This window comes from Camelina sativa, chromosome 8 (genome assembly GCF_030686135.1).
Source record: "Camelina sativa cultivar CO46 ecotype springtype chromosome 8, ASM3068613v1".
Lineage (NCBI taxonomy): Eukaryota > Viridiplantae > Streptophyta > Magnoliopsida > Brassicales > Brassicaceae > Camelina > Camelina sativa.
The window spans coordinates 12862154-12934242 of record NC_141887.1 but is presented as its reverse complement, the minus strand read 5'-3'; the positions used below and the strand labels follow the sequence as shown (position 1 = coordinate 12934242).

Genomic DNA, 72089 nt, shown 5'->3' with positions numbered 1-72089 from the left:
GATCAGCATTAAGAACATCTAGCCTAGAAGAGATCTACAACAATCAATCTTGACCAAGTCAAACAAACCTCAAACACAACTCAGCCTAACCCATCCTCAAGATCCTAAGCAACTACTCACAAGCATACATGATGAACATCAAAATCATAAACCCAGAAAATACTGAAACTTGCATCATTAGAAAGATAAATCAAAGATCTACAATATTGAAGAAGGAATAAAACACGAATTCTTAATATCTTGAAAGTTATGGAACCAGCAAAATCCAAGAATTTTTTGTTTTTCTCCTTCAAGGAGGTACAAGATCTAAAAATAAAAGTGCAAAAGGAATAATTCCCAAAAAGGTAAAAACTAGGTTTTTGACTCTCTAAAAAGCTGGACTCTTAGGTGGCTGCAGGTACAAGCCCTTATATAGAAAAAGTAGTGGAAGCCCTAAAAACGCTAAAAGACAAAATAGCCAGGCGGCTCGACCAACTCGACCTGGTGCTCGGTCGAGTGACCGGTCGAGTTGGCTCCTCTTGTGCTCCTCCCACTCGGTCGAGTCTCTCTCAGCACACGGTCGAGTGTCTGGTCGAGTGGGCAGTCGAGTTGGACTCCGGACCTTGGTTCTTCAGCCTTAGCTCCTTTGCTTTCTCCTTATGATTGCTTCACTTCTCCTCAGCATTGCTTCCATGCTCCTTAAGCTCCAAAATCACCTATTTATGCATGAAAAGATGCAAATGCAATGCAACTAAACTCTAATGCAAGAACAGTCCTAAAGCTATGCAATAATGGTCAAAATGGATAGCAAAAGATGCAAAAGATGTGAATATATTAAGGGAAAACAGGGTAAAATATATGAACATCAACACCCCCAAACTTAGTCTTTGCTTGCCCTCAAGCAAATGAACAAGACATAAGAAGGTAGGTGAGGTTTGAAAGTGGGATCTCAGCTCCTAAAGCTTGCAAATAGACCATCTAGAATCAATGTCCAAGTTACTAGTACTATGATGCAAGTTGAATGAGCTGTACTTAAAGATTTTAGACAAGCATATCACAACCTTTACTGATTTGAGCCTTAGATGTCCACATGCATTCAAATCAACCATTTCCTTTAACATTCATTAATCAAGAACATGAATCAATTATATGCAATGCTTAAACTCATTTGGCTTGGCAGTAAAAGGTTTAGAGACAATGATGGTCTCTCTTTAGAGTGGGGTTTATCAATATCAAGGTTCTCTCATAAAAAATAGATTGAGCTTTAGAAGAATGCTAAAGGTAAGAACACTTAGACACATACAAGAACAAAACCTTGTCTACCCAAAGGCACCCAAAGTGTTTATCCTATCAATCTAAACCCAATTGATCCTAGTGCTACCCTTTAACTTCTTCTCTTCTCTTTCACCCTTTTCTCTTTTGATTTTAAAGTCTTAGGAGAGGTTTCTTATTTGATCTTTCTAGTGGAATGAGAGATTCTTACTTATTTGCTATGGTTTTCTTTTCTTCTTATCCTTAAGGCATAAAAGCATTTTGCTAAACTCTTCTTTTTCTTTCTTTATTTTCTTTGACTGAAACCATCTTTAAACAATATCATACTTCCCATTCTTTAACTAGACTTTGATTTTACTTAAAAACATTCTCCTCCTAAAGACTCTAACCTTTTCTTTCTCTTCTCCTCTTTTCTTTCCTTTCTTTTTCAAACAACCAAATCCCAAACCCAACAATGAAATCAACTAGTCCTATCTAGTTTGGAAAATGCAAACTAGAACTACACAAGGCATTATTCTTGTCAGTTCAAACCTAACACTTTCTACCAAGCTCAATCCCAAAAAGGCCTCACACACTCAAGAATAAGCATGGCTTGAAAGAAGGGTTGGTTAAGGGTATTGGAAACTGATTTTAATGATTCAATCAGCTACTTGGATCAACAAGAGTGGTAAAAAGGAGAAAGATGATCCAAATATGTATATGGTATCCATGAGTTTAAAGCAATGCACACATTAATATTTAACAGTCAATATTAAGTTCTTATAAGTAGGAAATGGCATCAAATCACAACATGCTTCAATTTAGACCAAATGCAATGCAGGAATTCAAGGCTTGGTTCAATCTTATGCTTCTAACCACTCAACTAGCATCAAAGTACTATTAACTTGGACATTGATCCTAGTCTAGTAAATTAAACAAGCTAACAAGGCAAAACTCATCATAGATCCCTAATGCAAATATTATACAATCCTACATGAAACATGCTAAACAAGATGCTATTATGCAATGCAAACTACATGAACACTCTTTTTTTTATAAAGAATTTTGCAAAAAATTTCAAATTTTTAGGGTTTTTCTATGCCTTAGATGCTATGCAAGTATTAACATGATGATGCTAAAAATTTGAAATAAGAAAACAAAACACAACATCAAATGCTATCTCAAACCCTCCCCCAAACTTAAATCACACAGTCCTCTGTGTGAAAGAAATTTGTAAGAGGTTTCAAGATCAAAAACAAAACATAACATCAAATGCAATGGTATTTACAAGTGAAGGTGATAGTGGTACCTCAAGGATTGGAGAAGAAACTGTCCACATCCTCCTACATGCTTTCAAAAGTGTAATTGGGGTCTTGTTGATGACTTGGAGGTGGAGATTGGGGCAGCTCGACGATGGGAATCGACCGGGACTCGGTCGAGTACGTGCTCGAGTGGGGGGGTCGAGCTGGACCGCGAGTGTCAAAATTCTGACCTTGCTGCTGGTAGAACTGCTGGTAGAGTGCTGGATCCATGAAGTACTGGGGTGGGATGGGAGGGTAACCTGGATATCCTGGATAAGCAGCTGGAGGTGGGAAGCCATATAGTGATCTGGGCTGGACCTCGGCCGAGTGCATCTGGGGTGCTCGGTCGAGTGGGTGCTCGAGTGACCCAGTCGAGTGCCTCGAAAATTGTTGTTCTCGGCTACTTGAAATCCTCTTCCTCTGATTTGGCTCGTACATTGAAGCTCTAGCTGGTTCCACAGTGTTTGCAACTCTTGAGAGTGCTCTAGTTGAGCTACTCCTCCTCAAAGGGCTTGAATGGCTTGGAGATGAGTTTGCACTCTTCAGCTCAGCAATCTCCTTTTTTAGGCCCTTGATGGACTTAGCCATATTGGTCACCTTCTTCTTAAGCTTATCAAACCTCTTCCCATGCCACTTGCTCCACTTTTGTAGGAGAGTTAACCTCTTGCTAGTCTCTCTCACTCCTCTACTATCCCTTGGGTTGGGCTCATAGTCTTCAAAGTAAAATTGCTCTTCCCCATCAGCCATTTGCACATCTCCAGCTTCATCAACTCTAGGTTGAACTATCCCATCAAACAAGAACTCATCAGCTGGCCAAAAATCAATGTTTGCTCCTTCTTGAATGGTGGTGAGCTCTTGGTTAGGTAAGATCAACTTTTTTTTCCCAACTGTTGGAAGCTCAAAGTTGAAGATGTGATTTCCTTGATGCATTTCCTTGGCCAATATGAGAGTGGAAGTGAGGTAGCTTGAGTCAATCCATCTTGGCAAAACCTTCTCTCCTCTAAGTGGGACCTTGGCAGCTTGTAGTATTGGAGTGATGATGCCTCCAATGGCTAAGGCTCCTCTTGACCCTTTGTTTTGTAGCTTGCCTACCCAACTTCTCAAATATATCATGTGGTCAATGAGCACCATTGCAAGGTCAGTCTCCACAGTGGTCCCAAGAATGATGGTTCCATTTCTTGCCTCAAGGATGATTCCATTGAGAGCCATGTCAATTACCTTGAGCTCACCCTCATTGAGATTTCCAGTCTCCTTCCTAGCAAAGAATGTATTTGCTAAGGCCTTGTGGAAGTACCTTAGGACTGGGCTTATTATCTTTGAACTCTTGGTCTTGGAGGATGAATAGGTGATGTTGTCTCCAATGGTTTCCCAAATGGCATAGAGCTCCTCTCTTGGTATCATCAAGCTCCTATTACTACCAACTTCAAAACCAAACACATTTGCTATCTTCTTCAAAGAAAGCTCATAGTTCTTCCCCTTGATTGTGAAAGCAATATGACCAGCTCCAAACTCATCATCCTTCCTTGCATATGTGTGCAGCTTGACTGTGGCTAGAAACTCACAACTTTCTTCTTTATACCCCTCCATGCAAAGCCCCATGAACTTGGTTAGGCTGCTCTTCTCAAAAAGGTACTCCACATCTTTATCAATGGCTAGCTTCTCCATGGTCTCCTTGTGTGGATACCTAGTTCCCAGGAACTCCATTCTCATGAAGGCTTCATAAATTTGCCTCTTTGTCAATCCACAAGATTCTGCTTCTCCATCATCCTCTCCCTCTTCTTCTTCACCTTCTTCTTCACTCTCACTCTCAACCGCCTCTTGTTCAATCTCAACTGCTGGCCTCTTCCCTTTGGCCTTGTTTCTCCTCATGAAATCACTAAGAGTTGGCTCCCTTTCTTCTTCACTTTCAGTTCTCTCAAGATCTTCCTCAACTGACTGATTTCTTGAACGCGGCAGCTGGCTCGATCGACCACTCGGACCACCACTCGATCGAGTGCATGCTCGAGTGGGGCATCGAGTGGTCCTTCCAGCTTCTCCTCTTGATTGTAGGCGATCATCAAAACGTTCCATGGAGCTTGCAGCCGCTTGTTGAGACTTCCTTGTAATCCTTGAAGACATTTTCGAATAGAATTGAAGGGAATAGACTCAAAGCTTAAGTTTAATAGGTTAGTGACCCAAAAACTCAAAAGAGCTAAGCTTGAGCAAAAGATGAACTTTGAGAGAGATTTTAAAACTTGATTTTAGTTGTTTTGAGCAAGTGAGAGAGTGTGAGAGACATAGATCGTGTAAGGCTTTATTTAAAGAAGCTAAGGGGGCAAGGAGACAAGGGTGGAGCGTCCATACCATTCAAATTTGAAATGAGAATCTTTGACCTGCTTTTTGCTGCCACTCGACCCCACACTCGACCAGCACGTGGTCGAGCTCCTTGACCAAAGTTTGAAATTTCACTTCTTGTTCTTCCCTCCACTCGATCATTCTAGAGAAATGAGAATCGAGTGGGCCTTAGTTCTTTGCCAACTCGGTCGAGTACCTCTCGTGGGCTGGTCGAGTGGGCTTGCGAATCTCCTTCCCCAAGTCCAAATCTCTCCATACCCATCTACACTTTCATTGAAAGGCCTGCCCAACACAAACATAAAACAAAACACATCAAAACTACTAAGAAAATAAAGCATATTTACAAAGGATACCTTAGGGACTTCCTCCCTAGTGAGCTTGTTTAGATTCACTAAGCTTGACTTTGGCTGCCTTCTTAGGCTTTGTTTAGATACCAAGGAGGTGATGAAATCCTCCCTGGCACTTCTTGATCATTGTGAGTATGATCATTGATCACCTCACCCTTAACACACAAACCATATTTCTTCTTGATTTTGAGCCTTGGTCTTGCTTTCCTCAAAGACCTCTTGTTTAGCTTGACTTGGAGATCTTTAACCATACCAGTCAACTCTTGAACTGACCTCTTAAGCTTTTCCACCGAATCTTCTTGAAGAGGGAGATTGTCCTTTGGAGCTGCCACTTCACTTAAACCTTCATGACCACTTTTGTCCTTGATAGTAAAAGGTTGATCATCAATGGTAGGAAGATTGGTTGAGTTATAGATGTTAAACTTCATAGCTATATCCTCAGAAATGTTCAAGGTCACAAGACCTTCCTTAACATCAATAACAGCTCCAACTGTGGCTAAGAATGGCCTCCCAAGGATGATAGGATCTTCAGGTTCCTTGTCCATCTCCAATACCACAAAATCTGTATGAATCCTTGCTCTTCCTATCTTGACTGGAATATTCTCCAATTTGCCAACCACATCTCTGTTTGAACCATCAGCTAGGCATATATGAAGGTTGGTGGACTTGAAGTCAGTGTGCCCAAGCTTTTGTGCAATAGAATAGGGCATCACACTGATAGATGCTCCCAAGTCACATAAGCACTGGTTGTAGTGAAGATAGCTAAGTGCGCAAGGAAGCTAGAATGGACCTGGATCCTTAAGCTTAATTGGGATGATTACTCCTCCAAGGTCTTCAAGATCTTTCTCATCTTGAGCTTGAGCCTTCTTCTTTGATAAATCAAGCAAAAAATCCTTATAGAGAGGATATGGATCATACTGTTCCAAGGCATGTCCTCTCTCTTCTTCTTGGTAAGCAATGGTGATCTCTTGTATGGCCATCACTTCTTCTTGTTTCTCAATCACAACCACTTCCTTCAAAGCCTTCTCTTCCTTTTGTTGCAAAGCCAACATTTGTTTTTTCTTAATGATTTCCCTTAATTCCTTAAGCTTCTGTGCCTTGAAACGTCCTGGGAAAGGTAGAGGCGGTTTGTAAGCAGGAGGGATGTACTTAGCAGGCTTGACAGCTTCTGACTCTTCAACTCGATCAGCCACTCGAACACTCACTCGGTCGAGTGCATGCTCGAGCACCTGGTCGAGTGCAATACCGGAGTCAGTCTGCTTTGCACAAACTTCACTCTGAGCTTCAAGAAATGACCAATCCTCCCCAACTTGAACTTCACTGTCCCTAGTGACTTCCTCTTCAAAGAGATGAATGGCTTTGGCAGTAAACTCCCTTGGGTTTTGAACTGCTTTTCCAGGGAGTTGGGTGGGTTTTGGAGCTGAAGTAGATGCTATATTGCTCTCCATATACTTCAATCTTGAGTTAAGTCCCTCAAACTTCATATTGAGATCATTATATTGTGATGTTAACCTTTGATTCAGCTCAGCAAACTGTTTGGCTTCCTCAATTTTCCCATTGGTTTGCCCAATCAACAGATGTTGTATCATTGCTCTTAGGTCTTGTTCCTGGCCTTGGTTAGTCTGAAACCCTGGTGGGGGACACAATTGGGGCTGGAACACTTATTGCTGCTGCTTTGGTGCATAGTTGTGCTGTTGTTGAGGCTGAGGAGGTGGATAGACTTGGTCTTGAGGGTTGGATACATTGGTGCTCCTATAAGAGAGGTTGTTCTGCTTGAAACCTCCACCTTGGTTGTAGCCTTTGTATCCTCCTCCTTGGTTCTGCATATAACACAACTCAGCAAACTCCCTATCTCCTTCCTGGACTGGAGCTTCTTCTTCACCAATGAAGTGAATGGGTTTTGACTGGCTTAGGAGAATCTTGTCAAGCTTCTCATTGACCATCTTTAAATCCTGCTTGTATTTGTCCTCCTGATCAGTGGAATGGATCCTCATGGTTCTATCATAATCTTCATTATAATTACCATCTGACTGAGCAAGGTTCTCAACCAATTCCCATCCTTCTTCCACATTCTTGTTGAGGAAGTTGCCATTTGAAGCTGTATCAAGAAGCATTCTTATCTTGGGAAGCACTCCTCTATACAAAGTGCTTAGAAGGGACTCATTGCTGAAGCCATGGTGAGGACACTGAGTTTGGGATCCTTTAAACCTCTCCCAAGCTTCACAAAAGCTCTCATTATTCCTTTGAGCAAACCCAGAAATTTCATTCCTCAATCTAGCAGTCCTTGCATTGGAGAAGAACATGGCCAGAAAAGCTTTCTTGCATGCATCCCATGTGGTTATAGCTCCAAGAGGAAGAGTCTTCTCCCATAGATGAGCTTTGTCTCCAAGGGAAAATGGGAATAGCCTTAACTTGAAGCCATCTTCACTGACTCCATTGATTTTTGTGAGTCCACATATTCTGTCAAACTCATCAAGGTGATCTAGAGGATCCTCCATTGGCAACCCATGAAATTTGTTGGCTTGTATCATGGAGATTAATCCACTCTTTATTTCATAATTATTATTGGCCACAGCAGGAGGCATAATACCAGCTCTTTGGTTGTGTGTGTTAGGTGCATGATGTTCATATATTTTACCTTGTTTTCCCTTAGTTTATTCACAACTTTTGCATCTTTTGCTATCCATTTAGGCCATTATTGTGTAGCTTTAGGACTAATCATGCATTAGAGTATAGTTGCATTGCATTTGCATCTTTTCATGTATAAACAGGTGATTTTGGAGCTTAAGGAGCATGGAAGCAATGCTAAAGAGAAGTGAAGCAATCCTGAGGAGAAAACAAGAGAGTTAAGGCTGTAGAATCAAGGTCCGGAGTCCAACTCGACCGCACCACTCGACCACCACTCGACCATGTGCTGAGGAGGACTCGACCGAGTGGAGAATGCACGAGAGAAGCCAGCTCGACCAGCCACTCGACCGAGCACTGGTCGAGTTGACCGAGCCGTTGACTACTTTGACTTTTTGTATTTTTAGGGCTTCCACCTCACCTCCTATATAAAGCCCTTGTACCTGCAGCCACCAAAGAGTCCAGCTTTTTAGAGAGTCTAAAACCTAGTTTTTACCTTTTTTAGATTTTATTCCTTTTGCACTTTCTTTTATTTTAGATTTTGTACTTGTTTAAGAAAGAAAGACTAGATCCTTGTATTTTGTTTGTTTCATAACTTTCAAAATATTAAGATTTCGAGTTTTATTTCTTCATCAATATTGTAGATCTCTGTTTCATCTTTCTAATGATGCAAGTTTCATTATTTTCTGGGTTTTTGACTTATTTCACCATGTGTTCTTGTGAGTAGTTTGCTTAGGACCTTGAGGATGGGTTAGGCTGGGTTGATCTTGTGGTTTGTTTGATTTGGTCAAGTTTGATTGTTGTAGATCTCTTCTAGGCTAGATGATCTTAATGCTGATCCTATATCTGAGAAGGTAGGGTTTGATTTCAAGCATCTTAGCATCACACCAATGTCTAAGGAGCATAGATAAGGCTAGATCTAGAGCTTACCATTAGGCTTGCTAAGAGATTAGAAGTCTTGTTTGGTTTGAGATGTATTGCTTAATGCCTGCTTGTGTAGATTCTTTACTTTGTGAGAACAAGTCTAGAAATGCATAGGTTTGATTGTTTCTTGCCATGAGAGTGGATTAAACATGTCTTAGAATAGTATGTCTAGAGATCAGCTCAAAGTTTGCTTGAGATTTGTTGACCAAGTTAGATAACCACAATGATTAGCTCAGCCCATGAATCCCTCCTCAAGGCCTTCTTTGTTTATTGAAATCTTAGTCTAAATATCATTGCTTGCTTGTTGTTTGATTAGTTTTAGCATTGCTCTGTTTTTCTTGTGTTCCTCTGTTTTCACGTTTAAGTCTAGCTCGACCACGTACTCGACCTACACTCGGTCGAGTGCTGCTCGAGTTCATCCCCAGAACTTGTGTTTTTTTTTATTTGTGATTGTCTTGTCTCATTCCTGTTTCATTTCCATTGCATTCACGTAGTTTCCTGTTCATTACTTGTCTTGCATTAGTTCATTAGCATAGTGTCTATCTCTATTCTAGTTTCATTATAGCTTTAATTTTTCGGTTCTGTTTGCATTTAGTATCTTGTTCTAGTTGTTTTTACTTTCTGCATTTCATATCTCATTTGAGGATTGTTAGTGACAAACAATCTTTACAATTGGCTTGACTTAGACTCATATGCACATCTTAATTGTTCACAATCGCTCAGATAGGATTGACACCTCTTATACTGCAACTGCATAAGGGGAATTGAAACACCCTGACTTCTATTCATTCCATACATCATTCATTCACACACCACAAAGAAAGTCAGTTTCAATTTGGCGCCGTTGCCCATTTGAGTGTGTTTTGTGACATTTAGGATCATTATTAGTCTAAGATTAAGTTCGTTTAAACACTTGTGAAGTTACTGAACTCGAATCTTCCTTTGCTTGGCTGTTTTGTGTTTCAGGCACCACTCGACCACCGCTCGACCGAGCTGTGATCGAGCACTTGATCGAGCCAGAAGCCGGATCCAAATAGCCATTACTTCCCAGTCGACTCGACCACCCACTCGAGCCTGCGCTCGACCGTGTACCTGTTCGAGTCTGTAGTAGAGTTTGTTGATGCACACAAGGTCAAAAGGCAAAGACAGTCTTCAACAGCCTATTGACAACATCCACAGGCTACAAAAGGGTTTGAGACATAAGAAAGGAAGAGTAGTTCAACAACAACAAGGTCAAGACATCATGGAGCAACAAGCTATCCATGAACAAAGACCAAGGCACATTGGTGCAGGAGATGCACCCAATACCCACAACCAAAGGGCTGGAATTGTGCCACCTTCAGTAGCAAACAATAACTTTGAGATCAAGAGTGGATTGATCTCAATGATACAAGCCAACAAGTTTCATGGGTTGCCAATGGAGGATCCACTAGATCACCTTGATGAGTTTGACAGAATATGTGGACTCACAAAGATCAATGGAGTGAGTGAAGATGGATTCAAATTAAGGCTCTTCCCATTTTCTCTTGGAGACAAAGCTCACCTTTGGGAGAAGACTCTTCCTACTGGAGCTATCACCACATGGGATGCATGCAAGAAAGCTTTTCTGGCCAAGTTCTTCTCCAATGCAAAGACTGCTAGGTTGAGGAATGAAATTTCTGGGTTTGCTCAAAGGAATAATGAGAGCTTTTGTGAAGCTTGGGAGAGGTTTAAAGGATTCCAGACTCAGTGTCCTCACCATGGCTTCAGCAATGAGTCACTTCTAATCACCTTGTATAGAGGAGTGCTTCCCAAGATAAGAATGCTTCTTGATACAGCCTCTAATGGCAACTTCCTCAACAAGAATGTGGAAGAATGATGGGAATTGGTTGAGAATCTTGCTCAGTCTGATGGCAATTATAATGAGGATTATGATAGGACCATAAGGAGCTCCTCAACTGATCAAGAGGACAAGTATAAGAAGGATTTAAAGATGGTCAATGAGAAGCTTGACAAGATACTCCTCAGCCAGTCCAAATCCATTCACTTCATTTGTGAAGAAGAAACTCCAACTCAAGAGGGGGAGCCTGAATTTGCTGAGTTGTGCTACATGCAAAACCAGGGAGGATTCAAAAGCTACAACCAAGGAGGTTTCAAAAACAACAATCTCTCTTATAGGAGCACCAATGTGGCCAATCCTCAAGACCAAGTCTATCCACCTCCTCAGCCTCAACAACAGCAACAAAACTACATCCCCAAGCAACAACACCAAGTGTTCCAGCCCCAATTGTGTCCCCCACCAGGGTTTCAGACTAACCAAGGCCAGGAACAAGACTTAAGAGCAATGATGCAACAGTTGTTGATTGGGCAAACACAAGGCAAGATTGAGGAAGCCAAGCAGTTTGCTGAGTTGAATCAAAGGCTCACATCACAGTACAATGATCTGAACATGAAGTTTGAAGGTCTCAACTCCAGAATGAAGTATATGGAGAGCAACATTGCCTCTACTTCAGCTCCTAAACCCAACCAACTCCCTGGAAAAGCTGTTCAAAATCCAAGGGAGTTCACTGCAAAAGCCATTCATATCTCTGATGAGGAAGTCACTGAGGACAGTGAAGTCCAAGTTTGGGGGAATTCATTAGTTACTGAAGCCCCAAGTGACGTTTGTGCAAAGCAACTGGAGTCCGTTATTGCACTCGACCAGGTACTCGAACAGCCACTCGACCGAGTGCATGCTCGAGTGGTCGATCGAGTTGCAGACTCAGAAGCTGTCAAGCCTGCTAAGTACATTCCTCCTGCTTACAAGCCACCTCTTCCATTCCCAGGACCTTTCAAGGCACAAAAGATTAAGGAGCTTAGGGAAATCATTGAGAGAAAGAAGATGATGGCTGAGCAACAAGAAGAAGAGAGGGTTTTAAATGAAGAAGTTGTGGTTGAGGAAGTGTTGGCCATACAAGAGATCACCATTGCTTACCAAGAAGAAGAGAGAGGACCTGCCTTGGAACAGTATGATCCATATCCTCTCTACAAAGACTTTTAGCTTGATTTATCAAAGAAGAAGGCTGAAGCTCAAGATGAGAAGGATCTTGAGGATCTTGGAGGAGTTATCATTCCAATCAAGCTTAAGGATCCCGGTCCATTCTATCTGCCTTGCACACTTAGCTATCTTCACTACAACCAATGCCTTTGTGATTAGGGAGCTTCAACAAGTGTGATGCCATACTCCATAGCACAAAAGCTTGGGAGAACTGATTTCAAATCCACCAACCTTCATATATGTCTAGCTGATGGGTCAAACAAGGAGATAGTTGGAAGGTTGGAGAATGTTCCAGTCAAGATAGGGAAGGCAAGGGTTCACACTGATTTTGTGGTGTTGGAGATGGACAAGGAACCTGAAGATCCAATCATTCTTGGAAGGCCATTCCTAGCCACTGTTGGAGCAGTTATTGATGTCAAAGAGGGTCTTGTGACCTTGAACATTGCTGAAGATATAGCCATGAAGTTTAACATCTATAACCCAACAACCCTTCCTACCATTGATGATCAAACTTTTACTATCAAGGACAAAGGAGGTCAAGAAGGTTCAAGTGGTGAAGCAACTCCAAAGGCTAAGCTCTCCTTTCAAGATGATTCTGTGGAAAAGCTTAAGAGGTCAGTTCAAGAGTTGACTAGTATGGTTGAGGATCTTCAAGTTAAGCTGAACAAGAGGTCCTTAAGGAAGGCAAGACCAAGGCTCAAAATCAAGAAGAAACATGGTTTGTATGTTAAGGGTGAGGTGATCAAGGATCAACTTCACAGTGATCAAGAGGTTCCAGGGAGGATTTCATCACCTCCTTGGTATCTAAACCAAGTCTAAAAAGGACACCAAAGTCAAGCTTAGTGACTTTAAACAAGCTCACTAGGGAGGAAGTCCTTAAGGTATCCATGTACATATTGTTTAAGGTTTTTGGTATTTTGATTTTTGTTTTGGTGTTTTCATGATCAGGGAAGCAAGGGAGACCAGATAGAAGAGGAAAAGAAGATTTGTGGTCTAGCTCGACCCCCCCACTCGAGCACGTACTCGACCGAGTCCCGGTCGATTCCCATCGTCGAGCTGCCCCAATCTCCACCTCCAAGCCATCAACAAGACCCCAACTACTCCTATGACAGCATGCAGATGGATGTGGACAACTACTTCCACAACCCCTAAGGTACCACTATCACCTTCACTTGTAGATATCATTGCATTTGACATTGTGTTTTGTTTTTTTTGTTTTTCATCTTGAATCCTCAATCAAATTTCTTTCACACAGGGACTGTGTGATTTAAGTTTGGGGGAGGGTTTGAGATAGCATTTGACATTGTGTTTTGTGATTCTTATTTCAAATTTTTAGCATCATCATGTTAATACTTGCAGAGCATCGAAGGCATAGAAAAACCCTAAAAATTTGAAACTTTTTGCAAAAATCTTTATAAAAAAAAGAGTGTTCATGTAGTTTGCACTGCACATTAGGATCTTGTTTAGCATGTTTCATGTAGGATTGTATAGTATTTGCATTAGGGATCTATGATGAGTATTCCCTTATTAGCTTGTTTATTCACTAGACTAGGATCAATGCCCAAGTTAATAGTACTTTGATGCTAGTTGAGTGGTTAGAAGCATAAGATTAAACCAAGCCTTGAATTCCTACATTGCATTTGGTCTAAATTGAAGCATGTTGAGATTTGAAACCATTTCCTATTTATAAGAACCTAATATTGACTTTCAATTATCAATGTGTGCATTGCTTTAAACTCATGGATACCATATACATATTTGGATCATCTTCTTCCTTTTTACCACTCTTGTTGATCCAAGTAGCTGATTGAATCATTAGAATCAGTTTCCCTACCCCTCAACCAAACCTTCTTTCAAGCCATGTTTATTCTTATGTGTGTGAGGCCTATTTTTGGGATTGAGCTTGGTAGAAAGTGTTAGGTTTGAACTGACAAGAGTAAAGCCTTGTGTAGTTCTAGTTTGCATTTTTCAAACTAGATAGGACTAGGTGGTTCACTTGTTGGGTTTGGGACTTGGCTATTATGAAAAGAAAAGAGGAAAAAGAGAAAGAAAAGGTTAGAGTCTTTAGGAGGGGAATGTGTTTAAGAAAATTTAAAGTCTAGTGAAAGAATGGGAAGAATAAGGTTGTTTAAAGATGGTTCTAGTTAAAGAAAAGAAAGAAAGAAAAGAAAGAAAGAAAAGAGAAGTCTAGCAAAATGCTTATATGTCTTAAGAATAAGAAGAAAAGAGAACCATAGCAAATAAGTAAAAATCCCCCATTCCACTAGAAAGATCAAATAAGAAACCTCTCCTAAGACTTTAAAACCAAAAGAGAAAAGGGTGAAAAAGAAGAAAAGAAGTTAAAGGGTAGCACTAGGATCAATTGGGTTTAGACACTTTGGGTGCCTTTGGATAGACAAGGTTTTGTTCTTGTATGTGTCTAAGTGTTCTTACCTTTAGCATTCTTCTAAAGCTCAATCCATTTTTTATGAGAGAACCTTGATATTGATAAGCCCTACTCTAAAAAGAGACCATCAGTGTCTCTAAACCTTTTACTGCCAAGCCAAATGAGTTTAAGTATTGCACATAATTGATTCATGTTCTTGATTAATGAATGTTAAAGGAAATGGTTGATTTGAATGCATGTGGACATCTAAGGCTCAAATCAGTGAAGGTTGTGATATGCTTGTCTAAAGTCTTTAAGTATATCTCATTCAACTTGCATCATAGTACTAGTAACTTGGACATTGATTCTAGATAGTCTATTTGCAAGCTTTAGGAGCTGAGATCCCACTTTCAAACCTCACCTACCTTCTTATGTCTTGTTCATTTGCTTGAGGGCAAGCAAAGACTAAGTTTGGGGGTGTTGATATTCATATATTTTACCTTGTTTACCCTTAGTTTATTCACAACTTTTGCATCTTTTGCTATCCATTTAGGCCATTATTGTGTAGCTTTAGGACTAATCATGCATTAGAGTATAGTTGCATTGCATTTGCATCTTTTCATGCATAAACAGGTGATTTTGGAGCTTAAGGAGCATGGAAGCAATGCTGAGGAGAAGTGAAGCAATCCTGAGGAGAAAACAAGCACTCGGCTGTAGAATCAAGGTCCGGAGTCCAACTCGACCGCACCACTCGACCACCACTCGACCGTATGCTGAGGAGGACTCGACCGAGTGGAGAATGCACGAGAGAAGCCAGCTCGACCAGCCACTCGACCGAGCACTGGTCGAGTTGACCGAGCCGTTGACTACTTTGGCTTTTTGTATTTTTAGGGCTTCCACCTCACCTCCTATATAAGGCCCTTGTACCTGCAGCCACCAAAGAGTCCAGCTTTTTAGAGAGTCTAAAACCTAGTTTTTACCTTTTTTAGATTTTATTCCTTCTGCACTTTCTTTTATTTTAGATTTTGTACTTGTTTAAGAAAGAAAGACTAGATTCTTGTATTTTGTTTGTTTCATAACTTTCAAAATATTAAGATTTCGAGTTTTATTTCTTCATCAACATTGTAGATCTCTGTTTCATCTTTCTAATGATGCAAGTTTCATTATTTTCTGGGTTTTTGACATATTTCACCATGTGTTCTTGTGAGTAGTTTGCTTAGGACCTTGAGGATGGGTTAGGCTGGGTTGATCTTGTGGTTTGTTTGATTTGGTCAAGCTTGATTGTTGTAGATCTCTTCTAGGCTAGATGATCTTAATGCTGATCCTATATCTGAGAAGGTAGGGTTTGATTTCAAGCATCTTAGCATCACACCAATGTCTAAGGAGCATAGATAAGGCTAGATCTAGAGCTTACCATTAGGCTTGCTAAGAGATTAGAAGTCTTGTTTGGTTTGAGATGTATTGCTTAATGCCTGCTTGTGTAGATTCTTTACTTTGTGAGAACAAGTCTAGAAATGCATAGGTTTGATTGTTTCTTGCCATGAGAGTGGATTAAACATGTCTTAGAATAGTATGTCTAGAGATCAGCTCAAAGTTTGCTTGAGATTTGTTGACCAAGTTAGATAACCACAATGATTAGCTCAGCCCATGAATCCCTCCTCAAGGCCTTCTTTGTTTATTGAAATCTTAGTCTAAATATCATTGCTTGCTTGTTTTTTGATTAGTTTTAGCATTGCTCTGTTTTCACGTTTAAGTCTAGCTCGACCACGTACTCGACCTACACTCGATCGAGTGCTGCTCGAGTTCATCCCCAGAACTTGTGTTTTTTTTTATTTGTGATTGTCTTGTTTCATTCCTGTTTCATTTCCATTGCATTCACGTAGTTTCCTGTTCATTACTTGTCTTGCATTAGTTCATTAGCATAGTGTCTATCTCTGTTCTAGTTTCATTATAGCTTTAATTTGTCTGTTCTGTTTGCATTTAGTATCTTGTTCTAGTTGTTTTTACTTTCTGCATTTCATATCTCATTTTAGGATTGTTAGTGACAAACAATCTTTACAATTGGCTTGACTTAGACTCATATGCACATCTTAATTGTTCACAATCGCTCAGATAGGATTGACACCTCTTATACTGCAACTGCATAAGGGGAATTGAAACACCCTGACTTCTATTCATTCCATACATCATCATTCCATACATCATTCATTCACACACCACAAAGTGTCTAGACCTATGATCATGGTGATCTTGCTGCTCCATGACTACTTGTTCTTCTTGTTGTTGAAATACCCTTCTTTGCTTATGTCTCAAACCCTTTTGTAGCCTGTGGATGTTGTCAATAGGCCTTTGAAGACTGTCTTTGCATGTTGACCTTGTGTGCATCAACAAACCCGACTACAGACTCGAACAGGTACATGGTCGAGCGCAGGCTCGAGTGGGTGGTCGAGTCGACTGGGAAGTAATGGCTATTTGGATCTGGCTTCTAACTCGATCAAGTGCTCGATCACGGCTCGGTCGAGTGGGTGGTCGAGTGGGTACCTGAAACTCAAGACAACCAAGCAAAGGAAGATTCGAGTTCAGTAACTTCACAAGTGTTTAAACGAACTTAATCTTAGACTAATAATGATCCTAAATGTCACAAAACAAACTCAAATGGGCAACGGTGCCAAATTGAAACTGACTATTTTTATGAATGGTGGTGAATGATGTATGGAATGATGACTTATGAATGAATGGATGTCAGGGTGTTTCAATTCCCCTTATGCAATTGTAGTATAAGAGGTGTCAATCCAATCTGAGTGTTTGTGAACAATCAAGATGTGCATATGAGTCTAAGTCAAGCCAGATGTAAAGGTTGTTTGTCACTAACAATCCTATGATGAAATGGAAAGTGCAGAAAGTAAAACTACAAGAACTAGGAGCTAAATGCAAATGGAACAGAGTGATTATGACAAACAGAAATAGAAACTATGGAAATGCAAGTATTGAACTAATGCAAGGTAAGTAATGAACAGGATACTAAATGAATGCAACAGAAATGCAACTAGGGTGAGACAGGACAAACACAAATCATAACCACAAGTTCTGGGTTGGAACTCGAGCAAGCACTCGATCGAGTGCTGATCGATTGCAGGTTCGAGCTGGACAAATACGCAAAATAGAGCAACACAAGAAAATCAGAGCAATACCAAAACGAATCAAAAAAAGATCAAACAACAGGATTTAAGCTAAGAAATCAATAAACAAGGAAGGTCTTGAGGAGGTATTCATGGGCTGGACTATGATTGAGGTCATCTAACTTGGTCAACAAATCTCAAACAACTTGAGCTAATCTCTAGACATATATTTCTAAGACATGTTTAATCCACTCTCATGGCAAGAAACAATCAAACTCATGCATCTCTAGACTTGTTCTCACAAAGTAAAGAATCTACACAAGCAGGCATTAAGCAATATGTCAAAAATCAAACAAGACTTCAAAAATCAAACAAGACTTCTAATCTCTTAGCAAGCCTAATGATAGTCTCTAGATCTAGCCTTCTCTATGCTCCTTAGACATTGGTGTGATGCTAAGAGGCTTGAAATCAAACCCTACCCTCTCAGATATAGGATCAGCATTAAGAACATCTAGCCTAGAAGAGATCTACAACAATCAATCTTGACCAAATCAAACAAACCTCAAACACAACCCAGCCTAACCCATCCTCAAGATCCTAAGCAACTACTCACAAGCATACATGATGAACATCAAAATCATAAACCCAGAAAATACTGAAACTTGCATCATTAGAAAGATAAATCAAAGATCTACAATATTGAAGAAGGAATCAAACACGAATTCTTAATATCTTGAAAGTTATGGAACCAACAAAATCCAAGAATTCTTTGTTTTTCTCCTTCAAGGAGGTACAAGATCTAAAAATAAAAGTGCAAAAGGAATAATTCCCAAAAAGGTAAAAACTAGGTTTTTGACTCTCTAGAAATCTGGACTCCTAGATGGCTGCAGGTACAAGCCCTTATATAGAAAAAGTAGTGGAAGCCCTAAAAACGCTAAAAGACAAAATAGCCAGGCGGCTCGACCAACTCGACCTGGTGCTCGGTCGAGTGACCGGTCGAGTTGGCTCCTCTTGTGCTCCTCCCACTTGGTCGAGTCCCTCTCAGCACACGGTCGAGTGTCTGGTCGAGTTGGACTCCGGACCTTGGTTCTTCAGCCTTAGCTCCTTTGCTTTCTCCTTATGATTGCTTCACTTCTCCTCAGTATTGCTTCCATGCTCCTTAAGCTCCAAAATCACCTGTTTATGCATGAAAAGATGCAAATGCAATGCAACTAAACTCTAATGCAAGAACAGTCCTAAAGCTATGCAATAATGGTCAAAATGGATAGCAAAAGATGCAAAAGATGTGAATATATTAAGGGAAAACAAGGTAAAATATATGAACATCAGAGGTTGTCGATGGAAAATCTCAAGCGTGGATGTGAATATCTGCTTGATCGATCCTTTCCATGCGAGTTGATCCATGGTGAATCTCAAGCGTGGATGGGGAGATCCGCTTGATTGATCCATTGCATGTGAATTTTGGTGTTGTTGCATGTTGCTTGTTGCTTGTTGTTTTGTTGAGGTTTATGGTTCTTTAAGATCATAAACCTATAACTTAAATTGTTGGATTGGTCTTAGTGCGTGGCAGCCATAAGCGCACTAAGAATGGAGATATGTCCGTCCTTACCCGCAAAGCCGTTTCAACATGCAAACTAAAATAGTCTTGCATGTAGTTGCGAGGAGCTCGATCTTGGCTCGCTACCTTGATCGATGCTATACACGAAGGTGTATTGGGGTTTTTATTCTGGTTGCATGCCTTTGTGGTTGTATTCAGAGATAAAAAGGGAAAGGAATGGGAGACGGAATATCTGGGCCCTAGTAAAACTAGTTAAAAAACTTTCATTTTATTCAAGTTTTGCATATTGCATTGATTGCTTATGTGTGAATATTTGCTTAGCTTACTTCCGCATGCTTTCTCTGATTGAGTGATTGATTGTTGTGTGTGGTGATTGATTGATTCCTTGTGATTTTGGTGTGGGGTTTTGGTAATCTAATCTTATGCAAGGACCCTTGAGACTCACTAAGTAATCTAAGATTACTTATGATAAAATTTTGTCTTGTAGGTAACCACTAGACGGACTAGAGGTCGTGCTGTTCGATAGGAGCCCGAAGTAGATTTATTTTGTGCCTTTTTGTAAAAAGAAGAAGTATGTTTCTTTTGTTAAAATTATTGTAAGATCTTTTTGACAATAGGCCTGGCCACAAACATTATAAGTTTTTTCTTGTGACATATTAATAATAAAAATATTCGGTTTTATATTCGAAAGCGAGTTATGTCTGAAGTGGCCTAGTCCGGGTTGGCTCAACACTTGGATGTCTCGAGGGTTGAAAAGCCTAAGTGATGTCTAAAGTGGAGGATATATCAGTGATGGACTGGCTAAGGTTTGGAATGTGTTTTAGAACCTCGGCTGGATCGTTGGTGAATATTTCTTAATGTGGCGTCCGGGACTGTTCTGGCTGGGGCTACCTCTAGAACGGTTTGGGGGCGTTACAATGGGTGGTATCAGAGCATGGTTCTATGCTTCGTATAACTCGTATATTTTCATATATTTTATTTATTGAGTCAAATGGTCACATGAAGGCACACTTAGGAATCCGGTTCGTTCAGCACATTAGGTAGATGGGATTAAGTACCTTGCTATCGTGGATGCAGATGTCTGGTCAAGGTTCGGGAGGAACTAGATCAAGGGACTCTTCACCAGAGCGAGGGGAGAGCTGGGAGCAACCGTTTGGGCAAGATGACAATGAAAGTCAGCCGTTTGAGCCAGAGGAATGGGGTCTGCAAGTCGTAATGGGCCAGAGCATGAGTACGCGTATAATCACTACACGCCAAGCATTAGTGACATGTACAATTGGGGATGGGGATATCCCAGGAATACGCCGAGGTATTCACCGAGTGGATTCCATACGATATGAGACGCCGGAGTATAGGTACCCGCGACCTCAGCAAAATGTTCTGGCGGAGCAGTTTGCTACACAGCCAAACCAGGCTATGCCAGGTGGAGAGCAAGGGGGTCAGGAAGGTGGAAATGGAGGACCAAGGATGTCAGAGAATCAGCAGACTCTCTGGATGATTCAAACTCTTTTGACTCACATGATCGAACAACAACAGCGACAAAATCAAGGAGACCCGCTAGCAGAGACACCAATGGATCAGTTTGTGAGACTGGTAAAAATGATTAAGGATTTGGGAGTAAAGAAGTTCAAGGGAGAAACCAACACTATACGAGCAAATCGATGGTTACGCGACTTGGAAATGCATTTTGAAACATCAGAGTGTCCAGTGGAGTTCAGAAGGCGGATTGCGGTCAATCTCTTAGAGAAAGATGCTGTATCATGGTGGGATAGAGTGACGCCTCCCTATCATCTTGAGCCAATAACTTGGGAGACATTCAAAAAGGAGTTCGAGCTCAAGTATTTCTCTCCAGAATCTCACGATCGATTGGAGGAACAATTCTTAAGAATAGAACAAGGGGAGAGGAGTGTCCTTGAGTTTGGACAAGAATTTACGAGACTTCGTAAGTACTTGCACAATGGGAATGATGATGAAGCTTCAATGGCTCGAAGGTACCTTAAGGCACTTCAACCTGAGATATCGAGTAAGTTATGGGCAGTGACTTACGCAAGTGTCACTGAATTGGAGGATAGAGCCATAAGTGTGGAGCAAGGAAATGAGTTGGAGAAACGCAAACAGAGTCAAGGGAAAAAGGAAGAGACAGTGCAACCGGGGAGGGTAGCAAATTCTCGAAGAAATAAAATGGAGTTTAATCGGAACCGAAATAGTAACCGGGGAAAAGGCAGTGTGGTGGTCAATCGAGGAGGACGTACCGCGGTGAGTATGGATCCAAAGGGATGTTATCTGTGTGGTCAGATCGGACATTTCGTTCGATCTTGTCCAACAGTGGTGGAAAACAAGTCTCCAAAACAAGCATCGGTCACATGCTTCTTTTGTGGTGAGACATGCCATTACGAGACCTCATATCCGATGAAGCCAAACAAGCCAAACGCCCAACCTCCAAACCGAGCTTCGCTTGCGGTAACCGTGAAGGAACCCCCAACGAAGAAACAAACAACCCCGACAAATGTGTATGCCTTAAAATTAGAACCAGCCCAACCCTCAGGGCCTCAGAAAGGTCCCATAACAGGTTTGTCTGGGTTCTAACCTTCTTGTTGTCTGTTTTGTGTGTTTTGTGTGATTGGGTGTTGTATGCATATTTTCTTTTATCATGCATTAGGAACATTACTGGTGGGTGGTAACCCCACGCATGTATTGTTCGACTCTGGGGCGACCCACAGTTTTGTGGCAACTGAAGTGGTTGACCAGTTTGAGAAAGGTTTTGGGGAAGAGGAAGTGAACGTGGTTGTTCACACTGCCGGAAATCAACCACCTTTGATAGCCCGAAGAATGTTGAAAGGGGTTTCAGTATTTCTGTGTGATGTGAATTTGCCGGCGAATCTTCTGGTTATGCCGATGGAAAGGTTTGAAGTTATCTTGGGTATGGATTGGCTATCAGGGTATGAAGCATTTCTGGACTGCAGCAAGAGCAGAGTAGTAATGGAAAGAAGAGGGTAGACACCTCTGATTTTCCATGGGATCAGCCCGAGTAAAGGGGCACATTTTGCATCAGCCTTGCGAGTTGGGAATTCGACTGAAGAGGGGAGTATCTACCTAGTCACTCTAACTGCTGTTGGTGGAGTTGACATGGAAGATCTGAAGGTCAAGGTTATTGACACGGTTAGGGAATATGAGGACGTATTCCAACCATTGCAAGGATTGCCTCCACAACGGAGTCATCCTTTCACTATTAATCTGGAGTCGGGTGCTACCCCAATTGCGAAAGCCCCATATCGAATGGACCCAGCTGAGTTAGTGGAACTCAAGACGTAACTGGAAGACTTGTTGGAGAAAGGTTTTATCAGATCAAGTTTGTCACCATGGGGAGCTCCAATATTATTTGTCAAGAAGAAGGATGGGAGTATGCGGTTGTGCATCGATTACCGTGGGATTAACAATGTCACTATCAAGGACAAGTACCCACTACCGCGCATTGACGAATTGTTGGACCAGCTCAGGGGAGCAAGTTGATTTTTGAAGATTGATTTAGCCTCCGGCTACCATCAAATTCGAATTTTTGAACATGACGTAATATAGACGAAAGGCTTAAACAATCAAATACGAAAGCTCCTAAGGATGGGGTAATCGACTCATAAATGTTCCTGATCAATTTGGGATGTTTCACATGCCTCAAGCAAAATATTCCCTAGACAATGAACCTCTAAACCTTGCAAATCCACTCTCGTGGTAAAAACAATCAACTTTAATCACTCTCCTACCCAACTCTCATTGGAGAAACATGACTAAGTAGGCATTAAGATCCGATTCATTATTGTCAATAAACTCCTTACACATCTAATCTCGTAGGCTAAGTGAGTAAATCTCTAGCATTGGTTGGTTCAAGCATTTCAACAAACATCTCTCGATGGCAAAACACCCTAAATCTAGTCTCAACCTCTCCGTCTGAAACTAGCATTAAGCACACCAATCTAGAAAGGAATTTTCATAAAAACAATCAAGCTAAGACATCCTAATCGATCAAGAACACATACTCGCCTATCCCATCCTTAAAAACCTTGATTCACTACTCAGATCTCATGGCAAACAATATGAAAACAGAAACGAATAGGAATTGCATTGAATTAAAAGGAAAACTGAAGTGATGATAAGTACATAATCAAAAATTAAAAAGTAGTTAACAGTAGTAAAAAAAAAATCCTAACAAAGCTTCAAAAGTGTAAAATCGCTCTCTCTCTCTCTCAGAAGCTCTCGCTCTCTGGGTTCGTGAGTGTCTGCGGTGCTCTCTGGCGAGAAGAAGGAAGGGGGTTTATATATGGAAACCCCTTTGACCTAGTTGCCCAGCTCTGCCCGAAGGTTTGCACGAGGTTCAGCAAGAGGTTCGAGTTGTGTGGATGCTAGGGTAGGATTTCGGGTTGTTTTTCCTGCGCTCGGATCCTCTTTGGTCGGATTAACGATCAAACTGTTCTTCTCGCACGATTACTCCATCGGGTAAATGTTCGGGTTTTACCTCATCCTTGTCCTTTTTGGGCTCCAAAGCACATGTTTTCAACCAAAATGCACAAATGTAACAATGCAAGACCCTAAATAGCCTAAATGCAAATTCCTAAGGTTAAGGACCTAAAAATGCTAAGGTTAGGGTATTTATCATGCAAAACATGGATGAAAAAGAGTGTCTAAAACATGTAAATTAGAGAGTTATCATATGCATGTATATTACTTAGTAAAGTAAGTTTATTGTTTATATAGATTTATACTGAAAAAGTTGAATAATTATATTTGAGCTGATAAATTTATATTGATAGAAAATATTTTAAATTAAAATCTTGCGTGTGCGCGGGTACAAATTCTAGTATAAATAATAAAAATTCAAATCATAGCATATGTGAAAAATATACTTTTTTATTATTATATGGATGATATGATGATTTAATTATTTCACAAAATTAGAATCATATGAATATAAGAGGTGAAATATAATGATTAATGATAATTAATATGGTAACTTAAATATCAAAAAATCTTATACTATGTTTATTTTGATTGGATATGTTTTAAAAAAAATATATATAGTCTTGCTTTTTTAAAATAATCAAATTGAATAAATTAACATTTAAATTTTTTACCCTTAATAACTATTATTAATTTGTTCTTTAAAACCAATATTTATAATGACATAATGATGTAACTATGTACACTTTGTTAAGGTTATGTTAACAATGTACATTCCAATTAATAAAGAGGGGATATGAATATCCAACATCTGATGGAGGACTTCCCAAACATTAACCGTGATCATTTCTTGTAAATGAGAAGATATGACAATTTTATTGAAAATATGTCAATCTACCAAGCAAGAGAAGCAAGTTTAGAAATTGAAGAGAGATTTACCGATCCCATGGGGATCAATCGGCCTTGATATCCAAAACTGCTTGAGAAAAAGGGAACCATTTCAGATTTATGTCATATCATTCTGATCCTTCCTTAGTTGACCTTCACACCTCTGTAGATACCCTATTGTGACGCCCTATACATACACACGCATGCCCTCTCATCAAAGAGCCGACGCACCACCACACCGCCACAAATGTTAATATAAACAACTTGTTCATAAATTTCAAAGGTTTTTGGTTCTTAAAAGTTTTGAGGGAGAAGATTTGCTTTATACTTCAGAAATTTCGGATTTATTATGACTTTTACAAATTGACAATAAGTTTTAAGTAGATCTATTGTTAAGTTTTATAGAATCAATAAGTTTGATAATTTGATATTGATATGATGATTTGAAAAAAATCATATAAATCATCATCTTTTTTTTTTTGTCGAACACTTGCATTGATTCATTGGTCATAAGATAAAAAATTCATACAAGCAAAGTTTAAATTACAAGAAAAGAGGGTGTTCTCCAATGCCAAAATAACATAGAAACAAAGATAGAAAAAAATGATCAGGAATAGCTTCTTGAGAGCTTTGAGCCAAAATCTTGAGAGAGTTTTGGTACATGTAAGATCAAGAATTGTCGATCCTTCTTCCATGAACAAGTCAATGGATGAGGAGATAACCATTGTCATGAGACGAGTTGGCTTTAAAGAAGGGGTCAAATCTATGCTTTGATTGAGTTTATATTTTATAGGATTTTGACCATAGTATTTACATTTGTTTTGAGTCTTTTATTTAGTCAAAGTGTGCTTTTTGAGTCTTTTGTGAGTCTGTAAAGGCTTTAGGTTACTTTGGAAGGAAACTGAATGTTTTGGGATGAAAACATGCATCTGGAGCTAATATGGTGAAAACTGATCAGTCTAGCAAGCAGATGGAGCAGGCGCAGAAGAAGCACCCATGATCAACCGACCTCACTTGGGATCGACCGGTCCCGTACCCCTCAAGTTTTCCTTTTTTGTTTTAAACCAAATTTTAAAGTTTTATTTTTAGTATTTAAGCTTGATTGATGTGTTGCATGTGAGGTTTCATCGTAGATCTCAAGCGTTGAGGTGGTTGTCCGCTTGACTGATCTATTGCATGTGAGGATTTTCCCCTGTTAGATCTCAAACGTCGATGTGAAAATCTGCTTGATTGATTTGTTGCATGTGAGGTTGTCGATGGAAAATCTCAAGCGTGGATGTGAATATCCGCTTGATCGATCCTTTCCATGCAAGTTGATCCATGGTGAATCTCAAGCGTGGATGGGGAGATCCGCTTGATTGATCCATTGCATATGAATTTTGGTGTTGTTGCATGTTGCTTGTTGCTTGTTGTTTTGTTGAGGTTTATGGTTCTTTAAGATCATAAACCTATAACTTAAATTGTTGGATTGGTCTTAGTGCGTGGCGTTCGTGACAGGGAGGTCCGGGCAGCCATAAGCGCACTAAGAATGGAGATATGTCCGTCCTTACCCGCAAAGCCGTTTCAACATGCAAACTAAAATAGTCTTGCATGTAGTTGCGAGGAGCTCGATCTTGGCTCGCTACCTTGATCGATACTATACACGACGGTGTATTGGGGTTTTTATTCTGGTTGCATGCCTTTGTGGTTGTATTCAGAGATAAAAAGGGAAAAGAATGGGAGACGGAATATTTGGGCCCTAGTAAAACTAGTTTAAAAACTTTCATTTTATTCAAGTTTTGCATATTGCATTGATTGCTTGTGTGTGAATATTTGCTTAGCTTACTTCCGCATGCTTTCTCTGATTGAGTGAATGATTGTTGTGTGTGGTGATTGATTGATTCCTTGTGATTTTGGGGTGGGGTTTGGGAATCTAATCTTCTGCAGGGACCCCTAAGACTCACTAAGTAATCTAAGATTACTTATGATAAAATTTTGTCTTGCAGGTAACCACTAGACGGACTAGAGGTCGTGCTGTTCGATAGGAGCCCGAAGTAGATTTATTTTGTGCCTTTGTGTAAAAAGAAGAAGTATGTTTCTTTTGTTAAAATTATTGTAAGATCTTTTTCACAATAGGCCTGGCCACAAACATTATAAGTTTTTTCTTGTGACATATTAATAATAAAAATATTCGGTTTTATATTCGAAAGCGAGTTATGTCTGAAGTGGCCTAGTCCGGGTTGGCTCAACACTTGGATGTCTCGAGGGGTTAAAAGCCTAAGTGATGTCTAAAGTGGAGGATATATCACTGATGGACTGGCTAGGGTTCGGAATAAGTTTTAGAACCTCGGCTGGATCGTTGGTGAATATTTCTTAATGTGGCGTCCGGGACTGTTCTGGCCGGGGCTACCTCTAGAACGGTTTGGGGGCGTTACAATGGGTGGTATCAGAGCATGGTTCTATGCTTCGCCTAACTCATATATTTTCATATATTTTATTTATTGAGTCAAATGGTCACATGAAGGCACACTTAGGAATCCGGTTCGTTCAGCACATTAGGTAGATGGGATTAAGTACCTTGCTATCGTGGATGCAGATGTCTGGTCAAGGTTCGGGAGGAACTAGATCAAGGGACTCTTCACCAGAGCGAGGGGAGAGTTGGGAGCAACAGTTTGGGTAAGATGACAATGAAAGTCAGCCGTTTGAGCTAGAGGAATGGGGTCCGCAAGACAGTAATGGGCCAGAGCATGAGTACGCGTACAATCACTACACGCCAAGCGTTAGTGACATGTACAATTGGGGATGGGGATATCCCAGGAATACGCCAAGGTATTCACCGAGTGGATTCCATACGATATGAGACGCCAGAGTATAGGTACCCGCGACCTCAGCAAAATGTTCTGGCGGAGCAATTTGCTACACAGCCAAACCAGGCTATGCCAGGTGGAGACCAAGGGGGTCAGGAAGGTGGAAATGGAGGACCAAGGATGTCAGAGAATCAGCAGACTCTCTCGATGATTCAAACTCTTTTGACTCACATGATCGAACAACAACAGCGACAAAATCAAGGAGACCCGCTAGCAGAGACACCAATGGATCAGTTTGTGAGACTGGTAAAAATGATGAAGGATTTGAGAGTAAAGAAGTTCAAGGGAGAAACCAACACTATACGAGCAAAGCGATGGTTACGCGACTTGGAAATGCATTTTGAAACATCGGAGTGTCCAATGGAGTTCATAAGGCGGATTGCGGTCAATCTCTTAGAGGAAGATGCTGTATCATGGTGGGATAGAGTGACGCCTCCCTATCGTCTTGAGCCAATAACGTGGGAGACATTCAAAAAGTAGTTCGAGCTCAAGTATTTCTCTCCAGAATCTCACGATCGGTTGGAGGAACAATTCTTAAGAAGAGAACAAGGGGAGAGGAGTGTCCTCGAGTTTGGACAAGAATTTACGAGACTTCGTAAGTACTTGTACAATGGGAATGATGATGAAGCTTCAATGGCTCGAAGGGACCTTAAGGTACTTCAACCTGAGATATCGAGTAAGTTATGGGTGGTGACTTACGCAAGTGTCACTGAATTGGAGGATAGAGCCATAAGTGTGGAGCAAGTGATATGATCATGAGACCATCCAAGACGACCCTTGAGTCTTGCTCAACACGAACGAAGTCAAAGATCAAATCTTCCTACCAAACTGCTATTTGGGATGTATTCTTACCGCATCTAGAGCATATCTCCAAGTTGAATCAGTCCAATCAGAGTTTAGGTGAAGGAGTTATTCATTTTACAAATCAGGTGAACTCATGGCTACACGACTTAGACCTACGAGCATTCAAAGGAGGATTCCGACCAAGCCAGAAGTACTCAAGCTATGAACAAAACTGTTCTGAAATATTGATCCATCCTAGAACCACTGAGAATTGGAAGACATATATATATGGACTGATTCAACAACTTGAGCTAATCTCTAGACATATATTTCTAAGACATGTTTAATCCACTCTCATGGCAAGAAACAATCAAACTCATGCATCTCTAAACTTGTTCTCACAATGTAAAGAATCTACACAAGCACGCATTAAGCAATATGTCAAAAATCAAACAAGACTTCTAATCTCCTAGCAAGCCTAATGATAGTCTCTAGATCTAGCCTTATCTATGCTTCTTAGACATTGGTGTGATGCTAAGATGCTTGAAATCAGATCCTACCCTCTCAGATATAGGATCAGCATTAAGAACATCTAGCCTAGAAGAGATCTACAACAATCAAGCTTGACCAAATCAAACAAAACCTCAAACACAACCCAGCCTAACCCATCCTCAAGATCCTAAGCAACTACTCACAAACATACATGATGAACATCAAAATCATAAACCCAGAAAATGATGAAACTTGCATGATTAGATAGATAAAGCAAAGATCTACAATATTGAAGGAAGAATCAAACTCAAATTCTCAATATTCTGAAAGTTATGAAACCAACAATATTGAAGAATTTAGTTTTTTTTCTCCTTTTAAAAGAAGTACAAGATCTTAAGAAAATAAAAGTGCAAAAGGAATAATTCCCAAAAAAGTAAAAACTAGGTTTTTGACTCTCTAAAAAGCTGGCTTCCTCTGTGGCTGTTGGTACTAGCCCTTATATAGAAAAAGTAGTGGAAGCCCTAAAAACGCTAAAAGACAAAATAGCCAGGAGGCTCGACCAACTCGACCTGGTGCTCGGTCGAGTGAACGGTCGAGTTGGCTCCTCTTGTGCTCCTCCCACTCGGTCGAGTCCCTCTCAGCACACGGTCAAGTGTCTGGTCGAGTGGGCAGTCGAGTTGGACTCCGGACCTTGGTTCTTCAGCCTTAGCTCTCTTGCTTTCCTGACCATGATTGCTTCACTTCTCCTCAGCATTGCTTCCATGCTCCTTAAGCTCCAAAATCACTTGTTTATGCATGAACAGATGCAAATGCAATGCAACTAAACTCTAATGCAAGAACAGTCCTAAAGCTATGCAATAATGGTCAAAATGGATGCAAAAGATGTGAATATATTAAGGGAAAACAGGGTAAAATATATGAACATCACATGTCAAACCCCTCTTTGTTGGACGGAAGTAAGAGAGAGGTCGAGTTTAGGTCATGAGTTAATTGATGAGACCACGGAGAAAATCAAGTACATTCGGGAGAATATGAAGAAAGCCCAAGATCGTCAAAAGAAGTATGCCGATCGAAGGAGGCGTGAGATAGAGTTTGATGTTGGAGACTGGGTGCATCTAAAGGTCAGAGCCCAGAAAGGAAAAGATAGATTCAGAAAAGTTGGAAAGCTTGCGGTAAGGTTCATAGGTCCTTACCCGATTGAGCAAAGAGTTGGAGAAGTGGCATATCGCTTAACCATGTCAGAGACGATGCGATTGCATAAAGTCTTTCAAGTGTCTCAACTCCAAACGCATGTACCAGATCCTAATGCAATCGTGGAAGAACTAATCCAGGAGTTGAAGACGAATCTAACCTATCCGGAAGGGCCGATGAGTATTGGCGAGAGACAGATACGGAAATTGAAGAAAACGGAAATCCCTCAGATTCAAGTATTTTGGGGTAAAAACAACCGAAGGGTTGCAACTTGGGAAGACGAAGAGAAGTTTCGAGCCAAGTACCCTCAATTCTTCATCGATGAGGAAGAGGAGGTCGGACCTTCAGAAACCTTATAGAATTCGGGACGAATTCTATGAAGGGGGGGGAGAATGTAGTGGCCCTCACTACAGAATAAATTTTTTTAAGGAATTTACCCAGAGAGGACTCGAAAGGGAAGAGAAGAGGAAGCAGAAGAAAACTGCTAAGTTTTGTCCGAAGAAAACTGCTAAGTTTTGTCCGAAGAAAACCGGATTGTGCACCATGCCGATCAGTTGGCCAGCGGACGAGCGTATGGACATACTCGGTACGCGTAGAACAGCGTACGGGAACGGACAAGGGGACGTCCATACAGATGGTACCATGAACCAGGAAGGTTGCGGGAAACGGGAAGAAACCCGCTAAAACAATATTTTAATCCCGAAAGGATTAGTGGGATTTAAATATTAGTGGGATTTCCACTTAGTGGTTAATTAATCAGAAGTTGGAGAAAGTGGAGAGGAATATTCCTCATTCCACTCGATTTCAAGAGATGGAGATAGTGGGTTAATTGTTTAATCACTTGAAGAAGCTTTGTGGGAAGAATATTTCTCACTCACGCATGGGAGGGAGAATGTGGTGTTGACAACTCACATTTTCGATTTTGCCAAGTGTTGGAGGGTGAATGTGTCAAGTGAACTCGCCCAAACTCTCTATATAAGCTCCTCATTTATCACTTATTAAAGAGAAAAGAGAGAGAGACGCCAAGAGGCTGCGTGAGTGAGAGTTGAGTTCTTTATCTGCGGGAAGAGTTGTTGAAGCAAAGGGAAGATCGGGTTGCAGGAGCTGAAGATCGGGTTGCAGGAGCTGAAGATCTGCAAAAATCTGTGAGTTTCAGGGAGCATATATTCGATCTAGCTTGGTGTTGGTATACCCAAGTTAGAGTCGATTTGCATGTGAATATAGTTGCATTATTCTTGATTTCTTGTTAGTTTTCTTGAAGTTTTGCATTTTGGTTTAGGGGATTCCATGTAAATCTCGAGCGTAGATGGGGATATCCGCTTGATTGATGTGCTGCATGTGAGGTTTCATGGTAGATCTCAAGCGTTGAGGTGGTTGTCCGCTTGATTGATCTATTGCATGTGAGGATTTTCCCCTGTTAGATCTCAAGCGTCGATGTGAAAATCCGCTTGATTGATTTGTTGCATGTGAGGTTGTCCATAGAAAATCTCAAGCGTGGATGTGAATATCCGCTTGATCGATCCTTTCCATGCGAGTTGATCCATGGTAAATCTCAAGCTCAGATGGGGAGATCCGCTTGATTGATCCATTGCATGTGAATTTTGGTGTTGTTGCATGTTGCTTGTTGCTTGTTGTTTAGTTGAGGTTTATGGTTCTTTAAGATCATAAACCTATAACTTAAATTGTTGGATTGGTCTTAGTGCGTAGCGTTCATGATGGGGAGGTCCGGGCAGCCATAAACGCACTAAGAATGGAGATATGTCCATCCTTACCCGCAAAGCCGTTTCAACATGCAAACTAAAATAGTCTTGCATGTAGTTGCGAGGAGCTCGATCTTGGTTCGCTACCTTGATCGATGTTATACATGATGGTGTATTGGGGTTTTTATTCTGGTTGCATGCCTTTGTGATTGTATTCAAAGATAAAAAGGGAAAGGAATGAGAGACGGAATAACTGGGCCCTAGTAAAACTTGGTTAAAAACTTTCATTTTATTCAAGTTTTACATGTTGCATTGATTGCTTGTGTGTGATTGTTTGCTTAGCTTACTTCCGCATGCTTTCTCTGATTGAGTGATTGATTGTTGTGTATGGTGATTGATTGATTCCTTTTTATTTTAGGGTGGGGTTTTGGGAATCTAATCTTCTGCAGGGACCCCTGAGACTCACTAAGTAATCTTAGATTACTTATGATAAAATTTTGTCCTGCAGGTAACCACTAGAGGGACTAGAGGTCGTGCTGTTCGATAGGAGCCCGGAGTAGATTTATTTTGTGCCTTTGTGTAAAAAGAAGAAGTATGTTTTTTTTGTTAAAATTATTGTAAGATCTTTTTGGCAATAGGCCTGGCCACAAACATTATAAGTTTTGTCGTGTGACATATTAATAATAAAAATATTCAGTTTTATATACGGAAGCGAGTTATGTCTGAAGTGGCCCAGTCCGGTTTGGCTCAACACTTGGATGTCTCGAGGGTTGAAAAACCTAAGTGATGTCTAAAGTGGAGGAAATATCACTGATGGACTGTGTTTTAGAACCTCGGCTGGATTGTTGGTGAATATTTCTTAATGTGGCGTCCGGGACTGTTCTGGCAGGGGCTACCTCTAGAACGGTTTGGGGGCGTTACAGCCATCCAGATCTGGTGTCACCGGTGAAGTTACTGTGAAGCCAAAGTTGGTTTTCGCAGTTATCATGGTGCTTTCTCTACGTCGGAGATCCAGATCTGGTGATTGGTGGTTGTGTCATTCCTAACCAACGACGTGTGTGTTTGTTTGAGATTTACTCTGATGTACCTCGGTTCTCCTCTCGGATGGTTCTCTTCTCAGTTAATAACCGAAGATTTGATCATGCTCAGCTCCTAGATTCCGCTGCTACCATATAGATCTGGCTGTATCTAGGGAGCTCTCCAAATCTGGTGGTCGGAGATCTCTATCTCGTACCGGTGACAGATCTCTCACATCATCGGTGCTTTTTTCCGACGAGAACCACTTTTAACCTCCACTGGTTGTGCCTATCACCGGTGAGAATATGTTCGGCGAGGCATATGGCAGTCATCAAGACCCTCTTGTGGCACGGCCGTTGTGCCCTTGCTCCCACCATTTAGGTCGGTCATTCTTCCAGATCCATCGAGTTCGACTTCACCAGCATATAAAGACCGTCTGGTGCTCTGTAACGTATCTCCGGCTAACCTCCGCGGCCACTCGTGCAATCTTAAGAAATTAGGTCTGTGAAAAAACATAACCTTAACGGACCAGATTCTTTCCTGGTTGTTGGGCCTGAGTTTATTTCTTTGTGTTATTAGGCCTAATGAGCCAAGGAAATTTAAAATTGAATATGGACCTGTTTTTGCTTCCTGGTTTTTGGGCCAATGTTTGTTACTATTGGACCAAATAAAATTTAACAAGAGTCATTTCACAAAAACTTTCTCCTATAAGGAGAGATTTTTTTCAAGTTTTGGTTGTTGTTGTTGGCTCTCTTGTTTTTCCCTCGTCTCCACTCCCTTGACTACACGATTTTTTCTTGATTCTTGCTCTTCGTTATTCACTTGGTTTAGATATTTCAACATGGTGTAGAAAGGAGTTTTATCTTGGACCTTTTTTCCAGCACTCGACTTTTCGGAACTTGTTCCCAACCTACATGTTGCCTCCTTTTTCAGGAAGCTGAAGATTCATCATTTTTAGTGCGAGTTAAAAACTCGTCGGAATCTTTGTATTCCAGTGTGGCAATTTGTCGTTCTACGGCCAGTAATTTGGTCTTAGTCAACTTCCAATCACTTCATGTGGCCTATCTTTTTGGTGGATCTCACTATCCTTGTGGTTTCAATACCTCTTTATCTTTGCTTTAGTTGTTTGTACTTAAGCTTTCAAGTTTGTTATTTCTTTTGCTATAGTTTGTTATGGATGTTTTGCACTTGTTTAAGCAACATACCATAGACTTCTTTCCTCATATGTAAGTTAGTTGGTTGTATCATTCTCTCCTTAGAAGGGAATACCAAAAACCTTGTAACTTAATTTAGTGGAGTGTTTGTTAAAATATATATATATATATATATATATATATATATATATATATATATATATATATTCAATAAAGTTTAGTCTATTAGCATTGGAGGTATCTAACTAAGATACTTCCATATTAAAATAATTTCAAAAATAAAAAACATGAGAGAAAAGAGTAGAAAGAGTCTTAAACAAGAACCTTAAGTATCTAATGTAAAACCTCTAATTACATTTTAAAATGACCCGACTCATTTTTTTTGTTTTTAATATAATATTAAACTAGTGATCCCATACACAATAACAACCTAACCCAAATCAAACAATAGCGGATAACATAAAACGATACCATTAAGCCAATAACCAATAAACCAATAACCAATAATAATTTAACCAACAGAGTCTTAAAACATTAAACCAACAACCCAACAACATTCTAATGACTGGACTCTAGCAACCTAACAGAAGCCAAAAAACACATCTACAAGCCACTAGAACATCCTCCTCTTCATCCCCTTGATCCTACGATCACACTTTACCTCTACCTGCACCACAACACATATGAGTTACATGAGTATTATCATAAATACTCTGTGAGATGATCCTCCCATCTACTAGGCAATACACACAAGCGAAAAGACAATCACAAACAACATAAAAACAAGCAAACCAGACAATGAGTAACTCTGCGACCTTGAGTCGACTGATGCATCACCATTGCATCAACCGATGCACCCCTTGCATCGACCGATGCAACACCTCCTATGTTGATCGATTCACTCTTTGCATCGTCCATCGACCCATCGAATCCCTAACTGCATCGACCAATGCACTTCTTGCATCGATCGATGCAGTCACATGACACAACGCCGAAAGTTAGCTCCTCCGTCTCCTCGCGGCTCCAATACATCAAAATCGACCTCCAAAGGTCACAAAACTCACAAGGAACATTCACAAGCAATCAAAGAAGCCAATAACAACCAAAAATCATACAAAACAACCATCAATTCGCTTAGATCAGCCATGATCACGCACTCAGCTTTAAGAATGATGAAAACTGATTCTAAACTCACAAAAATAGCCTCCTTGCAAGCTCCTAACACGTCTCCAGCCCAAATCATCACTCCAAAAGAACATATCTTGCAGACAATGGCCAAAACTCTCAAGAATTCGTACAGAACTATTCTCTCCTTTTCTAAATTTCTAGAAAACGGTCAAAAGAGGTCAAACTCGTGGAGCTTCTCTTTAAATATCTGACTATAGGGTTTTCTCAAACCAAAACGCAACAAAAAGAGCATTTAACTTAAGTTATCCTGCAGAAACCGACATTGCATCGACCGATGCACATCTCAAACCGGAACTTTGATTCACGCACATTACAATTTGTCTTCTTTTAATTGGTTTTTTTATTTTATTTTTTTAATTATGTTTAAACGCAACAAATATTAGTAATTGAGTATCTAACTAATGAATGTGATCTTATGTTTATGTTGCTAAAACATAGAGCTATCTAAGATGAAAGACCATACTATCGTGTTTTTTTTGTTAAAGACTATATCTACTTTAGTCCTTCCAATTCATATGTCTTATTGGTGCATGATTTTCCATGATTGCCTAACGTAGACATATAATTTTATCAAAAAAGCTTGATTGTGTGATCTGTATCTTTTTGAAACAAATGCCTAAATTCGTATTAGCGTTTTAAATATCAGTAAATTCAATTATTTTAACACCAAATTAATATATATTTTTAAAAACACATCCAATAAATATCATGCTAAAATCCATCTCAAATTAAATGTCCTTTGTTATTAGCTAATAAGATCAACTTAAAGATTAGACATTTTCTTAAATAAATGTTTCTAGTTACCAATTACCAAATTAACTCAATAGAAAAATGAAAAAAAAAATCATTTTTTTTTGTTTTAATTTAATTAATGTAATAGGCAAGATGGAATGTGGGCCATTGAAAGTATAAAATATATAACAATATTAGAAAGAAAAAAATAGTAAATGTATAACAAATAATTAAGAGGAACAGTAAAGGACAGTCCTTGGGACTAGACTAAGTGGGAGTGATGAGGGGTCTGAGAAGAGGAGGCAGTCTCTAAAAGCTCTTTTCTTTTCCTTCGTCTGGTAACTTTCAGATCCCAGTTTGTTAGTATCTCTGTCGTCACTTAATAATTGACCCACTCTCATCTCATCTTTTTCGTCTCCTTAAATCTAACCCCATTCTATAATTTTACTTCCATGTCTTGTGGTTGTGTCGTTGCTCTTGATTACTACTTATAGAAGTAATCAATCATACTCATACATGAGGTTTTTTTCTTTTATTTATACCCTTTTCTTTCTTTTTCTTTTCTGCATATTTATTCATCAAGTCCATCTTCACTATTCATAATCCACTCCAAATCCTAATTTTTTTTAAAAAACACAACACTAATTTTGACCGTTGAATGCTTTAATCTAATTATAATACGCTTACGTCCTTGTCTTTATCTGTCGGCCAAAAGATATTTTAGATGCTCTAGCTTTTCACAAAATCTTAATTACTATGTTAATCGATAAGCCAAAAATATTCTCTGATAAGTATACAGTTTAGTTTTTCAAATCAATACATACATTCATCTACAGTTTTCATACCCTAAATTTTGGCAAATGCTCTCCTCTCTGTGCCGTTGCTTTGGCAAATGTTAACATTCAAGATATTATAAACTATATTGTTTGTCAAAATATTCATAACTAGAACCATGTAGTGAGTTTTATTTTAATAATTGGATGGTTGTCTTTAACCTTGTGTAACCTTATGTAATAATGCGAATAACTTTTGATACGTAGATATTTTATCCACTTCGTTTTAGATTTCTACTATATATTGTTTAAATCTCTTAACTGTTACGTGTTTAAATCTTGCTTAGTACATGATGCAAAAAAAGAAAGAAAAAAGGTGGGAATATCTATATTTAGGTAAAAGGCAAAGTAAAAAAGGGTTTGTTTAGCTTCTCTTTCACATCAATAAATAAAATGCTTAGCAGCTGTATGGATCGAAATCATGAACTAATAAAAAGGAAAGATAACTAAAATATGTGAATGATATGTTTCCACGAGATTCTATATTACATATATTATAATATTAATTGCATCACAAGACAAACAGCATCATGCCTTTGTCTTCATGTCGGTTTATAGTTGCTCCATCATTTCTGCGTTATAAATTATAATCTCATTTCATTTACTATGATCTAAAGTGGTTACAAACTAACAATCCATCGCCAGTTCATCTCCATTTTTTTTTCATTTTATTACATTGTTTCAGTTGTAATATAATCCGTCGCTAATTATTTGTCGTCTGTCCTTTTCATTTTATTACAATGTTTCAATATCAGTACTTTTCTAAAACATTTATGTGCCTCCCTTGTAGTTCTACTGTAACGCTTCTAAAATAAGAAGTTGTTTCCTTGTTGGTTTGAATTTGAATTATATATATATATATATATATATATATATATATATATATATATTAAGTATATCTTGCATGTCTAAGGATAATACATAAGCGTCTTTTGTGAAACTTTATTTCACCAAGCTTAAACTCGGCTAGTTTGGTACAATGCTTGAAACTAGTTACGTATGAATTATGAGCATACAATGCTTGAAACTAGTTACGTATGAATTATGAGCATACGATGCTTGAAACTAGTTACATATAAAGTTTGAAAATACAATGTTTGAAACAGTAGTATGGTATAAATAGTTGAGATATGAGGCACGAAAGGGAATAGACATCATGTTGGAGTAGTTGGAGGGAGAAACAAAAGGAGGAAGGCTGGAGGCAAAAGTATAAAGAGGAAAATATCGAGTGGAGAAAACCAAAAACCATCATTTCTTGGACTCCTATTGACATTCCACATGGATAGATGCACATATATTATATACATTAAAAACATAGATATATGGATATTATATGCACATGGTGACATGGATATGCCAACTCCATTTATAACCAAAAGACAAGAGCAAGATGATCCATCGATCGCAGGGTAGCCCAAGGCACTGCCACTTCTTGAAATAGTGCAAGTTTAAAAGACCACCCACCATAAAGTCTTGGATTCCCATTTTTTTTTTAAGTTATTTGATTTTTGAATATAAAGAAAAATTGTAATAAATGATGATGAATTGATGATGATGTGAATAGAGTTCTGACAGAAGATGGGGTCCGTCTATAAATGTCCCATCTCTCCTTTTGTAGCGCGCATCTCTCGGGGGACTTGTATTTTCTGTCTGGCCCAATGCTCTCTCTCTCTCCCTCTCTCACATGCAAATCAGCAATGACAACAGTCTAAAGTTATACCTTTATTTTTTCTGTTTTTGTCAAGAAGTGAAACGCTAAACCAACGTCTTTTCTTCTTCTGTTCTCTAATAATAATAATATATTTTGTTTTTGGGTGTGTGATTAGTGATCTTTTTTGTTTGATCTAAATGATTAGTGATCTTTCCGACGGAAAAAAAGTCGTTCTTTATGAATCGGGTAAGAGAGATAAAACGAGCCAAAAAAAAAAGACAATTAGAACAATCATGTGGCTATTTAAATTTAACTTAGTAATAAACTAATAATATGTTAGGTTTTTTACCAAAAGAAAAAGAGTCCGGCTGTAGTTAGAACCATTTCATACAAAACAGATCTGAAGTGAGTTTGTCTGAAGTGAGTTGCATAAACTCATACTAAGGGTCCGAATGGTGACTGCTTATTTGGCTGTGTGGGGAAAGCGGTTTTTGAGTACTGTACCTATCAAATGCGGTATATGCGGTTTGCGGGACAAGTGCGGTTTATACAAAATAAACGGTACATAATGATATTTGATTGATGAAAAACTATTTGCGGTTCAGTATTAATCGTGTGAATGGTAAAAAAAGAAAAAGCGGTGCGGATTATATATTATAAATAAATTTATTAATAATTAGTATATTTGTATATTATTGTATGTTATGAACTATTTTAAATTAAATATTTAATAAACACTATCGGTAGTAAATATATGTATCTATTTAAAGATTAATGAAATATATATAACCTACTACTACTATAACAAATTTTTAAATTGCAAAACAAAATAATAAATATTGAATCATATATTTAATTGTTATGAGTTTAAACTAAAAAAAATATCTCTTATAGATTTCATAAGAGTGTTAATATATTATATATAAGTGTATTCTAATTAAATTATTGATACAAAAAATAATTTAATTAAACTATTATTATTTGAACAACAAGATAATAATAGTAGTAGTACCCATTAGTGTGGAAAAAAAAAATTGTAGTACCGATTAGAAAAAAAAACAGTACAGCTCACCTTAGTAAATGTTGCAAGCCTATAAACAAGGAAATAATTTTTTTTTTGGGCTCAATCGTGAGTGTTTTTTGGGAAGTGAGTTAAAATAGGGAAAGTGGGATAAATTTGTTGTGATTTTTGAGATATCCATATCCGTATATATAGCTTATTTAAATTAAAAAAAATCAAAAAAATAACTGTTGATTGCGGATTTGTAGTGGACCGCTACATATCAGACTCTTCTAGTATAGAAAAGCGGCCATGTGTTAATTGTGTCCCAAAATCCGCGATTTTTTTTTAAGAAAACACAAATTTGTTTCAAATGTGTTGAATGGTGACTTTAGTATATTTAAAAAAACGCACCTCCAAAACCGCATTTTAAGTGGTTACCATTCATAGCCTAAATATTTTGCTCACATCCGAATTAGTTGGATTTAATTCATTGATGTCAATTAGAAAAAGATAAACAAATAAGTAATGGTAAAAAAACCGAAATAAGAAAAAATAATACCAAAATTTTGAATGTCACTTATCTTAGGCCATGAATGGCTACTGGTTTTTAACTAGTTTTTAGATTTTGGTTTTTAGCTTTTGGATTTTGATTTTTGATTTTTTAGTTTTTGATTTTTAGTGTAGATTTTAGTTTTTGCAAAATCTTGAATGGTGACTTGATTAGTTTTTCGTTTTTATGTATAATAATTATTTTAAAAATAATAAAATAATGATTTTTAATTTTTATTAAAAGATTAAAAATACAATGATGCAAGAAAAAAACATACGTTTTATTGCATATAGAAAATACATTACTGCAAAATTACTATCATCATCATCGAGAACTCCATAAATATACAGAAATTTCATCCCGAATCCCTTCCATATACTGCATTGGAGTATTGTTTTGCTCTACTTCTTCATCTGAATCATAATCTTCTTCAGTTATATTACTAGCTATGCGGTCAAAATCGAAGTCAACATCTCGTAGATTTGATAATCTAATAAAATTATGTAATGCCATTGTTGCAACAATAACTTTTCGTTGAACATGTATGGCATACCTTGGTTTTTCTCTTACAACTCGCCATTTTGCTTTCCATACACCAAAAGTCCGTTCGATGACAGATCACAGTGAAGAATGTCGTTTATTGAACATTTCTTTGTGACTACTTGGTGGTCTAGCTCCATTATATTCGCTAGGATAGTATCTTTCCCCTCGATATGGAGTAAGGAATCCAGGTCGAAGAGCATAACCAGAATCTCCCAAATAATATTTGCCCGTAGGTGGAGTTGGAAATTGATGATTCCCCTCCATTGCTAGCATTAGAACCTTAGCATCATGAGCAGATCCGGGAATACCAATATACGCATATGTAAACAACATGTTTATATTGCATATTGCTAAGATATTCATACTTGTGCCGCTTTTCCTATTCCAATATTTTTCTGAATTTTTTCCCGCAACGGTGACCGAAACATGTGTTCCATCTATTGCACCAATAAAACCTCTAAAGTAAGGCCAGTACCTTCTGTCAGATTGTAACTTTGGATTAGGTTGACTGAGCTCTTCTGGACCAGGTCTAAGCAATTCAACCGCCATGTGTTCGAGAGCATTCAAAACTTCGTGAAATTTTCGGCCTATGGTTTCTTGTGAATGACCAAATATTTTTCCAACATACCTCTGAGTTCCGTTTTGAGCGCATATGGTGAGAAAAATAGCAACGCTTTCCTGGATGCTTACTTCATCGGTTTCCATCAAGTGATGGTCCTCCTTAAGTTTTTCACATAGTTGGATGTACACCGGTGGATACATCCGAATTATGTCGTAGCATTGTTGCTCATGACCATGAATTAGTTCATATACGTATCTTCGGCCACGTTTTGGATCTACATTCATCGGTCTCCTTTCTATACTCATGGAGTAAGGATCCATGAATGATTCTCCAAAGTTAATGCTTCCATCTTCTGCCTCATCATCTTCAAGCATTCTGTAAAACGCTTCCCTCTAAAAAAAAAAACAGATATGAATTACTAAGATGAAAATGGAAGATATTTATTAATTTCAAAAACAACAGAAAAATAAACAAATCATTATTCTACGGCAAACTAAAAACATTCAACAAAAGTGAAATAAAAAAAAGTTTTCTTCTGATCAATATTATTCATTAGCCTATTCAGCTGTTCGGCTTATTCCTGTTGTCCGCTCAACATATTTGATCCTAGCATCGTCATTGGGTAGTGTTAGATAAACACGTGCATGCGTCTCATTGCTTTGAAGCACACTCACCGCTCCCCAATATAAAGAGGAGTCATATTGAAGTCCAGGGAGTGTTAGTAGCGATTCAATTGCACGTTCCAGCTTGTTATCTTGGGCTTGCTCATAAATTTCTGTTCGTTTCTTGTAAGCGTCATTTGTCACAAAGTCGTACGAAACTTTGACGTTGCTCGTTTACGTGTTGAAGATGAAGGACGTGTAGAGTTTCCGTATACACGTTTTGAGCTCTGGTTGTATGAAGACGGTGTTTCGCTCAGGTTTTCTGAAGGCACATCGGAATCATTTCCTAGATTCACTGGTTCAGAATCATTTTCAGTAGCGGTCTCTGACTCCGTACACTGATCCACTCTGGAACCTGGATAGTATCCATCATCAGTACCAATGTGTTTGGTGCTGAAAAGCCGATCCATTCTATCGAGGTCGATAAGAGGATTTGCTCGGAGCTTTGAAGCAATTGGTGTTTCCTATATAATAAAAAGAATTAAAGTTCAATAACTTAGTTTACTATATGTTGTTAACTAACAAAATCATGTGATACAATATGTAAATATTACCTTAGTACGTTCCTTCCACCATGTGTCGTCCATGTCAATAGCTTCTTGAAATCCTTCTCTAATTCTCGCCTAACTCTCTTTCTTTAGAGGGCCAATACGCCAATTAATAAGCTCCATCTCAGTCTCATATATTTCAAGAAAATGATGAACCATACTATCGGTCCATTGAAGCTTTGGCTTTATATCATATTATTTATTTACATACACGTAATTAGTCAAGATAATTTTGTACTATGGTAGGATAGACATCACTAGAAAATAAACATCTCAGCTAAATAGGTACCTCTCTCGCATTTGATGATTGTCCACGATAATCCATACCTATAATAAACTATAATGTAAACATCGTAACAATAAAATAAAAATTTCTAAACAAATGGTGTTGATATAAATAAATAATAGTGTTAGACTAAAATTTACCGCAAAATCCAAGCTTAATTTGTAGAGATGTTTGCACTCATGCGATGGGAATGAAATTTATGTGAGTGTAGAAGACAAGTATGACAAGTAAATAAGTTATATAAAAGAGATTAGTTTAATAATAAAAAATATGCAAGTCTTTAGGAAATACCCGTAGAATAGGTTTTAGTTTGGTCGTCGCACAAAAAAAAAGGTTGTATAGTTTGTTTTAGAATTTAAGGAAATTAGAATAATTATATATTAGCAAAAATAAAATAAATATATAAAAAAAAGTCACGCTGAAAAACTCCTAAAATATGGTTTTTAGATTTTATGAACAAGTTACTAAAATCTTTCAAAATCTGGTTTTCCTAAATTTTAGGAAATCTATTTTTTTTCATAATTATGAATGGCTTAGAAATTGAATTTTATAGAATCTAAAGCCAAAAACTGCACCAAAATCAGGTGCCATTCAAAGCCTTACTAAAAATCAAACATACGGCAATGCAAAAAATAAGAAACAATATAAAAAGTATCAATTTCATTTTTTTAAAAATCACCCCTTTAATAGATATATCGCAACATATCTAGAAACTATTTTAAATTCTTAAGAAGGCTTCCTAAATCAGCTATACAAAATTTTCTAGATGTGTAAAAAACTATCTAAAATAAAATTTGGTAATTTATTACCGAGCTTTTTAGTGGTATTGTTGAGTATTCTACTAAAACCAATTAGTGTGGTATACTTTATTTTTTTGTTTAACTTCTAAAGGTTTGGTTTCATATTATTTCTACCATGTTTTATATAATGATGATATGTATTTTTAATATTGGGATTATTAATCACATTTACTATTAAAACTGTTAAGAAACCAACAATTAGAATTACTATTGAACTACTATTTTGTTACAGTACAGTCATTTGTTAGTGTTATATCTTGTTCTCTGACTTAATTGTCTTTTCTTTTACTACCTAAAACAATTATTGCCAATCCACTAATTTTTTTATCACCAATATAGTAAAGCTGTTTTCTTAGTTGTGTGTTATGCCTATTTTATCTTTACGAAATAGAGTGTACCAAAAACTTAAAGAACTACGTATGCATTTATAAATTTCCTTTTAAAATAGAAGTTTGCAGGATGTAGAAATTTTAAATAATGGTTTGATTGGTGATATGAAGCGGTCAGAGTTTCTTAATCGGTAAAAAAACTGGTAAAGAACACAAAAATGGTACAAAATAATTGTAAAATAAAAGCAGTATCCAAAAAGTGAAAGTACTGTGTTTGATAACGTTTTATAATTAATAGTTACAGTTAAACATATACTATATATCCAGCAGTACGAGATTATTAATCATAGCCAATGAATTAGTGAGAAGTTTGATTTTTATGCATGTATTCGAATAAAGATCAAGTTTTCAAAATCATATAAATAAAAGTAAAGTTTCATTTGGCAATCAATTAAGAAAATATTTATTTTAGTCTACAAAAAAAAATTAAATCATAACATTTAACTCACATTTTAATATAAAATTGCAATTATAAAAACTATGCATTAACTATATTTCTCTACTCAATTGTATTAAAACACATAATAGATTAGAATTGTAACTCCTATATATATTTCTCCACTTAATTGTATTAAAATACATAATAAATTAGAATTTTACATCACTTCTATTCCTATAAATACTCATTCTTTCATTCTCTCGTTCTTTCATCCTTTTCAATTATATCTCAAATTTTGTTGTTGTTGTCTTTGTTGTTGTTAATACATAGTTTTGGATGTTTTAAAACGTTTATCTTCATAGTTTTTGATATGTTAAAAGTTTTATCTTCATTGTCTATTTTAGATTATCATCTTGTAAACAATCAATTTTTATACTCTTTTACTATATTCACCCCACAAGATTATAAGGTTGAAAATAATGTCTAATTCTATATTTTCTTCTAGCACTCAAATTTAAATGAAATATAATATAAAAAAGAATATAATTAAAACACATAATAATTTAGAATTGTAACTTCTATTTTTCTAAATATAATTCTACATCACTTTTATTCTTATAAATTTAAGTGTGGCTTGGTTTTAGACCGTAAAAAAAAAAAATCCCCCGGAACATAAAACCTACACGAACACTGGAACACAGATGATGATTATATAGAGACACATGCACGCACGTGGGCTGAAGCAGGATGAACAGTAATGAGTGTAGTCAGTCGTTTTTTTCACAGGCAAATTGTTTTCACTGTTAATCGTTGAATAAAAACATCCAACGCATAAGTCACACCCTACTCTTACTTCCACTGCCTCTCCTTTTTTGTTTTTGTTTTCTTTTTCTTTCCCACTCATTAACCATTACTACTTACTTGACTCTTAGTTTTATATATAAACATTTATTACAGTCAGTTCTTTTAATCTCGCCAATTGATAAATGTGTCCTTCGATTTCTAGATTTGACTAGCTTATCCATCTCTTCCGTTTATTTCCTTAACATTTGACCAATGATAGAGAATATGTTAAAGTTATTATGTTTGCATTTAGAGATTGACTCCATCTCGTTGTTGAGGTTGTTTATGTATCTCTTTAGTGTTTCATTGCAGGTTAAGATAACCTCATGCAAGTCGGTATATATAGTTATGAGAAAAATGTTGATTAATAAATTTAGAGAACAATAAATGAATGTTTACTTTATTGTATATATATATTTTTTTTTTGAAATATCGCTTTATTGTTATATATAATTGACAATGTCGCTTTATTGTTATATATAATTGACTTTCAAATCTAAAATATAGAATTCTATGAAATTGTATACACTTTTGGAAACAAAATTTTATTTTCTAATAAAAAATACTATGGTTATGGGTGTTATCGTCCTTTTGCATCACCATGCCACTGGATGATGTTGGGATCGTAGACTTCTTATAGTTTGTTTAAGACTATTCCACTTATGTTTTGAAATATTAAGGTAGTGAATTCAAATATCTAACCTTAACAAATGATCTTTTATGATGTGAATGTTTCAGCATCTCATACTGACACTTAAAATAAGGTGTTAAAAGTAAATAAAAAAGGAACTTATTTCTATTAGGAGATTTCGGAGAGATTACAAGATCAAGTTAAATGGAAAGTTAATATTTGTGTAATACTCTGCTATTGCTAAATAAATAGATTTATCATTATTGAATATGTAAAAAACTTGTTAGACAAGTTATATCTTTTGTATAAATATAAGCGTAGAGGCTAATGAATAAAAGGAGAGAAACTATTATACTACTAAGGTTTCCTCCAAATCTATCATGGTATGAGAGCCAAAGTCTATTCTTCTCGATTGTGTAGACTACCACCCGTGGATGTCCAGTCCCACAAACTTCACGCTACAGATGTCCAATCCTGAGCGTGAGGAAGGTGTGTTAGATATATCCCACATCGGAAAAAACATAATTCCTTCGGTAATATATATAGTATGAGGTAATCCTCCTCTCTTGAGCTAGCTTTTGGGAGTGAGTTAGGCTCATTACTAATAATTTCTAATGCAAGTTCAATAACCTTAAGTACTTCGACTAATTTTTAGTTGATTTCGACTTATTTTTAGTTGAACTCTTAGACATACTGATCCTAATAGTAACACAAATATAATAATATACACACCTACATATCTTTTTAATTATTATTACTACTGTCCGGTATAACTAGCCATAATTTTAAGAAAAACTTTAATTTTTCCTTGTTTGCGAAACTGTCACAAACTCACAATATAAGTTCCAGTCTATGTATTGCATTGATGTTGTAAAATAAAGTCTCATCGGTAACGTAGTCAAAACTATAAGCTCAAACTTTAAGCTGTTACGCAATAGTTGAAAACTGTAAAAAATAACTATACATGAAAGTTGTAAAAAAAATTAAGACTAAAGTTTTTAATAAAGTTTTTGGTAAAGAATTAAATAAAATTCAAAACTCTACCACTTATACATCTTTGTTTGTGTATACTGATCAAACCCTTGAGCAATGTTTTTTTTTTTATCTATAGCCCTAGGACTTGACGTTTTCTTTTTCAAAAAACAAAAGCCCTAGGATTTTTCGTTTCCTTTTGTATAAAATAGAATTCATAGGTACTCTATACCCTTCATGAACCATGAAATATAAATTTGAGATGAATAAAAAATAAAACTGAATGTTGACCATGGAACAGAACAAGTGTTGAAAGAAGTGTGTGTGCAGCATGGTCTTATCATAGAGCCAATGGAATTAGCAGAATATCGTATAATATCCACTATCCCAGTAAAGCATACTCTCTCATCCATTTGAACAAATTCCATAAACATCTATAATAGTTTACCAATATCTTACACATGAAAAAAATATCTTAAAGAAAATTGATATATTTAGATCAGATTAGAAGTTAGGAAACTAGGAATGATACATATTTTCTTCTTTTTGAACTATTCTTTCAGCCCCCAAAAAAAACATTTAATTACCAGAAAAGAGTACAAAATATGTCATTCAACCTAGCAAAGAAGCGATAGCTGAAGTAGCCGCGAAGACCTAGTTGCTTAAACACTGACTGAGTGAGTGGTAGATCTTAATTCTAAAATTAAAACCACATTTTTTAAGTTTAATAAAAGTACTTAAAAGTTTTTATTTAATATATAAGATAGCCTATGAGAGGAAAACAGAAGAAGGAAGCCTTTGCCTTATCTCTTGTCCCTTCTCTCCTTACCTTTATTTTTAATTTTCAAATATTTCTTTTTGCTCTCAAAGCAAACGACGTCTTGTCAATCCACTCAAGCCACCCAACTTCTTCATTATTGTTAATCTCTCTCTCTCTATCTTCTTCTCTCTCACCTTTTTTTAATGTTCTTCTCTTCTATGTCACTTCCTTGACGAATTCTATATACCTAGTTCGTTTTTTCTTCCTCAAAAATATCAATTTATTTGGTTTTGTTGGGTGCAACTTCACCTCACAATATTTTCTTCTCTTTCTTTTGTCATTTTGAATTAGGCCTTTTTTGATTCATAAATGAGTCGTCTAGTCATCTGGATTTGATGTGATTATAGTCTTACAGAGACCTTTGATTGAAATAAGAACAAAAGCTAGAATACATACATCCCCTTCATCTTGCACCCATCCTTTTTCTTCTATTTCTAGGGTTTTATTTTTATTTTTTCTTTTTTCTTTGATTTTTATATTCTCTCTCTCCCAAATTTTTTACTCATCTGGGTATGGAAGAATACCAGCATGACAGCAGCTCCACGCCTCATAGAGTAAGTTTCTTGTACTCTCCAATCTCCCCTTCCAACAAAAACGATAACAACAACAATAACAATAATAATAATAGTAGAAATTATGGTCCTGGTTACAACAATACTAACAATCATCAGCAACATCACCAACACATGTTGTTCCCACATATGAGTTCTCTTCTCCCTCAAACAACCGAGAATTGCTTCCGATCCGATCATGATCAACCCAACAACAACCCATCTGTTAAATCCGAAGCAAGCTCCTCAAGGATCAATCACTACTCCATGTTGATGAGAGCCATCCACAATACCCAAGAAGCTAATAACGATAACGTCACCGATGTGGAAGCCATGAAGGCCAAGATCATTGCTCATCCTCACTACTCTACCCTCCTACAAGCTTACTTGGACTGCCAAAAGGTTTTTTTTCCTTTTTATGATATAATATATACTTCTCTATGATATATTTTTGTATGTTCATGGGTCATGGCCTATACAGATTGGAGCCCCACCTGAGGTGGTTGATAGAATTACGGCGGCACGGCAAGACTTTGAAGCTAGGCAGCAGCGGTCAACACCGTCTTTGTCTGCCTCGTCCAAAGACCCAGAATTGGATCAATTCATGGTTAATTACTAACCAAAGTGAATTTTAAGAGGGTCGGTTCTTATTGTGTATATATGTTAATGTTCTTTTTGTATGAACAGGAAGCATACTGTGACATGTTGGTTAAATATCGTGAGGAGCTAACACGGCCCATTCAAGAAGCAATGGAGTTTATACGTCGTATTGAATCTCAGCTTAGCATGTTGTGTCAGGGTCCCATTCACATCCTCAACAATCCTGGTACATGTCATCGATTACCCATATATATATATATATATACACATACATACACGCATATAAATGTACGCACATGTACCAATTGAATGTAGAAAACAAAGTGTAGTGGCAAGGTAGGGCTTATAATGGATTGCATAAAATTGGCCTGTTTCTTTGGTCATGGGGTAAACTGTTGTAACATTGAGTTTTTTTTTTTTAAAATCTTAATAGATAAACTCTCTAGTGACAATTTAGATTATACAATAATTAACATAATTGAGATGCATTATTGTTGGAAGTATGCAAGATACAAATTGGTCTCCATATTTGTTCTTGTTTTCCCCATTGTGGAATCCATCCAAAGAGGGGTGGGGCTTATTTTTGGTTTATTTCCTTACACTCGGCCCAAAGTACTATCACAAGAACTCTTAATGCTGCTCGTGAAGATTTGTTTAGGCACAGTACATCCTTGTTCAATTTCATCATGCAAAATCATAAATTCTCATAACTTTCATAATTTAAGCAGTACAATCATAAAGATCGATGACTAAATTGTTTCTAAATGACTAAAACATCGAATTCCTGAAAATATGATATGTTGAAGCAGATGGGAAAAGTGAGGAAATGGGATCATCAGACGAGGAGCAAGAGAATAACAGCGGAGGGGAAACAGAATTACCGGAAATAGACCCGAGGGCGGAAGATCGGGAACTCAAGAACCATTTGCTAAAGAAGTACAGTGGATACTTGAGTAGTTTGAAACAAGAACTGTCCAAGAAGAAAAAGAAAGGTAAACTTCCTAAAGAAGCAAGGCAGAAGCTTCTCACGTGGTGGGAGTTGCATTACAAGTGGCCGTATCCTTCTGTACGTATAAATTTTCTCTCATCTCTCTATGCCCTTAATTTTTTTTTGAAATTATTTACTACAGTTAAGAATTTAAAAAACCAGTCTTTAAGTTAGGAGTTCCCTCTTAACCGGCTAGGTTAGGCGGCCTAATAGGCACATTACATGACCGATATGGTATTTATATCCTTGTAGTTTCGAAAAGATACATGCATGGTTTTAAATCCGAATGATGACGACGCTATTACTAGTGATCACTATGCTATACATATTTTAGTCTTGATGTTCTAAGCCTTGTGCATTTCTAACACATCACTTTTTCACTCTAAAATTAATAACATAAACTAATTTAAATTAAGTTGTGATGAAAAATTTATCTACCTATTTTGAAATGATAATAATCTTAATCAGTTTTAAATAAATTAAACTAATTTAACCGACAGTAGTGATAAAGAAAATAACATGTTTAATATTGATAAATATAAATGACGTCATGTTATTAAAAAAATATAACAAGACAACATTTAGTTAGTCGTTACTTATTAAATCGTTCAAAACAACAAACTTTAGGTCGTCGTCCAGTTATCTAATTTTTTAATGGTTATCGATTATCTCTAGCCTTGCTTTTTTATACATTGATTACTACGAAAGTGATGAACGGTGGGGTTTATTTTAATTTTATGAACGGTGGTTTGAGTTGTCTTGGCAGGAATCAGAGAAGGTGGCGTTAGCGGAATCAACAGGGTTAGATCAGAAACAAATCAACAATTGGTTCATAAACCAAAGAAAGCGTCACTGGAAACCATCTGAAGACATGCAGTTCATGGTGATGGATGGTCTGCAGCACCCTCACCACGCAGCTCTATACATGGATGGTCATTACATGGGTGATGGACCTTATCGTCTCGGCCCATAAAACATCCAAAAGCGTTAGCCACATAATAACAACCTCTTGTTGCTTTCTTGTTACAATTCATGTTTTGAACACCCCGTATATCAGTTTGCTACTTATAGGTTTCTTTGTTTTACCCGTTTCGTAATGTCTTATGTCGTTCGGGGAGTTTGAGACTTCTCTAGTCAGAGAGATCCTTTCATTTTATATTTTGTGCATTTTTTATTACTAATGTTTTATTTAATAATGTGTGAAAAGAAAATGGTATTTTAATTTGAAAAGGTCTTGCTTCATTTTTTTGTTCTTTTAGTCATCAAAAGATAAAAAGTAGGTGGCTACACAATTGATTTAGTATAATGGATTTGTTGCCTCAACATGTCTTTGCAAAGTTACAAAAGCCAAAAAAAGATCAGACAAACATAAAAATCATCGATATATTGTATAACTTAAGAATTGTATTGTCGTTGATCAGTAGTCTTCAGAAAAACCAAATTTTCTTCGATCACGGTATCATTTTGGCAAGACATTAATTTATGAATTGTGCAATCCTGCGAGTACACACATGCCTTAGGAGAAATAATATGCACCAGTTATAGAGAGATGTATAACTTGCAACAACTCTAACAAAGATGTTTTCATTTTAGTCAAGATTTAATTGAGGAAGTTGTGGAGACATCGTTGAGATAGCGGATAAAGATGGAGCCTCAATAGAGGTGTAGGAGTGGTGAAGAACAGATGAGCCTAAAATTGAGATGCTTGAGCGGCTGATGATGATGGAGAGTCACTAGGCGGTTTGATCGACCACTAGTTTGTAATCATCAGACAAAATCAATAATTATCTCAACTTCATGACCAATGCTCTTGCCAAGGAGAGAAAGTAGATAAACTTGAATAATAATCCCTGAAAGTACTCATCAATTGTGTTTGTAACTTTTGCCCATTGCTTTACTGGATGCTTTGGTTGGTTGATTTGACCTCTGTCTGGCTTGGAATCTAGGTAGAGATGAGATATTTCCCAAGAAGGGCAGTGTAAATGGTGTGTACCATTAACGATGATGGTGGGAAATTGTCGCAGTTCCATCTATGACACTGACCAAGTCGTAACCATCAATCAACCCATGCACTTGCCTGTTCCACATTCCGTACTACGTAGAGGTTACATATGGACTATATGTGCATCTAAAGGGAGAATAGGAGAAAAAGAGAGGGGAAAAAGGGTTAAAAGATCATGGGCCATTAAGCCCAATTGCTTGTATGGGTGTCGGTAGTATAGTTGTAGAACACTACAACTTGGTTATGTTTGGCACAAAAAGTAGAAAATGACATATTGCCTAGGAGAGCAATTTTCTTAGATTTACTAGGGGACAATTGATAGGTAAGTTTTATTTTTAATTTTAACTAGGTTACACACACTACGCTGCAGGAATTCTTTTTGTAACTATTTTCAGATATATTGAATTTTTGAAAATATGAACTTTCTTTTTAGAATTAGACTAATTGTAAAAACTATGGTTTATACAATAATAAAATAGAAAACGCACTAATAAATTAATGATTGAGAAATTTCAAATCTAAGATGTCTTAAAAATGTTTACATTAAATTGAGTGGACTTAATTGTATAAATAGCCTAACTAACCCTATAGTATGTTATGTTTTATTTTCTTTACCCTAATGTGGGAGATATATTAACGTGGTTTGAATTTGTGATGTATTTTTGTATTTAATATAAATTTAATTACATATTGTTTTATAATGTTTTTTTAATTGTTAGAAAAGTTAATATTGGTCAAAATACATAAACATATTTTGGAGGGATCGATCGTAAATGTGGTGTTGTAAACCTGTAACCACTTGACTAAAGACATTATCCTCTGATTTTGTGTATTGTTTTAATACTATTATACTTTTGTTGAATATCATAAGGATTAGGTTAATTTTTAAAGTAATTTTTAAGTAGATGATTATTTAGTTTTCACTGCTTTAAACTATAATATAAAACCTTCAATTTTGGAACTTATATATTGTTTAATTTGAAATTTGTTCGTGTTATAATATATAAAATCACTATCAACATTACTCTCAAATATTATTTTCTTTGCTTGTTATGGGAGTTAGAAATATTAGTGTAGCTTGATTTTCTGGTGTATTATTTTTGTAGTTTATACAAATTTAATCACCTAATTTTTCTATAGTTTGTTTGTTGTCAAAGAAGTTATTTATTTCTCTTTTGTTCTTTTTGTAAAATCTAATTGTTTTGTTACATTTGATAATAATTACATTTAAGTCAATATACACATACATATTTTTTACATTAGTTTGGTTTTGTGTTATTCTTGGTTAATCTTGATTTATATTATATTTGTATTATATTCATATTTTACTATATGATACTTATGTTGTAATGATTGTATTAGTATACCTTTGTTTTTAAAGTTGTACATGATTTATTATTTATTTTAAATTTAAGCTATAATTTAAACCTATGTTTTTGGAAATATTGATACGACATATAATGATATCAATACTTGGTTGATATCATTATTTTAAAAAAAATTGTAAATGATTTATTAGTTTAGTTTAAACATTTGTTTTTTTTTGAAAATTATTGTTATGATGTATAATATTTCTTATAATTTGATTGCTTACACAATTTTAATGATGTGTTAGTTACTTAAAATCCAGAAATGCTTATGTTGAAAATGAAATAATTATTATTGGTTGAGATATATGAGTTTTATTAATCGAATGTTTTTATTGGATATCAATTTTAGTGATGTGTCACTCTCAAAACACTCCAAAAATCTAATGTTCGAATTTTTGCGTTCATCACCACAAAGGCACAAATTTCTCCATATTCATTTTAGATGACAAATTCTCTGTTTTATAATGTTCTTCACAATCTTACAGTTACAAGATAGAAGAACATGTATAAGAAATGGTCACTTTGGTTGCCATGGTGTTACCCAAGTAATTTAGTATGACTTTACCATTGTTTCTTACAAATGCCTCAAAACAAACTAAAGTGAGATGTCTATACTGTGACCAATGAACTGAATCGTACGATTGTGGAAACCATAAAGTGCACAGAGATGGGTAAAAATCAAATTGGTATATATTTTATTACCTACAAGTTGGAACATGGATTCCCTAGCGATAAAGAATATCCGACTGCATGCATCTTGGGTCAGACTTGTATGCTAAACTCTATAAAGTAATAATTGATTGCATATCTTCATCGGGTTACATATCCTTCACCAGATTGCCCATCAATACTTGTCCTTCATAATTTTATTGTTAGCTCATCATTACAAGTTCAAGAAATCCTAATGTTGTTAAACCAGTAACATAGAGATGAAACCTATGATCAAAAACAATGGATTAAAGATTCACTAATCTATAAGTGACCATCTTTCCCACATCATCATTAAAGGAGATATCCCATAGGCCCCATATGGTAGAAGAATGACCACAAAGTGAAGATTAGAGGCAACATGTATTATTATACTCATAAAAGAAGATTTTAGAAAACAATAGCACAATATACTTAGATTCACCTAATTAAGGCTTGGGAAAAGTTATAATCACCGTACTCATTCTTAGACTACCAAACTTGTTAAGAGAAACATAAGAACACATTGACATGTAAGCTTTTGTTTGGGGGGGGGTTTATATTAGGGCAAAGTTATAATCATGATTGGTTACTTGCGTATAATATAAAACTAATGGTGAGAACACATTAACATAAGAAAAAAAAACCTAGAGTAAAGTGACGTGGAACAGAAAATTATTATTGGAGAAAAATGATGAGTTGTATTAATTCTTTTAATTTGATTGGTTACTTATTTTAACTGAGGTGTCAGCTCTAGAATTCTCCAAAATGCTGAGGTGTCATCATCTGGTGAAAAACATACAAGTTTTATTGTATTGATTATGTATACAATGTATCATCATATTTGATTTATAAATAATTTAAAATTCTTCTTCAAATGTTATATCTATTCATATAAATGTAACTATTTTGAAAAATATTTTGTTAGAAGGCGAAAGTCTTTTAATGTTGGTAGAAATTGTAAGATAAAACTTTTGACCAACTTTAGTTTTACTTGTTTTAAAAATGTCAATCAAATTTGCTATTATTAAACTTTGCATAAGAAATCTCTATGTTTTAAAAATTAAAAATCTTCTATTAAAGTTTTCTACAGTAAATAATTATCAGGTAGATGAATTTGTAAAACATGTTTATGTATGGTATTATAAGATATTATATTTAAAGCTTAGATTCTCTTGAAACATGAATTGTTTATGAAGATGAATATGATAAGCTACAGTTCTATCTTCTATTAATTTTACTGTATTTGTTTAGATCCAACGAATATTTTGTTTATATTATACCACCTTATGAACCATTATACTTTGGTAGATACACTGTTGCAAATATTAAATTAATTGTGACAATAATTTTAATCTTCAACGTAATGAGTAGTGTAATTAATTTGACTTATATATGCGGTTATTAAAAGTAAATAAAATAAAAAATGACCAAAACAAAAGATAATGGATAGGTCAGAATTTCGAGATAAAGGAAATGTTTCTTTTTTCGTTCACCGGAGAGGAGAAAACTTTCATATTCAATAATTTCATTCGATTTACATCTCATGTTTCCTTCTATATCTATTGACATAGGCTGATTAAACCTGAGAATTGCCATAAACTTCTTGAGTTGCTGACTGAAACAAAGAGCAATAGGAATCAGTTGGGAAACGAAGATAACCTTTCATATCTTCCAATCGGAATGGAAATCTTTTTTGTCATAGAGGTAAGCTAAAATCTATGTTCATCCTCTTAAATTGTTCGACTTAAAAACAATAATTTCATCAATTGATTGGGGTTAATAGTTTTGACATTTTGATTACAATGTCGATCCCCTTTCTTTCGATTACTGAATGAGTGATTTATTGTCTGATCGTACATGGCGAATCAAAAATTAAGGCAGAGAGGTTGTTATTTCTATATTCATCGAAGACAACGGGAGATCTATGAGCAAAGATACACTGTACGACAAATTCTAGACTTGATTATGTCTCAGAACTGTAGTTTTAAATTGGAAATCACATAGGTACGTAAGATAATAGGAACCTGATGTAATAGATTTTAGATTATATCTATGAGAGTGTCTAGATCATTGTACTATGACATATTGGGCAATTTTGTTTTGCATACAACCATGGAATTATACAGTCATGGTGATAGATATGGTTGCAATTGAGGTTGTTGACATCATTGCGTCCTTTGAATGTTCGTAGACAGATAGTGCACTCTTCATTTTCTCCTTCTGTGGTTGGTAGTCTTTTGAAAGTCTCTAGATCGGCAATGAGAACGTCAATGTCTAATCTGGCATTGGCATGGAGAGTGAAATCTGTGATTGTGAAACTTAGAAGAATAGACGTACCAGTTGAAGGTTCTGTCATACGAACTGCATTGAAGAATTGGATGAACCTTGTTGTCATTCTTGTTGCATCGGTGTTTTCGATTTCATGATATGATAGAATATAGTGTAGGTTGCTGCTCAAGGTTTGCGAGGTAGGTCCTCCACCATTTTGGGTGTAAGGGATGCGTATGCTGATGTGGTTTTGATTGGTGTTTGGTCTTATGATAATTACGATGATTTCATTGGATCTTTCAATGTCAGTGCTAATAGTTTGAAATGAAAAAGTAGATATAATATTTGGGATATCTGCCATGGCTTTTTTTTTTGTAGGTGTTTGGTATTTTCTTTTGTAGCTCTGTGCATAAGAGTGACTGTTTATTTATATTTGAGCGGAGTCGTTTAGAGTTCCATGGTCGGGTTGGTTACTTTTTTTTTTGTTTCAAAATAATGGTTTGTTTTTGATTTAAACGGGCCATTTATTTAAAAGGCTGAAGGGTCATTGAATTTTAATTTATCCAACTAAATGCCTGCTGCATCCCCATACCTTCATATGCTTCCAATCTTTTGACTGATTTTTTTCTTTCTCTTTTCTAATTTTTATTTATTGCATTTTTTTTGTGACAACGACTGTTCCTTTTTGTTTTGACAGTTGATGGATCTATAGAACTCAGAAGGTAATTTTGATTTTATGTTTTATTATGTATTTTTTTATATGTAAATAAATCAGATCCTATCATTACTTAGGGTTTCTTGAAGAAACTAGTCTTAGGGTATCTGACAGTTTTCTATTGTTGTTTGGCTCTTTTAGGTCATCCAACAACTTTTGTGTCGGTGTTTGGATTTGTTTTGTTTAAATGGGGCTTTATCCTAAACTTTAGGGTGTGGGTTTTTTTTTTCTTTCTAAAAGATGGTTTGTAGATTATTTCTCTCATTGAGTAAAGAGTGGAAGCCCTTTTAAATTGTAAAAGCCCATAGGTTTTTTTTTTTTTTTAAAGTTGTATGTTGGTTGATGTTTTTTAAAAATTTGTTTTCATTTGGTCGATCGGACCAGGACTGAGTTGAGGTGTTTGGTTTTTGTTTTGCTAATGGTTTTTTTTCCTTCATATTTCGCGTAAAGACAATTGAATGGAGATATAGCCGGGTTTCCTTTTTTTTTTTTAAAACATAATTTCTTTTTAAAAGTTTGTTTCCGTTATTATGACATTGTAAGTTTGGTTTTCTTCAATCTGGTTCCTATGGCTGTTGTTTTTTAAATAAAATTCTATGTGTATCGGTTGTGTAAATCGAAGTAAGCTTTCTTTCTACTATTCATTTTTTTTTTTGTGAATTATAATTGTAGGTTGCGTTGGGAGTTTGTGTTTTAAAATTTTCTTTCTTATGTGTTTTTATGGGATGTTTTGTTATCAGTAATTGATTGTTTTCTTGTTTTTGTGTTTGGGTTTTTCTTTGCGTTTTGTTTAGTGTTTTGTCGCTGTTGTTTATATATTTTGGGTTTTCTGAAATTGGAGTTGTGGGAGGCCAAATTCTGAATATTTTCTAATTTGTTAAAATTGGGTTTAAGTTTTTTTTTTTTAAATAAACTGTAGGAAACACCAAATCGAGAATAAAGAAGAAGCTGTAATGTTTGGTTTGCAGAAACTGGGCTAATGGACGTTTGCATAAGATCCTTGTGATGTAAGATCTGTTTCTCTCCTTCTCGGAGTTAATCTTACTTGGGGTCTTTTTCATCCATCCATTTTTTCCGACTCTGCTTTCTTCCTTTTGATTAAACATGCGTATGTTTGTGATTGTAGACTGTGGTCAGTAGGTTTTTTTGGTTTGCCTTAAAATCTATGAATGTTGGTTTCAATCATTGGATAAAAAAAGCTTGAGTATTTCTTACAGTTGGGGTTTTGGAAGGTGGGTCTACGGTCTGAACTTCAATGGAATTAGATCCTGCACCATTAGAGAAGAGTGTCAGTATATTATATTTGTTTGGTAGTAAGTGTAGGGGTTTACCATTGACTTTGGGTAGGTCATTGTAGATTTCCTTGTAGACAATATTTGTAACACCACCTTTTTTAAGTCTTCTCCTTGTAGAATAGTGAGGCCATTTGGTTATGTAACTCTAGAAAGAGCAACATAGAGTTGTCCATGGGTAAAAACTGGATTTGGCAGATAGAGGACAAAGTTCTTTAAGCTTTGGTCTTGACTTTTATTAATTGATATGACATAGAAAACTCTAACTGGAAATTGTCGTCTTTGAAGTGTGAAGGGATGATCTGATTCTGGGGGTGACAAGATAATCTTTGGTATGAATACCTTCTTTTCAACATGCGTTACTGTAATTATTTTAGCTTCTATCATTCTTTCTCCTAAATTAGTGACTATCATTCTTGTACCATTGCACATTCCTTCCTTTTGATTTATGTTCGTAGAAGCATTATTGGGACTCCTTTTTTGAGGCTTATCTTGTGCTTGGACAAACCAGGATATTCTAAAGAGTTTAAATACTTTACAGGGTATAGTGCTTCATAATCTGCTCCGATTGTATCTGCTTTTCCTATGCTATCTGAGCTTAAATATTCTTTCGCTTCTCCCTCAACCTGAGATAACATGTAGGCATTGATCTCATCGACATACTCATTCCTTGGAGTTAGGATTGCTCGTTCTGTCAAATATTCAAAGGTGGTGTCGGTGCTTTGTTGTAGCGGATATGATGCTTCAGTGATTTGTTGGAATTGATTTCCTTTTGGTTTTAGAAAAAAATAATGGTGCACTTGTACGAATTCACCATCTTCTATATCCTTCACATCATCTGTTTCACATGTTGGTGCGGTTCCATTTCCAATAGTTAGTAGCCAAGCTGTGAACCTTGGATCTGAATGGTGTAGTCTCATGTTTCTTTCCAACATAAATACTTTGCAGGAATTCCATAAATATAAGCGGCTTATAGATGCAAGTACCGTATCTGCTCTTGTTTCATGTGGTATCACCGGTAGTATCTGCCTAAAGTCTCCACCGAGTAGGACCTTTTTTCCGCCGAAAGGTTTTTTACTTGCTGAACAATCCTCTGTGGAGAGCAAGTCTCTCAATGTTCTGTCGAGCGCCTCAAATGTGTAGCGATGAGACATCGGTGCTTTGTCCCATATGATCAAGTCAGTTTTGATTAATAGCTCTGCAAGCATTTTACCTTTCTTAATATTACAGATGGAATCTTCAGTAATGATTAGAGGTATCTTGAAGCTTGAATGGGCTGTCCTTCCGCCAGGGAGAAGCAACACTACAATGCCAGATGAAGCAACTGATCTTAATTTGGAGATTATTGTCTTGTAGACAAATGTCTTCCCTATTCCTCCAGGGCCGTAGAGGAAGAATAACCCTCCATATTGTTGTAGACGGATTCCAAAACTGCCTGGTATACTTTTTCTTGTTCTGTATTAAGTTGGTTGAACAGTTTATGATGTTCTTCTTCCTCTTCTTTTACATTGTACTGCAATGTTTCCTAATTCTTTTAGGACTTTCAAATCAGGTTTTGGCATATCATTGAAGTCCATGAGTGAGCGTTCATGTTTGTGGAGGATGTGTATTATCTCGATCAAAGTATAATGTTGCAGCTCATCCTCTTTGAAATTCATACTGGGAAATCCAATAGCTCGTTGTTGCTTGTTAGGTATGTATTCTAACATTGATTTCCACTTGTTTTCACACAATCAAAGTGGGTTTGCTACTTCACAGTATATAAGCAATAGAACAAACAGTTGGCGTAATTGAAAAGGTGTTGCCCATTGATTTTCTTCATCCATAGCATGATGCCACTCGTTATCGTTGTCTAGCAAACCTCTTGCACAACATGCTGCCTTATAATCTTCTTTGATTACCCCTCCCCTACTGTTTTGAGGTCGTCGTAGTTTCTTGGCCCTCTAGCGATGTTGAGTAATATCCTAAGGTAGTATAACTCATCAGAAGTTGGGTGGATATTGACTATTCTGCCTATTGAGTAACCCCGTTGTCTCTTATACTAGAGTTTAGTATCATTTTCCCAGACAAAGTGAATTGGAATTTCCACATAGGTATACTGTCTTGCTTCTTCAGACTGGTCACACATTTCCATCCATGTTGTGAACATTGTCTTTTCGGTATTAGCTCTTGATAAGACATATTGAAAATTCGTTGTTTGTTTGTAAGCAACTAATTGTTGACCTTCAAGATGGATAATAGATTTCTGTACTGAAGGCTTTCTTTGGTGCATGTGAAATGAAAAATGCGCCACATAGCTTCACAAGCAGAGAGATATCGATAGTCTAAGTACTCTTGAATTTCATTTCTTTCCTTCACAACCCTTGTTGTATCTTGAGTGTTGCTTGTGTTAGTAGTACCTTTCTCTATCAAAATAGTAGCTTTATCCACTCCTTTTGTTACATATTTGAAAGGTACTTCACAACATTTGAAGTATATGGTACAACATTTGAAAGGTACTTCACAACATTTCGGTGTCTTATCCAACCATAGAAGTATATGGGCGTGTGGTAGGCCGCGTTTCTGGAACTCAATTGTGTGTAACACTGAATGAAATGTGTAAAGCATGTAAGTAATGAGTTTTTTTTTGGGTTTATACATAAATTAACATGGAGGACGTACAAGCAATAGATGGACTGAAGAATGTGCACATCTAACGAGAACGTGCCTTGGTCGAGGTCTTTAAGGAGTTCATCGAGTTTCATTTTGAAGATACGACATTCAATATAGGGTTTGTCGTTCGTTGATGTGCCTCCATAAGTTGCTAAATGATCCTTTATTTCTTGCTAGTTAGGGTTTGCGGTCATTGTGATGAATAAAGTTGGATTACCATATGCTCGACATATTGCCATAACGTCATGATATTTCTCTATCATATATCGAGGTCCTCCTGTAAAACTGGAGGGCATAATTATTCGTTTCCCTAGTTTTATCGCTTTGGTGTCACCTTTACTCACTGCATCAAATACGTTGTTGTATAGGTCAGCTCTTAACTGTTCTTGGTTGTCTTTTGCCCAGCGAAGTCTTTTTTGCTTGATGACTGTGTATACATCAACAACATACTGATGAAATAAGCGTCCTGCCTTTATGATTGTCATTCCTTCTGCCAGTCAAGTTTGGATTTGGTAAGCATAGAACTCTCGTATACTTATGTAAGTCCTTCTTCTGTTGCCAGTTTGTGTGACTGCATGGGAAATTTCCGTGTGAAACCCATATTCGCCAAATGGGAACAACAATGGATATTGCAAGCTCATGAACAAAGGATGCTCGTCTCTAATTTCTTGCAAGTGGTCTGACTGCAATTCCAGGATTACATCTCTGTAACCACTAGTATCTGTTATATCTCCCACAATTAGACCGGTAACTTCTTTCACTTGGGATAAATCATACTGCTTACCCTTACTTCTTTGACCAACCAATCGCATTCTTAAGTCTTGGACTTCATTTTCTTTGTATCGATCTCTTGCTTTCCGGAAGAACATACACAAACAATTGTGTTCGTCTAACATCTTAAGCAAGCCGACAACTATATCCTCTTGAAGTTTGTTTCCTGTGTTTCTTTGTGACATTGTCTTCAATTGATCGGAGACCTCATTTTCAGTATCAAAGATATACATTTTGCATAAACTTTGGTTAGTCGCCTGGCAATGGGATTAAGGAACCAATGTGATGGTAATTTTGGCCATGTATCCTGAAACATGGTGGGCCTTTTCCTGATGTGACAGTATGATCTATATTGGCTCCCATTGATGTGAATGCTAGGATAGAATTGTAGATTCATATGTTCATACAAAATGATAAGCTATGTTCTAGGAGGTGGTCGAGGTAAGGAGGAGTTTTTCTGATTGGTGGTAGTTTAACGCGTCCTTGCCCGCAACATATTGTGAAAACTGGTTCTCCAGTTATGATATCATCACATGTTTTCTCTGAATACCATACTAATGCATTACAATGGTTGCATTGTAAGATTGGGTTGCCTTTTGCCATAGATGTTGTTGTACGAATAGTGTTAAATTATAGTCAATTTTCGTTCTATTGGGTTAAAGAAGGATGATTATGGAGGAAAAAAAAAGGACTGTAAGATGGAGATTGACCTCTAAGTTCTTTTCTCGCTTGCCTGGATAATCTTTGTGGCGTTTTAGACGATTCACCTGTACATTGATTGTGTTATGGATTAGAAATGACAAAGATATTAGATGTTATTTTGTAGAAGCTTTGAAAAGGAAGTTTTTTTTTTGTGCTCAGCAACTGACCTTGTTCTTTGCGGGCAAGTCTTTTCGATAAGATAAGGGCACGTCTCATTGTTCTTGTATTTTTCCTCCTCACTGTTTTTAAGTGTTTATCTACTGTGTGTTAGTATTTGTAGGATATTTTTTTGTAAATAACATAGGCGTCGAATAACATTAGTGATGTTGATCTTACCGTTGAAATGATCCGACCCGTTTTAAAAAAAATAAATAATAATAATGAATAAACTACAACTAGTGGTCTCATACCCACTAGCCACCTAACCACAACCACACAACAGCGGAAATAAACACATACCAATAACCAATAAATATCCAATAATAAATTACCAGTATTTTAAACAAAACCAATATCCAGTATTCAAGCAACAGGAAACATAGAAACAACAACCTAGAAATGTTCTAATGGCCTAACTCTAGCAACCTAGCAATGCCAGACAACAACTAATCGAATCCCTAGAACATCCTCCTCTTCATCGCCTTGATTCCACGATCACACTTTGTCTTTACCTGCACCACAAACACAAATTGAGATGCATGAGTATTTGGTAAACACTCAATGAGGCAATCCTCCCATCTACTAGGCTATACACACAAGCAACTGAGATACCAATGATCCAAACAATCAACAAACAAAGCATACAAACCAGGAAAACAAACATCGTCTCGCTGGCAGGGAGGTGTCGACCGACACTGGCTCTTGGTGTCGTCCGACACTACCCCATAGTGTCGATCGATGCTGCTTCACTGGTTTCGACCGACACCCTCCTGGTGTTGATCGACACTAACTCTGCAATCGCGAACCGCTCAAAGCCGAGAGTCGCTTCTCGCTTCCAATCATCACCAAATCGTCCAATACTCAAACCCAAAGCCATATACATCCGTACGAACCTGTAGCAACCATTCCTAGCAAGAAAAACACACAAAACAACAACAAACAAGCAAGAACAAAGGAATCTCAGGCTTAGATCACCCATGGTCATGCACCACCTCTTTGCAGGAAGATTCAGACCAAAAGCAACGAATCCAACCCTCCTAGCAAGCTTTTAGGACCTTCCTAGCTTCATATCTCCCAAGAAAAGCCAAGAAATCTCACCAATCTTCCCAAAAACTCAAGAACAAAGCTTTCTCTCTTTTTCTCTCTGTTTTAACGGCGTAACACAACAAAAACACGACCTAGGTCGTTCTCTCACTTAAGTATCCCGGTCCAATGGTTTTCCCGAAACCAAACCGACCAAAATCGATAATTAAATCAATCTGGTCAAATCAGAAAGTATTGGTGTCGATCGACACCCATCCCAAAAACCCAATAATTGGTTCGTGGATGTTACAATTGTCCCCCACCAACATAGATTCGTCCTTGAATCTCGAACAACCATCGGCCAAGGCTCCCGTGCAACCATCTCCACGGCCTGTACTCCTCCGACCGATCTACGGAAGGTCACCTCTATGCGATAGACTCACGTTCCAGGCATTATTTGCTATCGACTTTTGGACTTTCCTTTACTCATAGGCCTTAACCTTGAGTTTTTATTGGCTCCTCATCAGGCTGAAGCCTGCATGCCATAATGGTGGCTCCTCATCGGGCCTAAGCCCACATGCCATAATATATAAGGAAGTCCAATATTCGTCTCTTGGGTTGCCATCTTACAACGCGCCCCAGGATCATTATCCGAAGTCGATATACCAACCATACCTCCAAGCCACAAAGTCTTAGAATATGGCAGTACTAGGAGAACAAAAGTCCCCCAAGAGTCGCGAGCAAACAATTCTGAACACGTCTGAGTTCTATCCCTATCCAGGTTTCCTTCCCGTGGCTGGCGTAAGACAACACAATGTCCTACCAACCACATATCCCCTTACTGGAATACCTCATGACCACACAAGGATCATATACATGCCACAAGGGCCGCCACAAAAGCCAAACAAATGTCCTAAACAGAACCACCACCAAGGCCAAACAAATGCCCTCAACAGGACCGTCACAAAGACCTCTTGTCCCGATGGACCGTCACGAAGACTACTCATCCCGAAGGACCGTCCCGAAGACCAATTGTCTCGAAGGACCGTCACGAAGACCATACATCCAGAAGTACTGTCTAAACAGGCACATTGGCTAAACAACCCACCACAAAGGCCACACAATTGGCTAAACAGCCCGCCACAAAGGCCACACAATGTCCCACAGGACCGCCACACACGGGCACAATGACTCAAAAGTCTGCCACTAAGGCCACACAAGCCCCTCCAAGGCTCACAACCACTAAAAATGGACAAAATTTAACTCACATAAAAATTTGCATTTTTAGAACTGTCCACTTTTGGAAACTTTCCACTTTTAGAAACTTCTATTTCAGGAAACTTTCCTTCAAAACCCCGCCTCACGGAAATTTCGTACCCCGAACACCACCTCATCTTGTTACTTAGTCGCACAACCAACCACCCCTTCGCGACCAAGTAAAACAAGAGAGATGAGCTGGAATACTCCATTCCCGCTCCAGCCACAGACTACGACTAGGACCAAGCTAGGGAAGTTCAATCCCCGAAGATGCTCCTCTCCCCCACCTGAGTCCAGCATAACGGTGTACGACACAGCCTCCCATACAACGCCTCATAAAGAGTCATCCCAATACTCGCCTGGTAACTATTGTTGTAAGCAAACTCTACCAAGCATAGGTGATATGCCCAATGGCCACCCCAATCCAACATACACATCCTCAACAAATTGTCTAACGTCTGGATTGTCCTCTCTGACTGCCCATCTGTCTGGGGATGATAAGATGTACTCATATGCACCTTAGTGCCCATCTCTGCCTGAAATGCCCTCCAGAACACCGAAGTGAACTTAGAATCCCTATTAGACACAATACTCGCTGGCACCCCATGCAACCTGACTATCTCCCTCACATATTTCTTAGCCAAGACCGTTGTTCCATCAATCTTCTTAATGTCCAAAAAATGTGTCGACTTAGTCAACCGGTCCACAATGACCCAAATAGCCTCAAAGGTCTAAGACACTGGCAATCCTACCACAAAATCCATAGTAATCATATTCCACTTCCACTTAGGAATGGGTAGAGTCTTCAGTAACCCGCCTGGAACCTGATGCTCAGCCTTCACCAGCTGACACACATTGCACCTCGCGACCCAACTAGTTACATCCTTCTTCATCTCGACCTACTGATAGTACCTTTTAAGATCACGGTACATCTTACTTGCTCCTGGATGAATAGAGAACTTGGTCGCATGAGACTCCCTCAAGATATCCTGTCTCAGCTCCCCATCCTTGCGCACACAAATCCGCCCATGCACCAAAATAGTACCATTAGCCGAAACCTGATACTTAGAACCAACATCCTTTGAGGCATTCACCAGCCCCAAATCCTTTTCCTGAGCCAACCGCACTCTGCTCAAAAGAGCTGCTCTATCAACAGCCTCCAAGCCCAACAGCTCCTGCGATACCGCACACAAACTCAACGGACTGATCTCTCCTACCAGAGACTCCATAACCTGCTCCTGAGCCGAAGCTGCCCTCGTCCGACTCAGAGCGTCTGCAACCAAGTTAACCTTACCAGGGTGATAGGCTATCTCCAAATCATAATCCGCAACTAGCTCCATCCACCGCCTCTGCCTTAAGTTCAGCTTGGGCTGAGTGAATATGTACTTCAGGCTCTTATGATCTGTAAACACTTGTACCTTTGCACCATAAAGATAAGATCTCCAAATCTACAAGACAAAAACTACGGCAGCCATCTCCAAATCATGAGTAGGATAGTTGTCCTCATGCTTCCGCAACTGCCGCGAAGCGTAGGCAATCACCTTCCCATGCTGGATCAACACACACCCCAAACCAACTCTGGACGCATCTGTCTAAACCACATAGGGTTCTCCCTGCTCAGGCAAAGCCAATACTGGCGTAGTAGTCAACATCTCCTTAATGCTTGCAAAGCCCTCCTTGCACTCCTGTGACCAAACAAAAGGAACATCCTTCTCTGTCAATTTAGTCATCGGATGTACTCTGCTCGCAAACCCCTACACAAACCTCCTGTAGTAACCTGCCAAACCAAGGAAACTCTTGATCTCTGTGGCATTATGCGGTCTAGGCCAATCCCTGATAGCCTGAATCTTCTCCGGATCTACAGAAACCCCCTCTACAGAAACAATATGACCCAGAAAACCCATCTCACGCTGCCAAAAACTGCACTTGCTCAACTTAGCAAACAACTTATCCTCTCACAGCTTCTCCAGAACTTCCCTCAAATGCACTGCATGTTCCTCAGGAGTCTTAGAATAAACCAAGATATCGTCGATGAAAATGATGATAGACACGTCCAGAAACTCCTGAAACACGTTGTTCATCAATCTCACAAACGCCGCTGGCGCGTTAGTCAACCCAAAAGGCATCACCACAAACTCAAAGTACCCATACCTCCTCCTGAAATCAGTCTTCCTCACATCTGCCTCATCTATCGGGATCTGATGATAACCCGACGCCAGATCTATCTTAGAGAACCAAGTAGCACCTCTCAACTGATCCAACAACTCATCGATCCTGGGAAGAGGGTATTTGTTCTTCACAGTGACCCGGTTCAAACCCATGTAGTCTATTCACAAGCGGAAACTCCCATCCTTCTTCTTAACGAATAACACCAGTGCTCCCCACGGTGAAACACTAGGACGGATGAATCCCTTGCTCAACAGATCCTCCAACTCCTTCTTCAGCTCTGCCATCTCTGTTGGAGCCATCCTGTAAGGAGTCTTGGATAACGATGTCGTCCGGGGTTCCAGTTCAATCTTGAAAGGATCAGACCGAGAAGGTGGTAACCCCTGCAACGAATGGAACACGTCCTCAAACTGCTCAGCAACTTGAATACCGCTAACCGTAGACTGCCCTTTTGACTCTGGAATAAATATGGTAACCAAATAATCCTCACGGCCCTTCTCGATCATCTTCCCAGCCTGCATGGCCGAGATCATGAGACTCCCCGAAGTCGGTGTAATACCCTGAAAAACCAACTTCCCTCCTGGACACTTAAACTCCACTCTACCCCGATGGCAATCCAAATGTACCATATGCCGATGCAACCAATCCATCCCGAGAATAACATCATATAACTCCACTGGACTGATAAGCAAATCCGCTGGCCACGACTCTCCTGCGATCTGAATATCAACTCCCCTAGCTCGTCCAATGAGTCTCAGAAACTTGACTCCTGCAATTCTGACAACTCTTGTACGCTCTTTGGGATCTCCTCTGATATCAGCCCTCTCTGCACACTCCAGAGTGATGAAGCTATGAGTAGTTCCAGAATCAAACATAACATGGGACTTAACTCCTCCCACCAACAAGGTCCCTACACAAACCCATGTGTTGAGAACCTAACACTTTATCACATGCAAAACATAAAATCTGAACCTACTGAAATTCACAAAGTTTAAGTACCAGAAACTAAACATGTCATCACCCCAGCACTGGTTCCACCAGTCTCGACCGTCTTGTACACTCGTGGCGCCTGCTCAATCCGTGCTACCTGCTGCACTCCAGGCTGCACCACATGTTGCACCGCTGCCACTGCCATCTGCTGCAACTTAGGACACTTGGGCTTGATGTGCCCAGGCTCCCTCCAAGCAAACACGAACCGCTGCTGTCGGAGCATTCCTCTGGGGACAACTAGGCTTCCTTGTGATCCATGCTCCCACAACCGAAGCACCCTGCACCACTCGGCCTCTGCGTAACCTCCCACTTTCTCTTGGTTCCCAGCGCAGGCTTGCCGCCCTTGCCAGAACCTCCCTGATGATGAGCCTTCCTAGGCTGCACCGCTGGACTAACCGCCACTATCTGTGCCCGGATGTCCTCCTCAATCTCTGCGGCAGTCTCTACCAGCTCTGCACGCATAGCATAACTCCGTCCTCTGTAATGGACCCTCAAGTCATCACGTAGAGCCCTCATAAACCTCCTGATCTGGGCCTCCTCAGACTCCATAGCCCGACTCGCATTAGACAGAAGTCGACTGAACTCCAAGTCCAGCTCCCGCACTGACCGTGTCCCCTGAGATAACTGAAGGAACTGCACCTCCAACCGCTCCAATGCCTCCCTCGGAAAATAATTGCGGTTGAACTCCTCCACGAAGTCAGCACAAGTCATCTCCCTCTGCACTCTCCAAGCAGCTACTGATCTTCACCACACCTGAGCATCACCAATCAAACTGTGCACCCCTATGTCCAACCGAAACTACATCTCAGAGTCTGGAAGTTACGTTCCACACTTGTCCTCCACGCATCTGCAGCAGTAGGGTCTATACCACCCAAAAACCGTGCAGTATCAATGCTACGCATCTCTCTCAGCATAGCCACATAACGACCATGTGCTCCCACATCCGCAGCCACTGGGTTCCGCTCCTCTGCCACAACTGGTGGCACTACCTAAGCTTGAGCCGGTACCACCACTCCAAATACTGTGCTAACAAGCCCGCAAGATCAACTTCTCCAGGGACTCCACCTGCTGGGACTCCCACACCTGGAACCCTAGCACCACCGACCTCTCGAGGACCAACACTGCCCCCACCGACCACACTCATGGATCCCTCCTGAAGGCCTTACGACTCGCCAACACCCTCAGCTGTCACACTCTGGTCCACAGTATCACTAACTATTGGGGCTCTGCCCCTACCACGACCTCGTCAGCGTCCACGTCCACGTCCCTGTCCACGACCATGACCAGCAACAGCATCCTCTATAACCATCTGCACTACCATGAACAGACGGCTAAGCAAGCAATTTTAACCAGAACACATAAACATAAACTCACTGTGGAATCACACAGTAGGCTCGAAGAGGATGTTCTAGGACTCCATGCCACACATAATTGACTAACTCACACATTCAATCAAAGCATGCAAATCCCAAACATATACCGAACAAAGCCTAGTGAACCCATACCTAGAACCGTAAGGACTCTGATACCAAACTGAAACGACCCAACCCGTTTAAAAAATAATAATAATAATAAATAATAATAAATAAACTACAACTAGTGGTCCCATACCCACTAGCAACCTAACCACAACCACACAACAGCGAAAATAAACACATACCAATAACCAATAAATATCCAATAATAAATAACCAATATTTTCAACAAAACCAATATCCAGTATTGAAGCAACAGGAAACATAGAACCAGCAACCTAGCAATATTCTAATGACCCAACTCTAGCAACCTAGCAATGCCAGACAACAATCAATCGAGTCCCTAGAACATCCTCCTCTTCATCGCCTTGATTCCACGATCACACTTTGCCTTTACCTGCACCACAAACACAAATTGAGATGCATTAGTATTTGATAAACACTCAGTGAGGCAATCCTCCCATCTACTGGGCTATACACACAAGCAACTGAGATACCAATGATCCAAACAATGAACAAACAAAGCATACAAACCAGGAAAACAAACATCGTCTCACTGGAAGGGAGGTGTCGACCGACACCAGCCAAGTGTCGACCGACACTGGCTCTTGGTGTCGACCGACACTACCCCACAGTGTCGATCGATGCTGCTTCATTGGTGTCGACCAACACCCTCCTGGTGTCGACCAACACCCTCCTGGTGTCGATCGACACTGACTCTGCAATCGCGAACCGCTCGAAGCCGAGAGTCGCATCTCGCTTTCAATCATCACCAAATCATCCAATACTCAAACCCAGCCATATACATTCGTAGGAACCTGTAGCAACCATTCCCAGACACAAAACAACAACAAACAAGCAAGAACAAAGGAATCCCAGGCTTAGATCACCCATGGTCATGCACTCACCTCTTTGCAGGAAGATTCAGAACAAAAGCAACGAATCCAACCCTCCTAGCAAGCTTTTAGCACCTTCCTAGCTTCATATCTCCCAAGAAAAGCCAAGAAATCTCACCAATCTTCCCAAAAACTCAAGAACAAAGCTTTCTCTCTTTTTCTCTCTGTTTTAACGGCGTAACACAACAAAAACACGACCTAGGTCGTTCTCTCACTTAAGTATCCCGGTCCAATAGTTTTTCCTAAACCAAACCGACCAAAATCGACCATTAAATCAATCTGGTCAAACCAGAAACTATTGGTGTCGACTGACACCACCATGGCGTCGATCGACACCCATCCCAAAAACCCAATAATTGGTTTATTACAACCGTATTCAGAACACCTATCGCATCCACCTGAATTTAGCAAATGCTTTGGTTATTAGGTAATAAAGTGTTGCATGGGTCTATTTTTTTTAATGTGAAGTACTATCAGAAGAAGCTTATAATCATGGTAGGTGGTGGGGGGTTGCTTTGTTGTTTCGTTAATGTAATGTCCCCGGACTGAATGAAGGAATGATATAAGTTTTAGTACATCAGCTTGAATGTTTCTATTGAATTAGATATACCTTTTTTATTTGTGGAATTAGATGTTTCATGGTGACTTGTGTTTCGGCTAATTCTTTGCCGCTTTATAGGTCATTGCTTTGTAGAGACAGAGCCTTTGTTGTGTCGTAGCCATTTCTTAGACACTATGATTGTTTTTCGTATTGATCAGGCTTCCTTGTGATGCACTGTATTAAAAAGGCAATGTTCTAATTAGTACATGTGTTAAAGGGAGTACTTATTTCATGGTGGAGGGATGGACCGTGTATGTTGCACTTTTGACAGCCACCTATTAAGATAATAGCAAAGTTTATGTTAGTCGCCAATTTCATGAAGCGACAATTCATGAGCACTTTTTTTTGTGGGGGTGAGATTGACGAAACTTACAATTGTAATAGTTGATAATGGGAATTTGTAGATCTCCACTCATTTGACCTGTGGGTTCTGAAGGTTATTTGGTTGTTGTAAGGGAGGCTAATGCTTGTATAGTTATATTTTAAGTATTTTGTAGATCGTAGGTGAGAAGTAATTTTAGTGACCTTTACCTTGGTCGAAAGATCCTTTTCTTTTTCTTTTACTTGTTTGTATCCTGCGGCGGTGCTTTTTGCTTTTGTTTTAATTTACCATCGTTTATCCAACCTAAAACATGTGAAAGAAGTTTGAGTAAGTAGGTTTGGTTAGGTATTTAGGTGTTTGCTAAGTGTAGAGTATATGAAGGTTACACATAAAGCTTTGAAGGTAGTAGGAGATTGAGAGTGAGGCATGAAAGTTTGTTTTTGTTGTTTTTGGGGAAATCGAGGAAGCTTTAGGTAGTTGTGAAACTGTTTGTAAGAACATGTGGAGTTATGTTTTTAAATTAGTGGGAAAGTTAAAGAGTGGATTCTTAATTGGATTATGAAGTGACGATACATGTTTTCATGTTTTACTGTATTAAAAAATTGTAGGTTTTTCTTTAATGTATGATTTGTGTTATTTGTATATCAATAAGTTTGGTTTTTCTACTAAACTCTTTTCATGCGGTTTAGGTTCCATATATTTGATGAATGGATAATTTTGAAGTGCTGCTCTTGATTACTTGATGCAGTCTTTACAATAACATCCATTCTCCAACCAAGTGGGTTCCTGTGGCAGATCTTTACTGCTTCAAACATAGGATTGAACGAAAATAGGAAGATCGTATCTGTGCTAATGGAGGGAAGTGGACTATGATGTTTCCTAAAGCTACATTAGAATCCACTTGGCTTAACACAGTATTTGTAACTTTTATAAGTTCATTGTAGTTTTTCCCTTGACCATGGTGCTTGTTTGATGCATCTTGTGATGTTTTTTTGTCTCCCTGTTTTGGTTACTTGCGTTGGTTGGTGAGCAATTTTATCAAGGATATGAGATTTATGGGTAGCCCAATTAGTGTGAATAATGTTGATAACTTAGTGCTGCTTTTTTGTTTTAATGAGAATACAGTTGTATTTGCTTATGATTCTAATCCAAATATTACACAATTTTATAGTAAGGCAAGGATATCATAAGATTGTCTTACTATGTTGGTTTTCAAATTCTAGTTTACCAATTCTGGGTTACAAATTCTTATACAATTGCATTGTGTTTGTTGGTTACGTTGGTTGGTGATGCTGCTTGTTTAATATATCGAAGTTTTTGAACTTTTGATTCACAATTTAGATAGAACAACACTTGTGATAAGACTTTCATCTATATACTAATTATGATCAATTCAACTTTCATTGATAAACAACGTACGGACCATAACTGCTACGATAGTGGGAAAGCAACATAGTTTATTAAATTTGGGCCTTTGAATGTTTGGCAAGGTGACATTCAGTGACCACAGAGAGTTCATACAAAGACAGTGGAAAAGCATAAGTGTTGACACACAAATGGAAATTTCAAAAACAAAGTATTGCACTACTTATTATCTAGGCGAGGACGTTTCTCCTGAGTTGATCCATTCTTATCGGTAGAATCATTGACATGTGACTTTCCTCGAGATTTGGCTATTGTGGCAGTACTCTGAGTTTTAGAATTCGACTTGTCAGAATTTGCTTCTACATATTCGGTTGGAAGGTGTGTGGTGGTTTCCAAAATGTGGGAGATTGAGACAGTTTGGCGAGAAGTTTTGAAGTTGTATTTTGATAGTTTGATTTAGAATTTGCAAGTATTGCCAACGATATGTTTTAAACATTCTGGGG

At 38.0% G+C, this 72089-nt stretch overlaps 2 protein-coding genes, 2 non-coding genes and 1 pseudogene across 7 annotated transcripts; 2 read left to right on the top strand and 3 right to left on the bottom strand.

Moving 5' to 3' along the window:
- The first annotated feature begins 7381 nt into the window (after positions 1 to 7381).
- Positions 7382 to 7488, top strand: LOC147940035 (small nucleolar RNA R71). Its single transcript, XR_015564833.1, has one exon. It is a non-coding gene; the product is annotated as a small nucleolar RNA R71 (small nucleolar RNA).
- A 2912-nt stretch (positions 7489 to 10400) lies between these two features.
- Positions 10401 to 10507, bottom strand: LOC147940034 (small nucleolar RNA R71). The gene has a single exon (XR_015564819.1). It is a non-coding gene; the product is annotated as a small nucleolar RNA R71 (small nucleolar RNA).
- A 30451-nt stretch (positions 10508 to 40958) lies between these two features.
- On the bottom strand, positions 40959 to 41936 carry LOC147940033 (uncharacterized; annotated as a pseudogene).
- A 4762-nt stretch (positions 41937 to 46698) lies between these two features.
- On the top strand, positions 46699 to 50112 carry LOC104707150 (homeobox protein knotted-1-like 1). Of its 4 annotated transcripts, none has more exons than XM_087462568.1 (6): positions 46812 to 47285; positions 47403 to 47684; positions 47764 to 47889; positions 47970 to 48108; positions 48692 to 48948; positions 49637 to 50112. In XM_087462568.1, the coding sequence occupies exons 1-6, from the start codon at positions 47244 to 47246 to the stop codon at positions 49841 to 49843; spliced, it is 1053 nt and encodes a 350-aa protein (XP_087318694.1). In that variant the 5' UTR covers positions 46812 to 47243; the 3' UTR covers positions 49844 to 50112. The 4 variants fall into 4 exon arrangements, with proteins under 4 accessions (XP_010421735.2, XP_010421734.2, XP_087318694.1 ...); XM_010423434.3 differs by having other exon boundaries at positions 46903 to 47285; positions 48689 to 48948; XM_010423433.3 differs by having other exon boundaries at positions 46699 to 47684.
- A 7541-nt stretch (positions 50113 to 57653) lies between these two features.
- On the bottom strand, positions 57654 to 60863 carry LOC147940032 (uncharacterized). Its single transcript, XM_087461116.1, has 4 exons — positions 60395 to 60863; positions 60077 to 60286; positions 59109 to 59220; positions 57654 to 58662 (listed from the first exon to the last, which is right to left on the bottom strand). The coding sequence occupies exons 1-4, from the start codon at positions 60861 to 60863 to the stop codon at positions 57654 to 57656; spliced, it is 1800 nt and encodes a 599-aa protein (XP_087317242.1).
- Positions 60864 to 72089: the final 11226 nt, after the last annotated feature.

Coding starts and splice junctions, on each gene's coding strand:
- LOC147940032 (XM_087461116.1), bottom strand. CDS start 60,863: ATGTATATCTTTGATACTGAAAATGAGGTCTCCGATCAATTGAAGACA. Junction 59,221..60,076: donor GGCAATATGTCGAGCATATG/GTAATCCAACTT, acceptor GTTACTCAATAG/GCAGAATAGTCAATATCCAC. Junction 58,663..59,108: donor CTCAAAACAGTAGGGGAGGG/GTAATCAAAGAA, acceptor AACTTAATACAG/AACAAGAAAAAGTATACCAG.
- LOC104707150 (XM_010423432.3), top strand. CDS start 47,244: ATGGAAGAATACCAGCATGACAGCAGCTCCACGCCTCATAGAGTAAGT. Junction 48,109..48,688: donor TCACATCCTCAACAATCCTG/GTACATGTCATC, acceptor GATATGTTGAAG/CAGATGGGAAAAGTGAGGAA. Junction 48,949..49,636: donor ACAAGTGGCCGTATCCTTCT/GTACGTATAAAT, acceptor TTGTCTTGGCAG/GAATCAGAGAAGGTGGCGTT.